A 71,364-nucleotide genomic window follows, 5' to 3' on the forward strand; every position below is an offset into this window, starting at 1 on the left:
ATGAGCAAATTCTTCCACTCCATCTTCAAAGTACCTCCCGAGTCAGCCAACTCTGACCTCAGTATCACCACCACCTTAGGCTAAGCCAACATCAGCTATCGTCTGAATCATTTCAATAGCCAACTAATTGGCCTTCTGTTTCTACACATCTTCCTACAGTGATCCTTTGTTTTAAAGCAAAGGTCAGATCATATCATTTCTAAACTCAAACCCCTATGATGGCTTCGCATCTCACTCAGAATAAAATCCCAAATCCTTCCATTGCTCTACAAGACTCAGTATCATCTTACCTCCAGGTAGCTTTTAGATGTCATTTTCAACTGCTCTCCCCTCCTCATATTACTCCAACCAAAAAGCCTCCTTACATATGAACAAGAATAGTCACAGCTTAGAGACTTCACACTGGCTCTTCTCTCTGCCTGGAACGCCCTTGCCTCAGATACCCTCAGGGCTCACTCACGTACTCATGTGGGTCTCTATCAAAACGTCACCTCATTAGAGTCCTTCCCTCCTCATCCTACTGAAGTATGACCCATCCTGTCCCTTTATCCTGTCTTCAGGCGACTCTCTATTCCCTACCTCACTTTACTGTTCCTCCCGGTGTTTTTCATTTCCTGACACATACCTACTTACCAGTTTATTTATCATCGGTCCCTTCCAATTGCAAGTTCCATGAAAGCAAAAACTTTATTTGGTTCACCCTATATGCCCAGCACTGAGAACAGTCACCAACAAATAGTAAGTGCTCAATAAATACTTACGGTTAAGAACATGGGCCCTGGAGCCAAACTGTCTGGGTTAGAATTCCATCTCTGCTGCTTATAAACTGTGTGACGTTGGGCTAGTTACTTAACCTTTCTGTGCCTCAGTTTCTTCTTCTATAAACTGGGAATAATACTAGGACATATGTCTAATAGGATTGTTGAGGATTAAATGAATTAATATGTGCAAAGTGCTTAAGACCATGCCTATCACAGTACGTGTTATATAATTTTAGTTGTTATTTTTGCTTAATGAATGATAAACACAACATTGTAATACATATAATGTATTCAATAATATATTAATCCATTTTTGGCCAGGTACAGCAGCTCACGCCTGTAATCCCAGCACTTTGGGAGGCTGAAGTGGGAAGATTGCTTGAGGCCAGGAGTTTGAGAGAAGCGTGGTCAACGTAATGAGACCCTGTCTCCACAAAAAACTTTAAAAAATTAGCCAGCCATGGTGGTGCTCACCTTTGGTCCCAGCTACTCAGGAGGTTGAGGCAGGAGAATCTCTTGAGCCCAGGAGTTCGAGGTTGCAGTGAGCTATGATCACACCACTGCACTCCAGCCTCGGCAATGTAGTTGAGACCCTGTCTCTTCAAAAAATAGAAAAATTAGTCAGGTATAGTGGTGTGTGCCCGTAGTCCCAGCTACTTAGAAGGCAGAGGCAGGAGGATCGCTTGAGCCCAGGCATTCAAGGCTGCAGTAAGCTATGATGAAGCTACTACACTCCAACCTGGGTGACAGAGTGAGACTCTGTCTCTTAAAAAAAATTATTTTTAAATCTATTTTTACTATATTGTTACCATACTTATATCTGAAGATGATTTATAAATTTTAAAATGAAAAACTGAAAAAGGACCATATTTTCTGCAATTTCATCTAATTTATGCTATTGTAATTCAAGTGCTTTTAGATCACTTGATGTTACTGACCCATACTAGGTATATATGTGAAATTCTCACATTTTGCACACTAAAATCAACTACTTCACTTTAGTAATTTTATCTTTTATTTCTAAATAAAAGTCAAAGTGTAGTCTTCATAATACTTGGAAAACCCATTTATATACTAGTTGCAATACTTTCTCTTTAACACTGGATTCTAAAGTGGAACAGCTTAATTTTCTATTTAAGAAGTTGATCCCTCACAACTTCCAGACATGGAGAAAAAGTCAGGAGGCACATTTATAGAATCATAATTATCATGATTGCCTAGTTGTGTCCAACATCAGTCTTCTTTTTGATTCCTGAGTCATTTGGGTACTAATTAAATATGTGGCTAAGAATAAAAGCAAGTTAAAACTGTGTGATGGTCAAAACCACCAGTGCAAGAAGAGTTGCTTCCAAGCAGGAAGATGCCTGAGCAACGAAGTCGTGGCCTGGACTCTGTTCCCACGGCTGCCTGGTGTGCCTGCCCCACAGCCCCAGGGGTCCCCGACAGTTCTGTCATTACAAGAAAACAATTGTTTAATAATTCTTTTATTCATTGAATATAAAAAAGTAGAAATTAAAACAGAGTCCATTACTGCTTTAAATACACAAATTCCCCATGACACCTCCACAAATGACACTTTGGGAAATGCTGGGCTCCCTGTTCCCCTAAAACTTTTCCTATTTTCAAAAACTTTGAATATTTTAATTAATTGATTTCAATCTTTCATTAGGCAATACATTCACTTGATTATTTAAAAATCTTTTTTAGCATGGTGGCAAGCACCTATAATCCCAAATACTCAGGAGGCTGAGGTGGGATAATCACTTGAACCCAGGAGTTCGAGACCAGCTTGTACAGTATAGTGAGACCCCTGTCTCAAAAAACAAAATCTATTTTAAAAAGGTTTGCAGTGAAAATCCATCCATCCCTCTCCCATCTCCCTCTTAGTTTCCATGTCCCACACTTCCATACTCTCCCACACAAACATAACCACTGTTATTAAGTTTCTTGTCTCTTTTCAAAGTTTCTTTATATTAATACATATACAAGCAAATACAAATTTACACTCTTATATTTTATACAAATGGCGTTACTATGCACTCCGTTCTACCTTTTCATGTAACAACATAGCTTGGAGCTCTTTTGGAGACCAGTACATAGAAAGCATCTTTGCGTTTCGTTTGTTTTTTTTTAAGTAGTATGTTATGTGGATGAACCATAATTTATTTAACCAGTCTCCTGTCAAACAGACTGTTTCTATTCTTTTGCTGTTACAAACAGTGCTGCAGAGAATAATCCTGTTTTCAAAGTGTGATTAACTTGGACCTACGCGAGGCTGGGTTGGTCCTCCAAGAGCCGTGCCAGGGCAGAGCCCAAAGAGCTCTCACTGTGCTCTGGGGCTGAGATGCGTGACTCACTGGCTCCAAGGCTAGCCACATAGCCCAAACGCTCCACGGTGAAAACCCAGCAAACAGATCATTTTTGGAGCCCCCAGAATGCACCATCACAGGCCACCATCTGAGGAAGTCACCAGACTTAGGAAAATCAAGCCAAAAAGGCCCTGCTAAAAGAATGATTTAAAGGAATTCCCAACCCTGCTAAACCAAGGCAAGACTAATTACTGTAATTAGCTGACTGTACAATTAGAAGTGATTAAGCACATTACAGAAGAGGCTCAGCTCCCCAAACTGGAAACATCCCAGCTCAGCCCTTTAACGACGTCTGTGGCTTTTCTCTTCGTTTTCCTAGCCTGTGCTTGTGGCACACGTCTGCCTTCTCAATAGGGTATTATTTTGCTTTTGCAGATTAATTTCTTTTCAACACACTGTAGCATATGGACGTTAGCCAATTATGCCATAATCATTGGTTTAACATTTCTACATTTAAATTGAGATATAATTTATATACAGTAAAATGCACAGATCTTACATCTACAGTTCATAAATTGTTACAAATGAAAATATCATGTAACCAATACCCCACTCAAAACATAGAAGAATTTTATCCACCCAAAAAGTTCCCTTATGTCCTTCTTTCCAATAGCCCCCTCAGCACAACCGCCTCTCCCCCGGCAGCTGTTCTACGTTGATTTCGTTAAGGGAAGATAACTGATTACATGACATGAATTCGGAAGTAGCCAAATTGAATTGACTCTCATTGGCCGTGACTCACAATGTAGCCAAAGAGCATTTGGGGAGAGGGGCAGCCCAGGTTGGCTGGAGCACAAGTTCTAGAAGCTGCAGCTAAGGCAAGAAATGTTAGCCCAACATAAAGAGATCTCAGGGTTGTGACAATACCCAAGGAGCTTGGAACAAAGTCAGGGTGCGAGGTGATAGCATCTTTATTTTGTCCCATAAAGAAAACTGGCTTAATTGTATTGAAAAGAGCATACAATTCGTTCTCCCATTCTTAAATCCTCTAGTGTGTGTGGGAAGCCTTCCCTGTTGCTGAATATATTTTACTTTGTTCTCCCTCAGACAGTCACTGGATACTTTTTTAAAAAGTTTTGTTTGTTTTAATTCACGTAAGTTTTGGAGTAATTTCCAGATTTGGGCCCCAAGTTTGTAAATTAGAGAAGGAGCAAACATGCTAGAAGCTGGAAACTGTGAGCTGAGCCTAATTCTTGCCTGCGTTTTTGTGTGGCGTACACAGAGCCAGCGTTAGGAGAGCGAGGTCGCAGGGGAGAGCTTAGGGAAGAAAGGTGCTGTGTATCCAAAACAGAGAGCGAGTCTGGTTTCGGGGCCTCCTGTGGGCAGGAAATGCCATCAAGGCAGAGGTGGAGTGGCTGCAAGGAAAAGAACTTCAACTTAAACGTGAGGACAGACCAAGGGCACAGATTTTGCCAATGACCAAGGAGGTTAAATGTCACTGTGAATTTGTAATAAAAGAGCACAGGACGCCCTGGCTGCCCTGGGTGTAATAAGCAATCCCTGGAAGAGACTAAGAGGCATGAATCTACAAGTCTTGGTAGAGCAGAATGTCCCATTGGTGCTTGAACTTTGTGTTTCGTTTTCTTTCCTTGCACCAATGAGAGAGGTCAGACCGTGTCGTGTCTGGTCGTGATAAGGCATTTCAGATAGGTGCCTCCACCCCAGAGCCCCCAGGAGAGTGTGTGTGGCCAGGAAAGGGTACACCAGGGGGAAGTCCATAGAAGGGAGGGCAGATTGCTGGACGGCTGGTGTGTAGAGGGACAACTGACAAGGAAAAGCTCCCTGCCTCCTGGTGCTATAGATCCCAGGGAAGGACAGAGGACAGAAGTTCTGCTTCTGCAAGTGTTTTGGGGAAAATACTCAGACCATGTTTTTCCTCTGCTCTCACACCACAATGATCACCAACACAGAAGACTTCTGTGACCAAATGTGGGGGAGGATCCTCCCCACCACCAAGTGAGCCATCAGTTCTGTGGCAGACACCAGCTGGGTGTCCTCCAAGTCAGTCCCCACGCCATCTACCTGGGGACAGTGTCAGATCCCACAGGTTGGGAGCTCAGCCCCCAAAACCACCCTCCTCAGACACTAGTCACAAGTCAGGGCTTGGGAACTTCTGACTGACCAGCTTCACGTTGGGGTTCCCACGAACCCCTTTTTGGGCTCAATTAATTTGCTGGAGCAGCTCACAGAACTCAGGGAAACACTTAAGTTTATTATAAAGGATGCAGATGGAGAGATGCATAGGGCGAGGTATGGGGGAGGGTTCCAGAGCTGCCGTGCCCTCCCTGTGTGCACCACCCTCCAGGACCCTCCATATGTTCAGCTATCTGGAAGCCCTTTGTACCCAGTCCTCTTGGGTTTATATGAACAACCGTCAAAATGTGATTGGCCTCCAGGGTATGGCGTGGGGACCCGCTCTGTAATGAGGGTCTTACGACTCACAATCAGAAAGATGGGAAGTGTTACAGCTCTTTTAGAATTTGTCTAGCAGCTTTTCCAGTCCTCACCGGAAGACACACCCCCCACCACCACGCTAAATAAAAAAAGTAATAAAAAGTAAAAAAAAAAAAAAAAGAAAGATGGGGGAGATTTAGAGTCCTGACTTGGGACAAGTGAAGGGGGAGGGCAGGAGAAGGTCAGAGAGATTCTGTTTCCTGAGGTCTAGCACACCCAACTTTGTAACGAGACACCGTACCAAGGGCTAAGGGAGTTACGAGCTGGACAGAAACCTACATATATATACCATAACACCACAACAAGGACACCCCAAGCTCCTCTTACCCAGAGTCCCTGGGACACTTGGTGGGTGGGGAGCTGTGAATTTAACCAAAGAGCAGAGCTCTGAAATCACGGCCCTGGACCCTAGCGAGGAACAATCTTGGCCAAGCCCAAAGTGGCATGAATGGGACTGTCCTCCCTGAGGAGCCAGAGAGTCCCGGGGATGTGTGTCGGCCACCAGTCTGACGAGAGACCAGTGGCCTCTGCCTGAATGTGAAAGTCCGACTGACCCACTCCTCTTTGGACCGTGTACACCCCTGGATCTGGGGACAGTGGAGGAGCTGGGGAGCCCCAGGGAGGAGATAACGAACTTCACGCTTATCAGGCAAATGGGGGCTTAGGCCCATTTTCTTTATGGGACAAAATAAAGATGCCATCACATTACACCCTGACTTATTGTTCATTCGAGGTCCCTGGGTATTATCTCAACCCTGAGATCTCTTGGTATTGGGCTAACATTTCTTGCATTAGCTGCTGCTTCTAGAACTTGTGCTCCAGTTAACCTGGGCTGCCCCCTCTCCAATTCTTGGCTTTCTGCCTCTGGGGCTTGACTCTTAAAGCTCCTCTGCCTCCTGTGCCCTCCCTTCTCACCTGTAATCATTACAGTCCCTCTCATTCTTTACCACCTAATTCCAGTGTTACCTGCTATGTGGTGCCTCTCTGATCACCTGGACCAGAAGCAATCTACCTCTCTGCCTTACTTTCACAATCCTTTGTTTTAGCATTTGCACGCCTCTTTTCCACACTACATCTAATAGGGTATTGTTATTTGTCGGTTGTCTTCTTATACCTGATACATTGTAAACTGCATATCTTTATATTTCCCATAGCGCCTTGTACTTAGAAAGTACCCCTTAAATGAAAAAAAAACATTATTTTTAATTGCTACCAAAGTGTGGTAGACATTGAGAATGTCTTTCTAACACCTCTTCCCCGCCCCATTGTGTGGCCACCATCAGTTTGAGTGGCACTGGCCTCACCAGCTCCAGGGCTGAACCTCCATGATGTAAGCCAGTCTCAGACCACTTGCCAAGGTGATAGGTTTTTGAGCCTGAGCTGATGAGCACGTGGCAGGCCCACCTTGAGTGGTCCACAGTGAGTGGTCCAGTCAGAAAGAAGCTCAGGAATTCTGTGCAATGGCCTTAAGAAGCAATAGCTTCTCTCTCCCCCAGACTAGATGTAGCCTGGGTTGCTGTTCACAGCCATTTTGCAACCATGACTAAGCCAGCCTGAAAAGGAATCTGGCCCACAAAAGGGAACAGGGTAGAGAGAATCACGAGCAATGGAGCTGGAGCCCTGATTAAAACATTTCATTTAACTTCTCAGCCATGTGAACTAATAAATCCTCTTCATGGTTTCTCTTACTTTGCAAGAAAGGCATCCTAACCAGTGCATTGGGAAGGCAGCCTTGTGGTGAGCCTTGTAGGTTCACACGCTGCACATGCACACGTGTGTACACGCTCGTGCACACACACACACACACACACACACGACCTAAATCTTATTAGGGGGGAAAACACACCCCCATTTTCTGGGATGGTTGCAACATCTGATTTTATAAAATTACACACTCTAAAGCTTTTGGTAACAATTACCAAGACATGGAACTAGATGTCTTTGGATAATTTCTCATTGATTTTTACATTAAAGATGATTTTGTAATTTTAACCTGAATTCTTAAGAGTACATCAAACTCTGGCAAGTAGTAATAAATTGTAAAAAGTTTGTTTTTTCTTTCAAAAAATTAATATATTGTCTCTCACCCTTTTATTAGTAAATTAATAAAATCAGCTTTTCCTTTAATGTGAAGTTTGTATTTTCAACATTTTCCTTAGAAGGTGAAACGGGGCTCTGATATTAACAATTGGAAGGTGATATTGATTTGTTCTTGACTGGTTCCATCCCTTGACCTTATTTACGACTTTCAGATTTTCCAACTTGTTTGTTCACTTGCTTCCCTGGCAAGCATTCCTGAGGCTTTTCTCTAGGGACTTAGCTCCTCGTGGGCTGGGACCATGTCTTGTGCCTCTTTCATAACCCATGACATGGCACATCCTCCCCGTGCCATGCAGATGGCAGAGCTTCCCAAGAGAGCTGGTGGACAGCCCATGGAAATTTCCACAGCAGCTGCTGAGCCCCAGCACCCCCCTCCCCCAAACCTGGGACCCGGCCTGCAAATCCGACCAGCCCAAGGACACTGAGCCTGGCTCTGGGTCAGGCTCTGGGTCTATTTATGACTTTTTATCTCAGGGTTTGCGCTTTGGCACTTTGCACTCAGGAAACTTCCTCCCCTCACCAGTCAACACGCAAACACGCGTCCTTATCTGGAAAAGAGGAGAACAGTGGGTCAGATCGACAAACTCTTCCCCTCTGGGTGCCCGGGTGGCTCCGGGGTCTCCCCACCTTTGGTTCATCCATCTTGTTTGGGCGTAAATCTTTGATGGGAACAAAGAAAACCTTCTGACATTAGATAAAATATCTTCATGTTCCGCCAAGGAACTTATTAATGAACTTGTTTCTCGTGTGCTTCCCCTTACTAGGAAAAATCTGTCTCCAAGGTGGTAGGAACCGCTTCCTCACTCCCACTGCACAGGACTAGTCACTGATCCGCCCAAAGGCCCCCGAGGGAGCTGCTCAGGCAGGAGCGGAGCCCTTGTAGGCCCAGGAGAGAGGGGCGAGGAGCTACCCCTCGGCTGCAGCGGCAACACTGTTCTCGCTGCCCAGTCGAGGAGTGAGGACAGGGAGAAGGAGCCAGAGAACCTGAGAGCAGAGCCAAGCACTGCCAGCACACACCCTTAGGTACATAATGTAATCTCTCTGCGCCTCGGCGTTGCAAAGGGCAAAATTCCTTACCTACCTACTTAATTCTTAATTTTATTTTATGATATTATCAGTAGTAGTATTTTCCTAATGGCTATATTTATTACGTTACTCAGAGAGATGTCAGGGGAGCCTCCCTAGATAAGATTGGTTCAAACTTCTATTCTCTACCTTGCAGAAGTCTAAAGACCTCCTAAAATTTTGGCCAGTTCTCAGGAGGGGGCCCCGGGCAGAAGGCAGGACGAGGCTCACATTTAGTCACCTCTGGTCCTTCGCATCTGCTGAGTGCGGTCTGCAGACGGTCTCCCCACCTGCGTGCCGCCCCGGCCAGCGCCACACAGCCCCGCAGCAGAACACAGAGTCTGTGCGACTACTTCACATCAGACAGTAGACACCTCAGTCCTCAAAAGTGCTTCAGCCCTCGCAGCCCATGAGGATTTTTGTGGGCCGGTTCCTGTCCCTCACGGAGTGGTCACCCTCCCACCTCTCCTCCTCAGCCCTTCCCCTCTGTCTCGCCTCCAGAATCCCCAATTCTTCCCACTTTATTCTACAGAGTCCTTTATCTCCATTTCTTGTGCCCAAGCTCAGCCGCCCAAACTCACCAAGCTTCAGAGCAGGATGTTCCGTTCTGCAAGAACAACCACCTTCATTATGCAGCAGACAATTGTGGCTACAAATGGTTTTCCGTACTCTGTTAAAATTTAAATACAATCTCTGCTAAATTCTTGCCAAAATGGCAGTTCCATTTCTCAGAAAGCAGAGAAAATGATGAAGAGAAGCACCACATGGGTCTAATGCTGCACAGCAAGGGGAATCTCTTTGTAAGGTAACAGCGAGAGAAGCTTGCTGCCATCCAGGAGTGCAGGACAGCGTGACTTTGTACTAGGAATTAGGGAGGAGGATCTCAAGCTATTTGGGGGGAGTTAGGCATGCTCGATCTCATGATTTAACACTAAAGGCAAGACTGCTGAACCAAATGAGGTTCTAATTGCAAATGATCCCAGAGAGGGAAAAGGGAAAAACAGTCGTAGTTGGGTGAATGGGTCAACAGGGTGCTCCTCTTCCACACTGGCTGACAAAAGCTCTGGCATTTAATCACGTGACTTGCAAGGGTGCCCTGGATGGCATCTCCACTCTATGTGGGGTTCTCAACGGTCAGGCTGGCAGTGGCACACATCATTTCTGCCATGCTCCATTGGCTGTACCTCAATCACACAACCACAGCCAGCCTCAGGGGACCCGGGAAATGCCCTCCAGCTGTGCCCAGAAAGTAGAGGACAGTATGGATTTTGTCCCATTGCTAACAGTCTCTGCGACACACTCCTTTGGTTTCCCTTATTAAGGAGAATGCTAATCAGGGTGGGAATCCCAGGAACAATATTCAGAAGAGGAATGGAAGCGCCAAGTATGGAGGAAGGTCGTAGGAATGCACCTTGCCGCCCCAGAGGGGCTCCCTTCTGTCCTGTATAAATTATATCCAAGGGTACTGAAGGAGCTCACAGATCAGTTAACTTCATCTTTGAGGAACTTTAGTGAACAGAAATGCAGCTGGAAGACTGAAGAGGCAGGCAATGTCTTCCTGATTTTTAAAAAGGCTAAGAAATTGGAATCTAAAAAGTACACACTGGTGAATTCGACGTTAAGTGGCTATTTGATGAGTGGCTAAGAGAGGATGAAATGCGTGGGCCCGAACATTCATCAGGGAAGGAATTGACCACTACGAGCCAGCACGTGGTCTAGGCTAACTTTATTTCCTCTTTTGAAAGAGTGAGCCGTAACAATGTTCATGTTCTTAGACCTAATAATACTTCTTCAGGATGTTTATCCAAGGAAACAATGCAAACTATGGACAAAGTTATTTTGCACAAAAAGATGTTCATCACAGCCTTATTTATAAAAGCAAAAAATTAAGATACAATCTAAAAGTACGGCAGAAGGGGAATGGCTGTGTAAATTATTAACCATTGATACAAGGAATTATACAGCCTTTGAAATTGTTTTCAAGGAGTGTTCAACAATGTAAGAAAATACTTAGGAAATATTGTAAAAAAAAGCATAAAACATTAAAAATAGAACTACCACATGGTCCAATAATCTCACTGTTGGGTATATGTCCAAAAGAAATGAGATCAGGCTGTCAAAGAGATACCTGCACGCCCATGTGCATTGCAGCGCTATTCGCAATGGCCAAGATACGGACTCAAGTGCCCATCGATGGATGAATGGATAAGAAAATGTGCTGTGTATACACATTGGAATACTATTCAGCCTTTAAAAAAAGGTCCTGTCATTTGAGACAACGTGGATGAACATGGAGGACATTATGTTAAGTGAAATGTCAGGCACAGAAAGACAAATACTGCATGATCTCACTTACATATGGAATCCTAAAGAATCAAACTCACAGAAGCAGAGAGTAGCATGGTAGTTGCCAGGGGCTTGTGGGGCAGGGGGACAGTTGGAGAGATGTTGGTCAAAGGATACAAAATTCCAGTTAGATGAGAGGAATAAGTTCAAGAGATCAATTGTACAGCATGGTGACCATAGTTAATAACGTATTGTATTCTTGAAAATTGCTAAGAGTATATTTTGTGTTCTTACTACAAAAAATGACACATATGTGAGGTAATGCATGTTAATTAACTCAATTTAGCATTCTACAATGTATACATATTTCAAAACATGTTGTAAATGATAAAGATATACACTTTTTGTCAATTAAAAAAATTTTTAAAAGAATTAAAACAAGAAAGCAGGATGTAACAGAGAACCTACTCTTTGTGATGTGAAAAATATCAGCACAGAAAAAAGATGAAAGAAATATGCTGACGTGTTAATAGTAGTTACCTCGAGATGGCAGAATGACTGGTCATCATTAATTTCCATTAGGTACTTCCCTGCATTTTGCCACAATGGGCATGTATTGTTTTTCCAAATAGAAAAAAACAAACAAACTCATTTCCTGAAAAAAAAAAACAAAAACCACTAGGCTGGTTAAGCAGGGCAATGCTGCATGTATCTAGGCCATCTTGATTTCAAAAGGTATTTGACAAAGTTCTTCAATGGCACTCACATATACTGAAGAATAAAATTGTGCACCAAGTTATAAACACAGGTGGTTTATATTCCTTGAATGACCACCTCCAATCCAGAGTGTGTACTCCAGTGGCAGGAGCAGGTCCCTGCTCTACTTAATATTTTTACTTGTGTTTCAGGTAAACATCTAGAGCTGGCATCATAGCTCACAGCAACCTCAAACTCCTGGGCTCAAGCAATTCTCCTGCCTCAGCCTCCCGAGTAGCTGGGACTACAGACACACCCACCAAACTCAGCTAATTTAGAAATTTTTTTGTAGAGACAGGGTCTTGCTATGTTGCCCAGGATGGTCTTGAACTCCTGACCTCAAGCTATTCTCCCACCTCGGCCTCCCAAAGTGCTGAGATTACAGGTGTGAGCCACCATACCTGGCTGATGTTTAGGTTTTATAGCAATACTAGTAGAGCTATGAAAAACAGCTTTGTTATCAAAATTCCTGTTAGATGTACAGTTACAAGATAATGTTGTTATTGTACATCTAAAACTTTTGATCTTCTAACCCTGTCTTTTTTCTCTTCTAAAAAATTCAGTTCTTATATCATGTGTTTTGATAATGTATGACTTCCTACAAATGCAACTATCATATTATAGTGGAGTAGACAGAATTGTGTTCAGTTTTTGAGACTTTTAGTCCAAACGGAATGCAGAAGTACTCGAGCAAGTCCAGAGAAAAAGGAACAGAATTGATGATACAGTTCTGGAAACAATGACAAAAGATATTTAGAACTGAAACTGACGTATGTGCACCTGGGAGAAAGGAAGTGACTGGAATTGGATTGGATTTCAGCTCAATACAAGGAAGCACTTTCCAATAGTGAGGGGTGACACAGTGGGTTGCAGGAGCTGTGCAGGTGGTGGGTAATGCTGGGCTCCAGAATTGGACCAACCTGAATTTGCATTCTGGCACTTTCTTGCCATGTGACCTTGGGCAAATTACTTAGTTCTTCTAAACCCGGGTTTCTTCACCCATAAAAGGAGATGATAACTCTCTATTTCTTGGTATTGTTATAAGAATTAAATGAGATAATGCATGACGCTTGCTTATCATAGTGCCTGGCATATAGCAAAATGTTACGTATTAGCTGTTACGATTGTTCATGGTGATCGAGCTCTGTTTCTAGATGTTCAAGCAGAGTGTGCATGATCACTTATGGGAGGCATCATAGGACAGATGTCTGCATTGGGCAGACAGCCAGGACATGTTGCAACATGGAAGGTTCTGCAGTCAAATCAGTTTGACAAAGGTTGGAATAATCAAAGTTCAACAGGTTTCTTTATTCTGTGGCCTCACTGAGCCTTTAATATACAACCCTGAATGTTAAACCTCCCATCATACTTGGCCACAGAACCCTTTATCTTGGAACATGTTGAGGAGAGAAAGTATTTTGAACACACTTTGAAAACATCGAATTAAATCTAAGATTCTATCTGACTCTGGGACATTGAAAAACTTGTGAATTTCAAATGCAGTGATGTTTATAGCCACTGTTTATTGAGCACTTACTATAAGTCAGGCACTGAATGAAGCACTTTAGATACTTAATATTATTGTATCGCATAATTCTCACAGCAACCCTGTGACATTATTATCCCTTTTTTACAGTTGAGAAAACTAAAACCTCAGAGAGGTTAAGCAGCTTGCCCAAGGTCACACAGCTAACTCTTCTTAGCCAGTAGACCATACTTTAGCAGAGACTGCTTTCTATGTATCACTGAGTTGACTCAACACCATAATAAATATCTAGGGTAAAAAAACCAATGTGCGGTTGGCATTATAGTGAGCGGGAAAGACACAGATCAGGACTTGAACCCCCTGTCTTGTGACTTCAGAGCTCATGCCCTTTCCACTGTCCAACATTTGAGACAGCTCGTTCACGCCAGGTTGCTTCGAGGTTGTTGGGAGAGGATGTAGGAGCCATTGGCTAACAGGAAGTGAGATATTATCTCTGCATTAAATGACTGCAAGGCTTTGTTTTCCATTGCTAGAGATGTTTATGACCTGTTCTGATTAAAAAAAAAAAAAAAAAAAAGGAGGCCCTAGTTTTCGGTAAAACCTCTCCTCTTCCCTTTACCTCCACCGTCCTCCAAGACTAAATAAAAGGGGCTCCCTCTCTCTCCCCACCGCTCTGCCGCATGAGAACCACGTGCTCCTTCATGGTCCGTGGTGCCCGCTGCTCCTTCCCTGCGGGCAGCGGCTACAAGGACTAACACATCCGGGTTAAAGCCGGGAATCTGGCAAACGGGACTCTGCTCATCTGCACGACAGGGAAGTACAGTTCATTCGCCAAGCATGTCCGCCCTGTGGTGTGATCGGGCTCTGGCCTGGGCCTCTCTCCTGGCGCCTGGGAGAAGCGGGGACCCGGGCCTCCCGCAGAGCAAGGACCTGGCATCACCTTTGCTCCTTCCTGCAGGCGGCGCGAGGGCCGACGGGGGCGCAGGGCTGCCCTCGTGTGGCCGTGCTGGCGCCGAGCTGCCGGCAGGGGACAGTCACGGCAGCGGAGCAGCCTGCACGCTCGGAGGGGAAGTGGTTGGAGGGCAGGAGAACTGAAGGACAGTGGCTTCTGTAAAGCCACCAGAAAAAAGCAGCAGCCCTCCTGGAGAGGGCAGCGGTCCTCAAACCTTTTGGTCTCAGGACCCCTTCACACTTGTAAAAATTACTGAGGACCCAAAGACCTTTTGTTATGTTAGTTCTATTCTATTTAGAAATTACAGTGGAGAAATTTTTTTAAATGATGTATCAGTTTCTTTTAAAATAACAAAATTAAACATTTCATGTTAGCATAAATAACACAGTTTTATGAAAATAGCTATATTTCTGCAAAGCAAAAACAATTCATGAAGAGTGGCTTTTTTTTTTTTTTTTTTTTTTTACATTTTGGCAATTCCCTTTAACAGAATAAACAGAATGGCTTAATAGAAGGCAGCTGGGTTCTCATATCTGCTTCTGTATTCAATCCCTTGCAATATTATATATCATTCATGCAGCTTCTGGAAAACTCCAGTGTACACTTGTGATAGAAAGAGACTGAAAAGGCAACATTGTAGTATTATTATGAAATGGTTTTGACCTCATGAGCCCCCAGGACCACACTTGGACAATCACTGCTGCAGAATTTAAGCTAAGAACTTACCCTGACTCAGGGTCCTCCTCCATCAGCTCATCTGATCTGTGGGAAGTGATGAGCCCAAGACAGAAGGACCCAGGCAGGGAGGCTGCTGAGACGTCAGTGCCCACCTGTGACCTAGTGAAGGAAGGACTGTGTTCCTGCCCTCCTTTTCACCCTGACTTACCCACATTCAGGCTGAGCGGCAGCCCAGGTAGCCTTTGCTCCCCTTGGAAACTTCCCAGCAGAAATAGTAAAGCCTTCCAACTTTTTTCCTTTGACATTTAAAACAGATAGACTTTAGATGTGAGACAGAAAAACTAGGTAAGAGCTGAGTCAGTGTCTCCCCATCAGGGACAAGATTTGCAAAACTCTCTCCAGGTTATGGGTGAGAGGAGAGTGCAAGAGGAGATCAACAGAATGAGGTGCTGGCATTGAGTCTCATGGAAGAGCCCAGGGCCCCACAGTCTCCCTCTTCTCCCAGCTTCCCTAAGGGGGTGGTAGAATCCCAAATAATAAACAGGACATGCCCCCTCCTGCCTGGGACCCTGGGGACTACAGGCTCTCAAAGGTTCTTGTTCTGTCATGACACAGGTGCTCAGGAGCAGAAAAGACTGCATGGAGGTCCAGGTAGAGGACCCAAGACTTCTCCAAGTTTTCTGTGGTCCCAGAAAGCTGCAGTCCTTCCTGTGCCTCTGAGATGGGCACAGAAGCCAGAAGAAGGAAAGGGAGGGAGAAACCGGGAGGGTCCCATAGTTGGGACAAGGGGGTGTGGTGTGGGTCCTAAGGCTACTGATAATCTCAGTCATAACTAAAGTAGACTAACAATGAACAATCCAGGAAGGAAATTAAGTAAAGAAAAAAAAAATCCATTTACAATAGCTTCAAAAAGAATAAAAATTCTTTTATTGTCCTAAAATCTTTATATGTCCTAAAATTCATATGGAATCCCCAGGGACCCTAAATAGCCAAAACAATCGTGAAAAAAGAAGATCAAAGGTGGAGGCCTCACATGTCCTGATTCCAAAACATATTGCAAAGCTATAGTAATCAAAATAGTGTGGTACTGCCATAAAGACAGATATTATAGATAAATGAAACAAAATGGAGATCCCAGAAATAAATCTTGCATATATGCTCAAATGATCTTCAACAAGGGTGTCAAGACCACTCAGTGGGGGAAAGAACAGTCTCCTTCAACAAATGTTGCTGGGAAAACTAAATATCCACCTGCAAAAGAATGAAGTGGGACCTAGATTTACACCATATTCAAAAATTAACTCAAAATGGATTAAAGACCAAAACATAACACCCCAAACTATAAAACTCCTAGAAGAAAACGTAGGAAAACCTTTATGACATTGGATTTGACAATGATTTCTTGGATATGACACAAAAAATACAGGCCACAAAGCCAAAATGAGAGTTCATCAAACTTAAAAACTGTGCATCAGAGGAAACAATCCATTGAGTGAAAAGGGAACCTATGGAATGGGAGAAAATATTTGCAAATCATATATCTGATAAGGGGTTGATATCCAGAATATATAGAGAACTTCTACAACTCAACAACAACAACAACAACAACAAAAACAATTAAAAATAGGCAAAGGACTTCAATAGATATTTCTCCCAAGGAGATATGGCCTAAAAGGATACAAAAAGATGCTCAAAATCAAATGCAAATCAAAACAACAATGAGATACCACCTCACACCTATTAGGATGGTCACTATCAAAAAACCAAAAAATAACAAATGTTGGCAAGGATTTGGAGAAATTGGAACCCTTGTGTACTGTTGATGGGAATGTAAAATGGTATAGTCACTATGGAAAACAGTATGGAGGTTCCTCAAAAAATTAAAAATGGAATTACTGTATACCCAGGAATCACACCTCTGGGTCTATGTCTAAATTGAAAGCAGGATTTCTAAGGGATATTTGCACTACCATGTTCATAGGAGCATTATCCACAATAGCCAAGGAGTAGAAGCAACCCAAGTGTCCAGCAACAGATGAATAAAGAAAATGTGGTATATACATACATGGAATATTATTCAGCCTTAAAAAAGAAGGAAATCCGAACACATGCTACAACATGGATGAACCTTGAGGACATTATGCTAACTGAAATAAGCCAGCCACAACAAGAGAAATATTGTCTTTTTCCATTTGTATGAGGTATCTAGAACAGTCAAAATCACAGAATGATGGTTGTCAGGGGCTCAGGGAAGGATAAAATGAGAAGTTGTTCAATGGATATAGGATTTCATTTTGCAAGATGAAAAAGTTCTGGAGATCTGTTTCACAACAACATGAATATACTTAACACTATTATCTGTACACTTAAAAATGGTTACAATGGTAAATTTTATGTATTTTTTACCACAATTAAAAAATGAATTAAAAAAAAAGAAAACATGTGCCTCCCTCACCCTTCCCCTATGTCCTGATATTACACAGGCCAGGTGTTCAGGGAGAAGGAAGAAGAGGATATTTCATAAAAATGAGTTTACAAGGAATTAAGATTATATTTTCTATCAATAGACAAAATGGAGCTTAAGTTACAGAAAAGTTAAGAACATTGTTGTAGCAAACACTGTTAGTTATCTAGAGCCTTCCCTGCTCCTGTCCCATTTCTTCCACACTAACGAACTCTGGTTTCATGCCTGCATCCACCCCTCCCCTATGAGACTCAAGGTTAAGTTCTGATTGGTCTAGGCCTGCCAGGACTCCCAGACCCATTGCCAGTGATTGGTTTAGGCATGGGGATGTGACACAATCCTGGCCAATGAGATTCAGTGGGAAATCTGCCCAGGGGATTCTAAGAATTGTTTTCACTGCCCTTAAAAAATGACATAGGAAGATTCTGTCTCTCCGCCTGCACCTGGCTCTGTGCAGGTGCGAATACCAGAGAGGAAAAATGGAAAGAATGGGGGGAAAAAATCAAAGATGATGTCATTGAACTGCTGGATGAACCAAACCCAAAACCACCCTACTCCACTTCTTGTCTTGTGAGACGATAAACTCCTGACTGTTTAAGCCAATTGGAGCTCAAATTAAGATTTATCTCTGTTGAACAAATGTCACCCCCTATTAAGGCCTTCAGGTACTTGCAGCTAGAAGCATCCTGATTGTTCTATATATTTTTCATACCTGGAGAGCTGGTGAGAAACCACGTCCCCCCTCCATCCTGCAGTGTAGCGTCTGGAGTCAGTGAGGGCCTCCTGTCCCGTTGGGTCCTCTCTCTCAGTCCCCAAGCACAGATGCCTCTGAGCAGCTCTGCTTTGCTGTTTGTTTTGCCACCACAGCCCTCTTGGGTCTGTCTTGTGCTTCTGGAAACTAAAGATTCTTTCAGTGAATCAGACTCCAAGCCCTTGGAGACCTGATTCTTTTCATTTCTATATCTCCATGTTGCTTGGAATATGCCAAATGTGTAGTAAGTTCCCTGGTATGAATAAATGAATTTCCTCCTGAGTTCAGAGATTATTCCTCCTGAGTCCCAGAAGATTCTGTCGATGGTGACCACTGAGTCCCTCTCAGCCCCTCTGCACCACCTGCAATGGACACGGCGACAAGCCTGGGACAGTCACTGAGGTCCCACAGCCCAGCAGGAGGGGCAGGCAGAGTCCACAGGGGCTCTGGGGCCCACTTCACCGCCCCCAAGCGTTCTGTGTTATTCATCTTGCCTGTGTTTTATTCTAGTCCAGTAAACTCACTGCAGTCATTAGCTAATGGTTTGACTGGCCTTGTCATAGCTTTTAACATCTTTTAAAATACCATGTGGATCACCTTTATTATTGTTCAAATCACTAGTTTGGGAATAATTAATGTGTTTTAAACCTTTCACTTTATAAATGTGAGAAATAGAACCACAGAAGTGAATTGACCAGATGGTCATGGCTACTGGTAGTAGAATATAAATCAGCTTTTTAGGCACCAAACTCCCATACATTTTATTATATTACCCTTTCCTGTTGTTAGGAAACTGTGACCATAAGGGAATATCATATAGATATGCTTTAGGAAGATACGTTTTCTTAGCTAAGGAGATGGTAATTAGTAGAGGGTGACATTGGCAGGTCCTGTTTCAACTTGGTCTCCCCAGCAGCAGAGCTGAAGGAGAACTGAGTGCCAGCAGCTCCTGTTCGCTGGGGAGGACACCCAAGAGGAGAGGGGACACAACAGGGATCAGGTTTCCTTCATGGAGGCTAGCAGGTGAGGGAATGAACATTTATTGGATGATACTCTAACCTGCCACCCGACTTACATCTGCAAAGAAAAGTCACTCCAGACACCTATTCTAGTTCATCACACATGAACGTGGGCAGCCAAGCAAGGATCCTCAGCCAGTGTAGAGTAAGTATTCAAAAGAAAAAAAAGGACTCAAGACGAACAGATAAACAGACGCTGGAGAAAACTGAGATGATTCATCAAATACAACACTTTTTAAGAACATTTATTAGTTTCTTAGTGAGATCTGAGAACACATTGCCTCCATCAGAAATAACAGCTATGAGAAAGGAACAAGTGGAGATTAAGAGTTTTGGGATTTTTTTTAAAAAGACTTCCAAAAAACAAAATCTTGAAAGGCTAAATTCTAGGATATATAAGGGTAAAAAGACAAAGGGATGGAGAGAGCGGGAGAGAAGTTAAGAGAGAACAAGGAACCATTTGAAGAATCTAACACCAGTCTTGAAGGAATCCCAATAAAAGAAAACAGAGGAAATAAATAAGAGAAAATTTTCAAGATCTGAATAAAGACACAAATATTCAGACTGAAAGGACATTCAGAGGAATGCTGACCAGGATGCATGAGAATCAAATCCACATCCCTGGCTTCTGTAAGTCATCTGTGAATATTCACTATTTCAGGGTTGGGCTGACATGATCAAAGGATCGTGGGGCTCTGGAGGTGAGGTTATGTCACAGAGTGTGGCCATGGACCTCCCACTAGCTCCTTTTCCTTCCCCAGCAAGGGGATGCCAAATTCCTCTCCAAGTATTATTATGCAGAGTCATTCAGGTCCCCTTACATAACCACATCCTGTGCTCAGTAGAAGAAAAACAACCAAACAGGACTTACCTTTCTTAAAAGGCAAGGGTTATAAACAGAGAAAAAAAGAAGTGTCAGGTGCATGATAATCTTCTGTTTCCCTGAGGCAGTCTAAGTGGCTCTCTACTCCTTCCCACAAAATGAAGTAAGGCAGTATTTGGTACCAAGAACAAACCCTCAGAGGGAATAGTGACCATGTCCTGTTGCGGGAGGGGATGAGAGAGCAGCTCGCCATGTAGGGGTGAAAGTTTATAGCTTGTACTGGAGTTTGTGATGAGGCTGTGTTGGAGTAAACCACCACCTGTGACTGTGGGCTTCAGAGGCTATTCCTACCAAGGATGAAGCTTTGGAGGATTCTGTTGTCATTGCTTAAGAACCACCCAAAGGGAGTGAGGAACACGAGGAGGGAGAAAAGGGCTGCTTTGTTGAAAGAGAGTAAGGATGAATTCTGCTTCCAGCTTATCCACCTGGAAACATATGTGAAAATATTGCATTATCCAGCTACAAGAAACATTTTCCCCTCCTTACTTTTCCCTATCCTCAAAATCCTGTTCCATTGTAAAGCACTGTATCTATTTCTTTAATTTTCTGATATGTGCCCTCAGGGGTTCACCTCCCACTTGATGCCAAGATATTTTCTTAAATAAATAAAGCTCCCTTTCTAAGAATTCTGGGGAAACTACTTAGACAGCATTTAGGGGATGGTAAACACTGGAGGAGCAGATGTGGGGGATTGGTGGGAGAGAAGAAGAGGAGTGAGTTTTAAGATACCTAAGTGGGAGAGGTAGCAAGTAAACAGAGATGTCTGGAATAGAGATACATATTTGGAAGTTAGGTCAGACTTGCATTTGGCTGCATGCACTAGAAACCCAACTACAGTGGTTTAACCAGATAGTGGTTTATTTTTCCAACATAAGAAGAAGTGTAGGCAGCTACTCAAGGAAGTCATCAAGTCCCCAGCCTCCTTGTGGTTTCCTTCTTGGCCATACATGCTTTGCCTGTGGCTTTTACCCTCATGGTCACAAAGTGGCTGTAACATTTCAAAGCATCACATCTGTGTCCCACTCAAGGAAAAAAGAATAAAGCAAAAGGCAGATCATAACTGAGCATGCCCCTCACCACTTTTAAGATCAGGAAAACAGCTGCTTTTCTGGAAGACCCACCTACTAGAGTTCTGCTTATCACTCACTGGGCAGAACTGAGTCTTACAGTCATCCCTACATGCCCAAGAGCCCAGGAGATGAGCAATGTTAAATGTGCACAAGAACACCCTGGGCACAACAGGGTTCCATTGGTAAGGAGGGATTAATGTTGGGGAAGGCAACCTGCATGTGAAAGCCAACAGAATGGACCCAATCACATAGGTGGGAAGGGAAGCAAGCAGAGACGTGAATCAGAACCCAGCCCTGAAAAGCCCCTACATTTAGAGTAAAGGTAGGGAAGAAGCTGGAAAATGACCAAGGAAGGAACAGGAGGAGGGAAGAAAAGTAGGAGTAAATTGTCACATGAAAATAAAACTGGATTTAGTAAGGAGAGACTTTGTTTAAAAGGATTATTGCAAGGGCAGGACAGGAAGGGGACCCCTGCAGTAGAACGAAGTTATGATTTAAGATCTGCCAGCTCCCAAGAGCTGGGCAAACAGGGTTTTAACAGGGGAGTAAAGAAGACAAGAGCCAGAGTAAGGAAGTAGGATGGAAGGGAGGCAGGACTGGACAGTAGATCAGAGAATGTTTTACCCTGGGGCAGCCTCCTCAGGAGGCTGGTTCAGGCTGAGAATGGGCCAAAGTTCAGGGGAGGAGAGAAGCTTAACCCATTTTGTTCCGATTAATCAATGGGGAAAAGCAGGTCAGCTAACCACTTAGGAGGCCAAAAATGTGGATTTGGAGGGTCTGTACGTATCTGTCCTCAGCATTGGTAAACAAGGGGGCGTCTATGAGTCTTAATTAAGTCCTTTGAGAAGGTAGTTCTTTGCAGTAAGTTTTCTAGAACACAAAGCATGGGGGAGGTGACTTTCTTAACCTCGGCTCCTTTCCAGGATCACAGGGCTTAGACAAAATCCAACATTCTCAAAATCAGGAGTGTGAGGTGTCACGAAGGCCTAGAGAACACAGCATCTCAAAAACGAGACTGTCAATTGTCAGAATAAGTTATGCTGGAGTAGAAAAAAATAAAAATAAAAAACCTCAATGTTTCAATACGAGAACATTATTAAAATTTAAAACTATTTTGATAATTTCAAACTCACAGAAAAGCTGCACGAATAGTACAAAGAATTCACCCTGATTCTCCCAATATTAATTTAATATTTTATTGCATTTGTTTTATCCATCGGTGTTCAGCCTCTCAGCTCCCCTCCAAGTATGTTCTGGCTTACTAGAGGGTGGGTGTGGCTTTCCTCATGGCCTGGGGGTGGAGTGGGTAGAAGGGGGTGGAGTGGGTAGAAGAGGGTGGCCCTGGGTGGTGAGTGGTCTCCTGGCTGTCTACCTCCTGCTGGTAGCAGCAGGCCCTGCTGGGAGAACTCAGAGCCTGGGGTCTCTTGGCTTGGCCAGGTGCTCATAAGTCAGCCCGGCCTCCCCAGCTCTCACTGACAGACCCTTGGCTCAGTGGACACCTCACCTTGCTCCACAGCAGGCCCCATGGAAGGACTGCTGGATCTCCACTTGGGGGCCTACCTTACCCACTCAGGAACCATGAGAAGCTTCATTCTGTGCCAAGGCTCAGAGACAGTAACCCCTGACCACCATCCAACATCACTGAACTCCCTTTGAAGGGTGGCGCATGATCAGGTGCTGTTGTTGAGCCTGAGAAGCAACTTTCCCCCCAAGTTCCAAATCGGGGAGAACAGGGGAGAGGGCCTTCTCTGCCTCATCTCAACTTGCAGGGCCCTGGGAGAGCCTCACTTACTTCCTGTGAGTCATAACCTCCTCCTGTCCCCACGGATGAGGGGCCCTTCTCTACCTACTGGGAGAGACTCTAAGATGGTTCTCCAGGTTCGAGTTTTCAAGCCTACCACTTTCATTTAGTAAGACAAAGCCCTGTGTCTCCAGCCCTGAGGGTGGTAAGACTCTTCCTTGGCCTCCCTTAGGAGAAGATTTAAATATATAGGTTGTTTGCAAAATACAACCTGGGTACAACTGTATTTTTCTGAGAGGCCTTCTCTTCAAGAATAAATGTTCTCCCCTTTTTCTTTTTAATAGTTTTTAAAGTCATTCTCATAAGGGAATCTTTCGGCCTCCGCGGCCCGGTGGGCGCAGCCATGTTGGGGTCCTCGCCTGGGCGCGTAGGTGTCTTCATAGGACGCCGGCTGGGCGGTGGCGGCAGCCGGTGATGGCGTCCGTGCGGCGGAGCGACGCGGGCAGTGCCTGCACAAGTTGGGAGCCACAGACGAGCTGTGGGCGCCGCCCAGCACGGCGACCCTGCTCACGGCTGCGGTCACGGACAACACCCGCCTCTGCTTCCACGGCCTCTCGTGGGCGGTGAAGCTCGGCTGCTGCTCGGGTTGCTGCAGCTCCGGCGCCGCACAGCAGACGAGATGAAGGACGCCCTCTCGGAGATCGTCCAGTGCCCCATCCTCCACTCGGACCCCCAGTACTCATGGTCGCGGACATTCTGAAGTCCTCTCCTGACACGGCGCCGCTTAACCTGGACCTTAAGGAGCAGAGTCCCAATGTTCAAGATATCTAAGGAGAACTTAGAAGATGGGTGAGTATGAAGGGTCCGCCATGCTACAGGGCCAGGACCTGAATAAAAATGCCTGGCGACCCTCGCTGGACCCCTCACTCCTCCAGTGAAGCATTTTCAGTTGAAGCGGACACGCAAGAGCGCCGCGCTGCGGGCGGAGCTGCTGCAGGAGTCCGCGGAGACGCCGAGCGGCTGAAAAGGGGCCCGGGAGCGCCCTTCCGAACCGAAGGTGGACACCATGACCCGGCTCAGAGGCATCCCGAGGCAGGCGTCCTTCAGAAGCCCCACCATGCCCAGCATCTGCAGCCCCGCTGGGAACCGGACCCCGAGCCCCCTTCAAGGACTCCACTGCAGAAAGAAAGGGGCATGAAGCTGCCTGCCATTTCTGAGCTGGATTTGGTCAGTGCCAGGCGAGAGGCAAAGAGGAGAAGGAAGACGCTAGATGCAGAGGTAGTGGAAAAACCAGCCAAGGAAGAGACAGTTGTTGAAAACGCCCCCCGGACTACGCGGCCGGCCTGGTGTCCACACACAAACTCGGGTCCCTGAACACCAAACCTGCGCTGCCCTCCACAGCTACCTGCCCTCCACGCCCGGCGTGGTTCCCGCCTGCTCCTCCATCCCCAGCTCCAAGACGCCCCAGCCCCGGCTTCCTGGGAAGTCAGCCTTCAGGCCAGCTTGCCACCAGGGGAGCCCAGCGCCCTGAGCTCCATGCTGCCGGCACAGTTCAAGCAGAGGGCGCCTGTGTACAACAGGGGCCCGAGCCCGGCCGTGCCCACGCCTGCAGCTCCCACTTTGCCTCGGACAACCACCACACCCCCGGCTGTCGTCCCCGCCGCCCACATGTCCCCGTTGGCCATGGTGGCCGCACAGACGCCGCCCCCTGCCCAGCAGCAGCCTAAGAAGAAACTGTCCCTCACAAGGAAGCAGATATTTGCTGCCCAGATGTTCAAGATGGCCAACAAGGTCATGCCTCCCGAGAAGGCCCTTATCCTGGGCTTCATGGCGGGCTCCTGAGATAACCAGTGCCAGAAGCAGGGGGACTTGATCCAGACCAAACTCAGGGAGCACACAGAGGACCTGCCCAAGGCAGACGGCCAGGGCAGCACCACCACGCTGGTGGACACGGTGTTCAAGATGAACTATGTATGCCACAGGCCAGTGGATATGCTTTAAGAAGTCAAGCCCATGACCAATGTGTCCTGAGGGCTGCCCACTCTACTGCTGGCCCTGACCAAGGCTCTGAGGGACAACAGCTTTGCTGGCTTCAAGCAGCCAGCTGGTGGACACCCAGCAGCCTCTTTAAGTTTTAAATCCATTTCTCTGGGGGCGCTTTGGGCTTGATTTTTAAATTTTAATATGGGTTACTTTTTGTGTAATTTAAGATACTTTTTTGGATTCCATATTACATTTTTGAATGTTAAAGCTAACAAAAAAATTTAATAAGACATAACAAAAGAAAGATACCTAAATGACCAATAGGCACATGAACAGCTTGACATCATTAATCATCATCAGGGAAATACAAATCAAAACCACAAAGAGATACCATTTCACACACACAAGAATGGTTAAAATCAGACTATTAATACCAAATGTAGAACTGGAACTCACACACTGCTGGTGGAAATATAAAATAGTACAATCATTTTGGAAAAGTCTGGCAGTTTCTGACCAGTTACGTATATGCCTACCATATGACCTTGCCATTTATCCAAAAGAAATGAAAACATGTCCACACAAAGACTGGGACATGCTTTATTCATAACAGCCTCAAACTGGAAACAATCCAAATGTCCAACAGATGAAGACATAAACACATTGCATCATATCCATACAATGGAATACTATGTAGCAATAAATAATAAACTATTGATATATGCGACATAGATAAATCCCAAAAGCATTCCACTAAAGAAGCCACACACAAGAGAAAATATGCTGCATGCATTAGTTTCCTATTGCTGCTGTAACAAATCGCCACAAATGGAGTGCCTAAAACAACACAAATTTATTCTTACAACAATTCTAGAGGTCAGAAATCTGAAATGAGTCCCATAGTGTTAAAATCAAGGTGTGGGCAGGGCTGTACCTCCACTTATCACTTCTGGAGGCTGCAGAGACCGTTTCCCTGCCTTTTTCAGCTCCTAGAAGCCACTTGTGTTCCTTGGCCTGTGGTCCCTTCCTCACATCCCTCCAATTTATCACTTCCAACACTTCGTCTCCTACTGCTCTGATTCTTCTGCCTCCCTCTTACTAGGAGGCTTGTGATTACACTGGGTCCACCTGGACAATTCAGGATCATCTTCACATCTCGAGATCCTTTAAATCACATTAATTAAATCACATCTGCAAAGTCCCTTTTCCAGATGTATTAGTTTGCTAAGGCTGCCATACCAAAGTACCACAGACCAGGGAATTAAAACAACAGAAATTTATTTCCTTACAGCTCTGGAGGCTGGAAATCCAAGATCAGGGTATCTGTAGGGTTCGTTTCTTCTGGGGTCTCTCCTCTTGGCTTGCAGATGGCTGCCTTCTCGCATGGTCTTTCCTCTGTGTGTATGTGTGTGTTTCCTAATCCCCTCTTCTCGTAAAGACAAAAGTCATATTGGATTAGGGTTCACCCATATGATCTCATTTTACCTTACTTACCTCTTTAAAGTCCCTGTCTCCAAATATAGTCATATTCTGAGGTACTGGGGCTGAGGGATCCAACATACAAATTTTCGAGGGACACAGTTCAGCCACATAAGATAACATCCACAGGTTCCAGGGATTAGGACATGGACATTTTCAGGTGTCATTACTCAGCCTACTACACTGTATAATTCTATTTACATAAAATCCTAGAAAAGACAAAACCGATCTATGATAACAGCAAGCAAATTGGCCGTTGCCAGTTGCTGGAGGTGGGGAGGGGACGGACTACAAAGGGACACAAGGGAACTTTTTGGGGTCACAAATGTTCGAGACTTCAATTGTGGTGTGGTTATGCGGGAAAATACATTTGCAAACACATCTAGCTGTACACATGATAAGAGAGCACTGTATCGTTTGCAAATTCTGGCTTAATAAAGTTGACTGGAAGAAAAATTTAACAGGTGGGTGGAGGTGTTTAAAGGTTCTTCCTTTGAGAATGGCCTCTTAGTATGATTCTCTTTGCCCCCAATAAATATCCATGTTGACATTAGATTTTTTTTTTAATTCCCTGATTGGCTTTCTCTGTTTTTGGCCTCTTCTGTTTTCCCTGGTGTCCCTGCCATTGGCAGACCACATTGTAAAAAGCTTGTATTGTTTCTCTTGCGTGGTTCTCCTGTAGATCTGATCTGACTGCATGTTAGCGTGGACGTGCTTACAGATGTTTTCAGAGCCAGTCCGTGCTCTGTCCCGTCAGTTCTGCTCCACGGTCTTTTGTTCTGAGGCCGTCTGCTGCACCTCCATGCTTACACAGCCTCTCTCGGCACTGCTGTGCCTTCGCTGGATGCGGGGTGTGGAAACTGTCTTCACTTTTTGAAGTTATTAATATGGGTTCACTTATTTCAATTTCAGGCAATGTTGCCGCTTCCTCCCTGGTATCTCCTTTAATGCTGAAATATATATATTTTAAACATTTGATCTGAATGTTTGAAACGCCTCCTGTCAGTTGAGAGAAATTCTTTGTCCCACCCATTTCTACTGGGTGGCTTTGTGTGGACTTGACGGGAAGGTAGCAGCCTACACTTGCTATCAAGTACACACTGCAGGCAGCATCTGTTTGTATGCATTAAGAGCATATATTTTTATAAACCAAATGTCATGGGTTTGTAGACCAACCACTCTGCTTACTCCTTGCTTGATCTTGGACAAGTCATTTAGCTCCTCCATGCCTCAGGTTCCTCATCTGTAAAATGGAAATAAGAATAATTCCTACCTCCCAGTGTTATGAGAATTAAATGCGTTAACCACATGAACTCAGTATGAGGCTGGCACAAGGTTGGCCCTGGGGAAGGGTCTGTCATCTTAATCTCCAGGAAGTCCACAGCCACTGCCTTGAGGTACTTCCTAAGGTGTCCCATGTTCCCCTGCTTACCTGACAAGTATCTCCTGCCTGCCCCCAGGCACTTCCTGGCCAATTTCCTCAAAGCTTCCCCAAGGCCCTCTGGCCATTTACTCACACTGTACCCTTCCTCCCCACCATCATTTGAAGCTGCCCACAAATTCAATGCCCTTCCTGAGTAGCTGAAAGAAAGGAGGTGATTTACAGGGCCCTTCCTTCTCAGAAGGTGACCCCAGGACCCTGCTTCCCCATTCAACTCATGTGAACATAAAACACATCACCAAATCATGAACCAACCGCAGGAGAGTTTCCACATCAGGTGGTATGATCATCTTTCAATCCACGTGGGCTGTGCTGTCAGCGAGCCCCTGGCGGGCCCTCGGCACAGGGCTGATGGTGGGAGGGCTCAGCAGCTCCTAACTCACTGGCCACTCTGACTGCAGGTCCACCTCCATCACACCGCTCATTGTTTTACCTTCAGGCTGGCAGTCTACCTTGACCTCCCCCTGCTGTCATCTCTGACTCCCAGGACACATCTTTACCTTCTTTGAAGACATCGGCTTGTGGTTCACACTATCCCCCATGACTCCATTTTCTCATTGTTTTGGTAACTTTATCTATGAACCAAAAGACATGCCATAACTGCATACTCCCTTCTCCTCTTTAGGGGGACATGTGACCACTTGGAAATAGAGATATTTCCCAGTCTCCTAGTCTTAGCTAGGTATGGCCATGTGACTAATGGCCAATTGGATATAAGCAGAAATGCTGTATGCAACTTTGGGAAGTGTTTTTTTTTTTTTTTTTTTTAAGAGGAGGAAGTGCATCCTTTTCTATCCTCCTCTCATGCTGGAAGGAGTGTGATCTGATGGCTAGAACCTGGTAGCCAGTCTGGGCCACGAGGTTAAAGCCACATACTAAGGACATCAAAGCAAGACGACAGGCACCCGGCCCAATACCATGAACTATCATGCCCTCTCCAAGCAGCCTATGCTTGCGAAAGAATAAAGCATCTTGTTTAAACCACTGCCATTTGTGTTACATAGAGCTGAACCTAATCCTTATTCTCAAAGAGTTTAAGACTTATCCCCAGGTCACACAGTAAGTATCTGGCAGAACCAGGATCTGAATGCTGGCAGATTTACTCCAGACCCTGAGGCCACTCAGGGCAGTGGGTCTGTCCCACCTTGAGGTCCTTGCAAAGGGGACATAGCACTAGACACTGCAGTCATGAACTCCAGGCTGCAATAAGAAGCCAAGGAAGCCTGTGGAGGGAATAAGGGGAATACACAACTTGAGTGGGGTGGATAAGCTTCCCTGCACATGCTGCGTTCTCCTTCCTAACCGTAGTGCTACGAGGGGCCGGGCAGGGGGGAGAGAAAAGTGGGCTTCACTCCAGGACTTTTTATCCAGTAGATACGTATGTCAATATCTACAACAATTCCACACTATTATAATTTTGTAGCTTTATACTATTTTAGGAGATTTGGTATAATTTTAGATTGACATACCCTCTGCCTCTAGAATCCTGGGAACAGAAGCTCTCAGGAGAGGTCCCATCTTCTCTTTTCAACACCCACGTTTCTGCTTCAATCACCTGGTGAGGCATTGGCCTGGGAGAGCAAGTACCAGTGGTGAGCTCAGGAACCCATCTACCCATTTACGGAAACTTGGTATGGGTATGTCTGGAGAGTTTTACAGACCCGGGGGAAAGGAGAAACCGCTCAGACAACTGCAACAACTGGTTACAGATATAGAAAAACAAAATTAGGTCCCTACTAAATACTATTATTAAAAAAAATTTCAAATGAATTAAAAATCTAATTATGAAAATAAAAATTAAGCTTTTAGAAAATCTCAAGGGTACGGAAGGATCTCTTAAAGAAAATTCAAAGACATAAACCATAAAGGCCAAAGCCTGATACACTTAACAACATTAACATTTTAAAATTACTTTGGCACAGCAAAAGACTCCTAAGGAGGGAGGGAGGCAAGCCACTCCCACCAGATACTTGGGGTGTATATATTAATCACTGCTCAAAGATTACCATCTCTCCAAAATATATATTTCAAGAGGCTTAAATATCCCAAAGTAAAAGAAAAATAATCCAAATGAAAAACGGGCCAAGAATATGAACAAATACAGACAAGGAAACGTGCACAGCCAACACACATATGACAGATGTTTAACCTCACTGCAAACTACAACCGAAAGGGGATAACACCCACCCAGTTAGACAAAATGGGAAATCTGACAATACCAAGTGTTGGTAGAATTGGGGGAAAGGGGAAACTCTCAGATTGCTGATGGGAAAGCAAACACATACAAGTGCTTAGGGAGCAGTCGGGAACGTCCAGCCAGTTAGGGGACTTGCAACAGTCCTTCAAATCCACACAATGTCACAGGATGCTCGCTTCAGCGTAGTTGTAACGTGGAACACACAAAAACCCTAAATGTTCATCAGTCACATATGGATCTGAAGTATAACATCCTGCAATGGAATACTATACAACAGCTAAAAGAACTGAACCAAAGCTACATTCATACACATGAAAGTCTCCAGCAGGTAATTATTTTTAAAAATCATTACAAATGTAAAATAACAGTACCATTTCTGTAAAGTTAAAAAAATATGCCAATATGCAAAACGAAACTAACCACAGATGGGAAGGCTACAAATTGACTTCAGATCAGGGAACAGAGGCAGCAGGATTGGGGCATCACACAAACAGGACTTCAGACCTGGTTTTATTCCTAAAGACCAATGTGGAGCAAATACGAAAAAATGCTAAGATTAGTTGGTTGGGTTACATGGGGGAGATACAGGGGTTCCCACCCCAGCTCTCTGTTCTTTTTCAGCGTGTCTGAATTGTATCTTTAAAAAATCCTCTCAGTTTTCCTCTTCTGTTCTGGGTTCATTAGTCTCCCAGGACCTCGGGGACCTCGAGGTGGAATCCCCGTGAGCATACCTGCTTTCTCTCCCAAGGCACTTCCCTGTCTTCTCTCGTGTCCTTGTTTTCCCAGTCTTAACACTTAATCACGGGGCCTGCTCAGGTTTGTGCACTTCTCCCTTCCTCGCTGTCTGTCTCCTTAAATATAGGGTCCTCACTTCTGTTTTTACCTCTGAATGTGGCCTCGGCCCAGCACTCTCCAGCCAGGCCTTTGACAAAGAACTCTTTCAGCTTCACCAGCCAAAACATTTCCCCAGTCTCATCCTTGGAAACCCCACCTAACACTGCTCTTCTGAAGATAAATATTTGCCCTAATTGCCAAATCTAATGGGCTTTTCACAGTTTTTTCCCCCTTTAACCTCTTGGGAGCTGTCACCATCAGGGACCATCTCTTCGTCTTTAACTGCTCCCTGCTGGTGGCTTTCACGACTGCAAGGCCACTGCTCCTGCACCTCTGACTTGCATTAGTCATCCGCCAGCACTCCCGCCAAACAGCCCCGGGGAAAGCAAGCTCCTGTCACACGTCGAAATGCACAATTCTCATTCCTCTCTTATTCCTGGAACAAGGAGACAGGGCTACCAGTTTGAACTCGAGACGCACGCCCGTGTTTCCTTGGCTGTCTGCCTGCGGCTCTGCACGGCCCCAGCGGGCTCAAGGCCCCACCTGGAGGCATCACTGAGACCCTCTGCAACCGCAGAGTGACCAGAGGCAAAGCCAACCTGTCCACTCCCCAACCACAGCACCCAGGGCGATGGCCACAGTGGGAAAGGAGAGTTCCAAAGCATGGGCTCCCTGGCCTGAGGGTTTCTGCGGAGGGTGGACACTTCCTGAAAGAACCACTCCACATTCTGGTAGCCGCACTGGAGTGTGTCTGACACCGTGCACGACTGAGGCCAGGGGTCTGTCTGGCGCTGGCAGCCTTGCACGCCAGAGCCCACAGACCTCAGGCTCCCGCTCTCCGAATGTCTTCGCTTAGGAAATTTCTAGTTAAAGAAATGAGTGTAGAAAGGTGAGACTGTTAAAAGCCCCTCTCCCTCCAATAGGCCAATCACCCGCTCCCCTGGGGCCCACAGCATAGGTTGCCCTGGCAGTGCGGCTGAGACACCGGGCCAGGGGCCAACATTTACGAACAGACGGTGCCAGCATTCCAACAGGACTCATCTATTTATTGATATTAACATGAAGCCACTTCCCGGCAGTGTGACTGCCTTAATGAGAACAGGATTCGGTTTCTAAAGGTAATAAGGTAACAATGACATCACTGACAAAGGATTGGGGACCTTCCTTAGAGGGAACTGGCTCTTCTCCAGCCAGAGCCACCAGGTGCAGAGCGCGTTCCCGAGCACACACTCCTGGCTCCCGACGTACACACCTCTTCGCTCACGCTCGTCTCGGCCCTGGGGCTTGTTCCAGACCTCGCAAGAGCGGGCGCCCTTCTCCCTGCCCCTGCCCACGGCACCTGACCTTCGCGGTTCGTCTGCACAAACCCTTGTGTCCGGTTAGCGCGGCGAGGCGGTGCCCACAAAGGGGCAGGCCAGAGTCTCGTGACAAAACAGCTAGCACCAAAAAGCTCATTCTGCTTCCTCTCCACAAAGTGAATGATATTTCCTTCTTTCTTTTTTTTTTAAGGAAAGAAAAGTCTTAAAAATATATGGCACTAGAGTGTAAAACTATACAACTGCGTCCAGTTAAAATTCCCTGCAGCTTCCAGCCCACGACACCCGGGTCCCTCAGATGTAGAGCTGATGGGAGGCCAAGGTGTCCATGAAGGGGCGCACCAGGTTGTCCGTGGAGAAGTAGAAGATGAGCCCGAACGTGATGGAGATGGGGAGGGCGGGCAGCGCCTTCTTGAACACGGCAAGCAGCAGGAGGGTCAGACACAAGCCCTGCAGGACAGGATGGGGGAAGGCTGAGGGTGGTGACCCCCTGGTATGGCAGGGGGGGGAAGTTAGTGATGGTCTAGTCCCTGGGCTCAGGAGCTTGTTCGGGGACCAGTTGGACAACAGCACTGGACACCCTCTTATTTCCCCTGGTCCCGAGACAGCTCTGAGAGGTGCCGAGGGCAGGTGTTCTCACCCTCACCACACCCCACCTGTTAATGGTTGAGCCAGAAGCAGCCTCCTCAATTCTGGGCAATGCTCTGCGAGACCCCACTGCCTCCCCAGCTGGCTCCGTGGGCACACAGGAGGGCAGGGTGCCCTCAGGGAATGTGCCCTTATATGAGAACTAGATGGTCTCAACTGAAATGCTAGTGTGGTTCTCAGTGGCTGACACCAAAGGAAGCAAAGGGAAGAGGAAATAGCTTCAGGGCCTTGCCCATCCTGTCCTGACCTGGCTGATGCAGGCAGTGGTCCAGGGTAGGGACGAGGAAGCAGTGCCCGCCCTATCCGTGGGGACAGCAGGGCTCAGGTCAGACAGTCTGGTGGTGGAGGAGCCTGGGTCTACTCTCCCATCCCTGACAACACGTGTGGGCAGAAACACAGTCCTCAAAACACTGGAGCATCGACCTTAATCATGTGCCCTGCCAGGTGATGCCAGGATTTTCCTCAAGGTACAGGACGTGGAGTATGTACCTCTCAGAGACTCCACGTCCTCCAACAGAAAAAACTCAGAGGTGAAATCATTATAGGATGTCTCCCCCATTATGTGCATCTGGCTGTATGAAGTGAGTACAGGGGCCTCTAAATTCCACTGCTGGGGTTCACAGTGATGGGTCTGCTCCCCAATCCCCCGGCGACCCCTGGGTTCAGGACCCTGTGGTATCCGGGTAGCAGGGAGGAGGGGAAGCACACAGCTCCAGGGTGAGAGACCAGGTTCTAATCGCAGCTCTGCCAGTCACAGCTTGGCCCTCACCAGCTCTGTGCCACGGGCAAGGCCATGAAGATACTTCCCCTTCTCTAAATCTGAGGTAACCACCGCACCTCCCAAGTATCCTGAGACTAGCCCACAAGGCTGGCAGCCAGCCCTACGCACAGAGGCGTCCTTGGTGATGTCAGAGCCAGGGCCCTCGGCCGCCCTCCCCTGCGCTGTCCTCACAGGCTGCGGCCCGTCTGGGTGGCGATCGCACCTCCTGCGAGCCTGGGTCAGCCCTCGGCCCCCCTTGCTGCTCAAACCCCTCAGAGAAAAATGCAGACTCCTCAGAGAACCTGGGCCCCCATGTAGACCCCGAGGGGCCCCCCATGGGGGCAGCCCGGGAGCACCCCAGCCACTCACAATGAGGATGGCCACGAAGCAGGCCAGCGTGGTGTTCCAGTCCCCGCTGCCAGTCGCCGCCGCCTTGCCCACTAGCACACTGTAGAAGATGAAGTCCCCGAGGCCGAGCTTCACACCCCCTGTGTGGGCGGAAAAAGCAGACTGTCGCTGAGGACGCTGCAGAGACCAGGAAAAGGAGGACACCACCAGCCTAGGAGGTCCAGCCGCTGTGCCAGCCTGAGGGCACGCAGGGTCAGACAGGCAGTGACCCCGCCCGTCCCAGCCCAGCAGGACTGCAGGACGGGCTGCCTCCAAACAGCCGCTGCCAGCGGGAAAGGGGGGGCCTGCGGACTGGGTGCCTCACAACCCGGCAGAGAGAAGCTGGCTGCGCTGACACACAGGTCAAATGGTGCTGGGCACTCAGCTGAGCAAAGAAAAGGCCAAACACAAGTGTGTTGCCTGGGGCTGAGGGGCTGCTGAACCACTGAGTGCCAGGTGTGGATGACGGACATTTTCTAGGAAATTTAATTACTCTACTTTGAAGAACACATATGAACATGAAGAAAGAGGTCCTGAGACCCTTTCCCCTTACAAGTAGGTAACCACGATTGCTAAGTCGCATACCTATCCCTGGTAAGTAAATCAGAGCTTGTAAAATGCTTTCAGGTTTGTTTTCTTCAGTACAATGGCCCCTGACACTTGTTCATAGGGTAACTCTGTTCACTGTTGACAATAAATATGGTATGTAAAGAATGCAGACCAAGGAGGCCCACCCTCCCTGTCCCTTTCAGGCCCCAAGTCCGTGTCCCTCCTGCTCCTGGCAGGCAGCATCCTGTCCTGTGCCGGGCCCAGCCCTCAGTCCTCCTCCCGTCCGGGGCCCTCTCGCTGCCACGCTGCTCCTGCTGTCCTGCTCTGGCTGGCTCTCTCCCCTCCCTGATCGCTTTTCTTTTTAAATTAGGACTCTCAAATGAACCCAGAGATCACCTCCTGGTCACTCTGGAAATCTAGAGGCACCAGGTCCCCTGTCCCCTAACCAATGCTCTCTGGCAAAGCCACCACATGGCCACCAGGGGACGCTGGCAGCCCTCCTGCTACCTGCCTGTCTGGGCCCCTGTTCGCCTCTGGCTACTCCCCAGGGTCCTCCACTGGCACCCCTCCCTTCCTCTGTAAGTGTCCCAGACCCTCCCTGGCTACCTAAGCTTCTTGGGGCCCACAGTTTTGACAACGTGTACATGCTGAGCTCCTCCCCAACTCGGGTCTACCGGGCATCCACCTGGGCGTCCCACAGCCCCTCCCGAGCCTCTTGAGCAGCACCACCTTCCATGGGGACCCCCAACACTGGCCACTGGCGCAGTCCTGCCAGCCAGCCCACGCAGGCTGCGTCCCCACCTCCTCTCCCCGTCCACTGCTGCTACCTTGCTTCCTTCCCCTCCTGGTGCCCCGGCAGACTACGTGGGGAATGCAGCTCTCCTCCTGTGATTTTCCTGCTTATAAACCACTAATGGTTCCCCACCACCCCTAGATAAAATACGAGTTCTTCCAAGACTACAACACACCCTAAGACCCGATGGCCCTCCTCCACTCCTGCAATGACCCCAGTCCACATCCAACAGCCACGGAGCTCCCTGAAGCCTTCAGGTCGAAGTTGAGCCTTTGCAAAGCAAAGGCTGCTGAATTTGACCTATCTTTGTCCCTGGTTACCAGGGGACTAAATCCTTGGAATTTCCTATGTAACAGGAGTGTTTTGGTATTCATGAGCCCTGTGGATCACACCCGAGTTTCTGCTAAAAGACGAGATGACTCAGGATGGGGGCTGGTCACCAGAAGGAACAACTGTGTGATCAGAGGGTTGAAGCTTTGGGCCAGCAAACCTTGGGGGTGGGGGATGAGGCTCAATCAGGTGTCAAACACTGATCCGTCATACCTATGGAACGGAACCCCAATGAAACACTGGACACTGAAGCTAGGTGAACATAGCCATGTGTCAGGAGGGGGATGTGCCCTGTTCCACCAGGAAAGACATGGTAGGGACCCTTCCAGACCTTACCCTGTTTCCTCTGGCTGGCCCTGAGTTGCACTCCTTATAATAAAACTGTAATTGGAAGCATAGTGATTTCCTGAGTGCTGTGATCCTTGGTAGCATTAAATGATTGAGCCTGAGGGTGTTGCGGGAGCCCCAGATTTGTAGCCAGTTGGTCAGAAGAGTGGGTGGCCCATGGACCCTGAGAACTTGCAGCTGGTGTCTGAGGGGAGCCAGTCCCGTGGACCAGGCCTCCTACCCCGTGGGGTCTGCACCAACTGCGGTAGCCAGCACCAGAGGCGAGCAGCAGGGCGCCCGTCGGCACTGTCTGCAGGGCCGCGACCTACTCGTCCTTCCAGTCCTGCCTCGGGTTGATCTTTCCCAAACGCAGCCGTCTTGCATCCCTGGAATCCTTTGTACCATCTCCTGCTCCCACAAGGCCCTTCTTGAGGTGTCGTATACCGCAGCACCTGCCTGTTCCAGGTGCCAGCTGGCATGCAGTGAGTGGTCTGTGATTGTGTCCTAACAGAATAGCACTTTTAATTACTTGGGGAATAATATCTCAGAATGTCTCCAGGTCTGTCTTCAAGACCCTCCCACACCTCTGGTCTACTTAGGCCTCAGCTTCGATCATCTGCCCGTCTGGAAAGTCCCCCTCTTCTAGTGACACTGACTCAACCTCCAGAGCTCAGAAGTTACATCCACAGGTAACCTTCTCCACCCCCTGGAAGCCCCATCCCATGCTCTCCTGGTGCCCCCCTTCAAAGTCCTCACCGGCTTTTACAGTGTGTGTGATCAGTGCCCATGCCCATCACACTGGGAGCCTCCAGGCCCAGCCTCACCCCACCGCGCAGGCAGGCGCACGGTCCGCACTCAATACATGTCGCCTAACCACCTGGTTTAGCCTGGGTGTAGAAGCCCCGAGGGCCCGGCAACAAGACTCCAGCTCTGCAGGCTTCTCCTTGACTTTACAAAGATGCCTCTAATGTGAAAAGGGGCCTCTCCCCTCACACCTCCTCCGCCCAGGCTCCAGGGAGCCTCCACCCTCCGCCCCACCCCTGGGCGAAGCAGACCACGTGAACACAGGCACCTTACTTTCCTCCTCTTCCTCCAGTTCCTCCCCTGGGTAGCCAGGCAGGGGGGCCTCGAAGACTTCAGGGTATGAGGGCTCCCCCAAACTGTCATAGGAGTCTTCTTCTGGGTGTCCAGGAAGAGAAGATGACCATCATTGCCACGAGCAGAGGGCAAGGGAGAGAGACAAAAGCTGGTCAGAGGGCTGCCTGGTCTCTGGGGAAGAAAGATCCAGGAAGGGTCCGCCTGAGCGCCACTGCCTGACCTCGGGGCTCCCCCACCCTCACACCCAGCCACGCCCAGCGGCAAGGAAGCATTAGAGGCTGGCAGGGAGGGGATCAACATTCCCACCCTCGAACACTCTCCAAGATGGTTTATGGATGACACGTCACCCTTCCCCTTCTGAACTCGTGCCCCCCAGAGAGGCTAGGCTAGGCAAGGCTGGGCAGGGCTGGATGCAGGCGAGAAGCTGCTCCCAGTGAAAAGAGGCTGTCAGGCCCCCCAGTACTCACCCATCTCGGGGTCACAGGGGAGCTGCAGGGCTCCCTGAGAGGAGGGATCCAGCTTGGCCATGCCCACTGTCCACACCATGGCAGCTGTGGGGGGAGAAAAGGGTTACAACGCCAGTGGTGCTGACAGTGGCTGCCTGCAGGGCCTGGGGGGAGGTGGCTAGCTTGTGTCCCCGGAAAGCCTGCATGGGACCCTCCATCCTGCCATCCTGTGGGTTATCTGTTCACTGCCCATGGTCAGGAGGCTGCTGGGGGAGGGGTCCAGATTCACTGGCCAGGTCTGGGAAGACAGTGCCTTGGCGAGTCTTTTTCTGCCCCGCTCACAAATAACTACAACAAGGTTAATAACATCAGTGAACGGTTTGATGAACTAATTGTGTTGTTTTTTAAATTGTGAAAAATTTTAAATTGTAAAAAACCTAAAATGTATCATCTTAATAATTTTAAGCATACAGTTTAGTGCTAAGTATTAATATATTCACATTGTTGTGAAACAGATGTCCTGAACTTTTCCATCTTGCAAAACTGCAACTCTATAACCACTGAACGACTGCCCCAGCCACTGGTAACCACCACTCCACCGTTTGTCCCTGTGAATCTGATGGCCCCAGGCTCTCATACAGGGTGGAATCATACAGTGTCTATCTTTTGTGACTGGTTTAATTCACTCAGCATGATGTCCTCAAGGTTCACCCACGTTACTGCATGTGTCAGAATGTCCTTTCCTTTTATGGCTGAGTAATATTCCACTGCATGTGCACCCACACTTTATCCTCCCATTCTGGGACGCTCGGGTGGCTACTGTGAATCACGCTGTGATGAACACCGTGTGCAAGTGTGTGTCCGAGCCCTGCTCTCAGTTCTCCTGGGTGTATACCCACGTGCTGGGTCACGCGGTACTAACTGAATTGTGTTTCATCTCTGGCCTGGACTCACGACTGCGTATCTCCTACTCTCCATCTGAACATCCAGCGAGGGTCTCACGCTCGATAGGCCCCCAACACGCCATTGACAACGGCCCCTCCGACCTGCCCCGCCACGTCTCTCCCTCTCAGGAGACGGCAACTCCATTCTTTTTGTCACTCAGGCCTAGAGCACCAACATCCTCCTTGACTCTGTCTCATGACTCACACCCTAGCCATCAACAAATCTCGCCAATTCTGCTTCCAGAATGTCTCCAGAGTCCAACTGCAGCATCTCACAGCATCTATTGCTGCCCCAGGGCCAAACTCCCAGCCTCTCTCCGCTGGGTTGTTGTTCAGCCTCCAACCCTGGATCCTGCTCCCGCTCTTGTCCCTGTACATTTGTTCTCCATTCAGCAACCTGTGTGACCCTGTTAAAATGTAAAGTCGGGCTGGCCCACAGTCTTCTAGGAGGTTCACATCTCACTCAGAAGCCAAAGTCCTTGGCCATGGCCTGACCTGGATCCCTCCCCTTCCCCTCCCTCCCAAGACACACTGGCCTCCGGGCACTCCCTGAGCACACCAGGCCCATCCCTCTCAGGGTCTCTGCGCTCACTGCTGTTCTTTCTTCCTGGAATGCTGGCCCCATGTTTTCATGCGGTGTTGTCTCTCACCTAAGTCAGGCTGGTCTCCAGTCAAATATCACCTCATGACAGAGGGCTTCCCTGATTGCCTTACATAAAGTACATCCCCCACGACCCTGAAGTCCTCGGTCCCTGAACTCTGCTTTTTCTGCAGAGCACTCACTAGCACCTGAACATGTATCCGTCTATTTCATTACTGTCTACCTCTCCTCCCAAACGGAAGCTCCATCAGAGCCAGGACCTCATTTGTTCACAGGTGAACCCCGAGTCTTGGGCACTCACAACTGTCCCAGCACGGTCTCTGCTCATCCTAGGAACGTGCCTGGAACGTGCTTTCTCACAGGGGCCACGCTGCTGGTGTGTCTGCTCCACCAGCTGACCCCTCATCTGCACAGAGATGATCTAGCATTCTACAGCCGCTTCATGAACTGTCTCCCAGGCCACCCCGCAGACAACACAGGCCCAATCCGGGCTCTCTACCCAAGTAAGCCCTGCCAACGGCAGACGGGAGCGCAGTGCTGCGAGCTCCATGCGGCCTGGGACCACGTGGTCTTGCTTCCTGCTGGACGCCCGATGCCTAGCAGTGTCTGCCCCAAAGTGGGGACCTGATGCACACTGTGTTGAGTGCATACATAAATCCAAATCCCTATACACTGAACGCCACGGCCAGGAAGCAGTCCCTTGTCCCCACTACAGACCACATGCTGACCCCATGGTCAGGCAGAGGCATGGCAGCCCACTCACATGAGTATATCAGGGCAGGGAATATGGGCTCGTTTCTCTCCTGGGCAGTTTCCACCAGCATTCTCAGTGGCCCTTTGGGACACAGTACAGCGACAAGATCTGGGAAACAGAGACATCCTTGTCATGTTAAAGAAAGACATTTATTCCCAAGCAGCCCCTGAAGGAGGAGCCAGTCCTGTAGCACCAGGAGCCCCAGGGCGGGACTCTCAGAACGTGCCTTGACACTGGGCTGGCATCCCAGACCCTCCAGAGTCTACACTGGCTGGAGCCCAGAGCAGGGCCTGAAATGGTGACTGCAAGCAGGGGAGAGCTGTGTGCCTGACACCCAGAGGATGGGCTTGAGAGTCCCACTTCTCGAATTTCTTATCCTTAAAATGGAAACAGTAACACTGGCAATGGTAATCTTGCTAATATTAATTAAATAGCAGCTAACATTCGGGGTCATATACAGGTATTTTGCCCAAAGGACTTAGAATTGTCCTAAGGAAATACAACTCAGTGTGTAAATTGCTTAACAGTGCACGTGCTCAATCAGCATGCCAATAATAATGGAAAATAAAGAGGTCAGTGATGGCTGGGTTTTATTTCTAGAATACCAAGAGTCTACGAGGCCTCCTGTGTTTTACAACAGTGAACCTCTCAGAAGGGAGACCACCCAGGCCACCCCAGGAAGCGGGGTGAGCTCTGCAGCTCCTATCCTCCTTGTGCAGCAGTGGGGACGACATGTCCCTGGACGTCACCACCGCCCACTGCCAGGCTTGCCGCCCGCCTACCGTACACAGAGATGGCGCCCAGGATGACCCAGGCGGACCACTCCGGGAGGTACTTGATGAAGACCAGGGCCATGAGCGCGCTGATGGCGATGAGGTAGGCCTGCTGCAGCACGAGAGGCCCCTTCCAGTGGACGCACACCATGCCCACCGCGCCAAAGTTCCAGACGGCCAGCACGAGCGTGGGGTAGTCCATGGCCACGTTGTAGGTCTTGAGCACTTCCCTGCAGGACCAAGGTGTGCCCGTGGGCGGGAGACTCAGTGGAGACGCGACACCCTGACACAGTTCAACGCCATTCAGTCCCAGCCCGGCCTTATTTACCAATGTTCCCTTCCCCACGTCCACTGGCCCTACGGCTAACCATTCGAAATATTTTCTAGAACAAGACGGAAAGTAAACCGAAGACTCATGCTTTGCGTAGTTTACGTAAATGTGTGCTGGTACAACCTGGAAGACCTTTCTCATGTGGAAAAGGTCCTTGGAAAAGTGTTTTTTCCTTGTCCCTCCAATCTCTGTGGGCCCCTGGGTCAGGCTGATATCCCAAATCAAGGGGCAACAGAACAGATAATCATTTCTGTAAACTAGGAAGTACCTGGGCCTAGCCCAGAAATGGGACTGTAAATTTTGAGGGGTTTCTGTCCCCCTATAGGATTCAGAGAACCTCCTCCGTGAGGGCTTGTTTTACGTCAGGAACTGGAAGAGACACGTGGCCCACCATGGAGCCCGACTCACTGTGTCAAGGCCCATAAAAGAGGGGCTCGGTGGCTGGGGCCCTTGGAACAGCCAATGCGAGGGAGGGCTGTGGCTCAACAGTCACCTCTCCCTGCCCAGGTCCTTCGTATCCACCCGTGCTGCGGGGAGAGGGTCCCCAGGGCACCCCTGCTGCTCACAGCTGCCACTCACCCGAGGTAGATATAGGTGAAGAGGAACAGCAACATCAGGGAGGACATGATCAGCCAGCCATGGATGAACTGGACAACAGAACAGACAGGAGGGTCACAAGGTGTCCCGAGCTCCCCAGATCACAAGGTCCCCAGGTTCCTGGGACTGCTACCCAAGCCCCAAAGTCTTTCTTCGTCTGGCTACTCCCTGACCGCGGTTTGGCGGTAGCAAGTGGCCATCATACACGTGAGGACGGCACAGAAATTCAAGTTCTCTCCAGGCCCCTGCAGTGTGTGACGGAGACAAGACTCCCACGGGTCTGCTGACACAGCCTCATGCTCTCCCCACCTCTCTACTCTGCTCCTTCACTTAGAATGGACATGCTAGGCGACTCCTATTCGCCAGGCACTGTTCTGGGCTCGGTAAAGAAAGCTAGAGAAGCCTCTGCCTGTGGCATTGCTCTCCAGCATGCGGGGAGGTAGAGGACATGTAAACAAATAAACATTAGCAAGTGCTGATAACACATAAACAAATATACATTAGCAGGTGGTGATAACAGCTACAGAGAAAACAGCGTTGGCAGGATACAGAGACAGGAGACTCCCTGGCGTGCTATTTTAGATGGACCGGTCAGGGAAGGCCTCTTGAGGGGGCTGTTTTTCAACAGAGACAACCCAGGAAGGCCCTGCCCACCCAGGGGTCCACAAACAGTTCTCAGAAAGACTTGTTCCTCCCCTCCTGGCAACCCTGGGAGAGTGAAGGACAAGAGTGGGGCCCTTAGCTGGCCACTAGCAGTACAGTGACATCACCTCCTACCAGCCTCACCCCCCAGGACCACTGGGACCTCAGCAGACACCTGGTCTACTTGGGGCAGCTTCACCCTTGAGGACCAACCCATCAGTCACTAGCCCAGCCCACTGGGACCTCAGCGGGGACCTGGTCTACCTGGAGTGAAGCACCCGCCTCGGCTGTGTGCACAGCAAAAAGGGCACATGCTGATCCTCTTATCCCCACCTGGCTGCCCAGGCCACTGTCATCTTTTGCCTGAGTGCCTTGGAACCCCCAGGTAAACCTTCCTGGATGGCTGAGGCCCTCTGAACACTCTCTGGAACTGGCCACCTGACACCTACTGCCAGCTTTCCACATTTGCTGTGCTACCCTAGATTGCTTCTACGAATGCTATTTCCTCTGCTCCAAACCAGCTGCCCTCTACCCTGCTTCCCACCATCCACCAACCTCCCCACTGCTATGTTAAAACCCTGCCTCATTTACACAGGTAAATGTTACTTATTTTATCATTATTATTTTTTAGAGGCCAGGAGCGGTGGCTCACACTTATAATTCCAGCACTCTGGGAGGCTGAGGCAGGAGGATCGCTTGAGGTCAGGAGTTCGAGATAAGCCTGAGCAAGAGCAAGACCCCGTCTCTACCAAAAATAGAAAAAATTAGCCGGGTGTGAGGGTATACGCCTATAGTCCCAGCTACTCAGGAGGCTGAGGTGGGAGGATTGCTTGAGCCCAGAAGTTGGAGGATGCACTGTACTATGATGATGCCAGGGTGACAGAGACCCTATCTTGAAAAATAATAATAATAATAATAATAAATCATTATTATTTTTTAGAGACAGGGTCTCTCAATGTTGCTCAGGTTGGGACTCACTCCTGGGCTCAACTGATCCTCCAGCCTCGGCCTCCTGGGATGCCGGGACCACAGGTGTGGCTCCCTCACTGCACCATCTCTGCCCCATCCCTCTCGCCTGGGCACCCCACACCTTCATCTTCCTGCTTCATGAATGGAGCTACCCAAACAAAAAGCACTGTGCTGTGCCTATGTGTGAACAGTTTGAAATTAGGTGATGTCTAGCTTAGCTTTCTGTCATTCTTTAGCTGTTCAAAGCCTTCCTTAGGAGAAAAGCCTGAAATCAACATCTAAAAGTTTATGGCATCTTTGGAGACAAGACGGTGCCGTGATTAGGGCAGGTGCGATGGGCTCTTCCACCACGCCCCGGGGCCACTTACTAGCTGCAGGTGGGCCCAACCCCGCTGTCTCCCGGGGCTGGAAGGCCTGAACATAGCCTCTGTACCTCCCTGTCCAGCAGGGAAATGGAAAAATAAAAATAAATCCGGAGAGGAAGTATCGGGGTGAGGAGAGCCTAAAATAGAGCTTCAGAAAGAGAAGCAAAATAAAATTAACTTCTGAATAGGAGAAGTGACGCATGGCGCATTGCAGGGAGGAACTCAGTTGAGTGGGATTCTGTGCACATGTAACAGACAATAGTATTAGGTCATCTGTGGGGACAGGCTAGGGTGAGAAGGAGTACCAAAAATCAGAGTTTATTTTGCAGAAAAAAAGGAACTCCAGGTTTTTAAAAAAGGTGGCTGTGGAATGGGCCCTGCCAGCAGCGCTGTGGGGCAGATGGGAGGTGGTGGGCGGAGGGCGTGGCCAGGCCTCACCTTGTAGCAGCGGTACTTGTACAGCACCACCAGGAAGATGGTCATGACCACGATGACGCTGATCATGATGAGGGTGTTCAGCACGGAGTTGAGGAGGCGCTGGCCCACCGAGGGCGTGTCCTCAGTGAATGGCGTGTAGATGCTGAGGGAGGAGGCACAGGGCTGGCACTCTGGGTCCCTGCCTGCTCCTGCTCCTGAACGCTCCCCGCCCAGCAACCCTCGACTGTGTGGGGAGGCGCCTGGGAACACCCACGCTGCCCCCGCACAGCCACACACTGCCCTGGCAGAGCGTGGCCACTGTCCCCGTGACTGGTCCTTGTCTTCCAGCCCATTTCCTGCCACTAACCACACGCCTGTGGCTCTCAGCCTCGAGACTGGCCTCATGCAGCAGTGGGGACGTGGGCAGGATGACCTCCCCACCCCCGCTCAGACTAACCCTCTAGGTGCTTCTCTCTGCCCACCCACTTCTCATTCCCCACACCCACACTTCTCCATCAGCCCCACCCAGCCCAGGCCCCTCCACCTGTCGCCTCCCCCACCCGTACCCGGCGGGGCGGCAGCTGCGCGCGCAGCCCAGAAACTCAGGAGGCAGAGACAGAGCGACTGACTGACAGATTGACTGATACCTCCCTCTTCCCAGCCTGGACTGCAGGAGCAAAGCGCTGGCCAAGGCCTCGCGAGGCTTTCACCTGCGCTGCTCTGAGTCCCCTGCAGACACTAAGCTTCCCGAGGGTGGGGGCTTCTTGCTCTACTCCTTTCAAGAACCAAAAACAAACAAATACACACAAACCAAAACAAAAAGTCCCTCCCTTAAAAAAGAAAAGTTTGGAGAAGGTGCTGAGCAGTGACAACCACAGCAGGGGGAGGGAGTGGGAGAGCTTCTCATTTTTCTGTGCTGCTTCTGCATGTATTTTACTAAAACAAAACAAAGGTTTATAAACCTTCCTCCCCAGGCTGGGAGTGAGCTAAGAAATCATCTGGTCCAACCAACCACCTTGTTTTACATTCAAGGGAGCCGAGATCCAGAGAGGAAGTGACTTGCTTGTGGTCATGCAGTGACTGATGGCACAGCTGTGCCCAGGACCTGGCACTTGCAACATCGAGCTCAGCTTGCTTCTGTAGTCAGACCCAGCGTGCCTGAGCGCTCACCTGCAGCACGCACTGTTCTAAGCCCTTTACTTGTATTAACTCACTTACTTCTCCCAGTAACCCCACTCCTGAACCCATTACACAGACCAGGAGACTGAGACAGAGGTTAGGAACGTGCCCAGGCAGGTCACACAGGAGGCAGTGGCCCAGGCCGTGAACCTGGCAGCTCTTCAGCCCTCCTCCCTACTGCCACTGGTGTGGAGCTGCAGGTGCCAACACAGCGGCCACCCTCAACCCAGCCCCACCCTGCCCTGTGCCACCCAGGTCCCCAACTCACAGCTGTCCATTCTTCTCCGTGTAGAAGCGCACAGACTTGATGGTGGCCACCACCACAATCATGCACAGAGTGACGGGCACGAACAGCATGATCACGTGCTTTGCTCCGTATTTGAGGGTCAGCTCTTCCTCCAAGCCTGGTGGCCGCCCGGGGACCCCACTGCAGACATAGCGGTCGGGGTCCTCCTCGCCGTCCTCCTCACTATCCTGGATTCTCTGTGGGAAATCGCATCGTGTGGCTCACAGAATGCCCCCCATGGTGGCCTACTGATGTAGTGCGTGGATTTTTGGAATTGGAAATCAGAAGTTTGAATGTTGTGTTCCAGACGTAAGAAGCCACCTATGTACTATAGTTTAGATGTGGGAGTGTTGGAATTTTTAGGACAGTGGAAAAGTGTATGAGGACAACAGTAGAGAAGATTGAGGGTTGGGCCAAACACCACGGACGAAGGAAGGAGGCTGCACAGCCGGGAAGAGTCTGCAGGCCCACCGCTTAATGGCTAATGAATTCGAAACACATCAAAAGACCTTTCCCCTTCCTAAGTGCAGGGAATTGGCATGGCACTCAACTCTGTTCACGTGGCCATACTGATCTGGGAGGAGACAGGCCAGGTGATGGGGGAACAGATTAAAAACCACTAACTAGAATAGTCAGCATACATGGGGACTCTCTTGGAGGGTGAATAAGACTCCGGGAATTTGGAGAGGAAGAAATTACTTTGAACCTTTTGCCCCACAACATCAAGCATGTCGATTTACAGCCCTGAATCAGAGAGGCTGACGGCTGTCAAGCATCTGGAAGACGTGGGCTCCGGGAAGGGGAGAGAGTGCAAGGGAGGGCAGGATGTCTGCCAGACGCTAGCACAAACAAAAATGTCTGTTTCAGAACTGTGGCAATTCAGGGTCGTTAGCTGCCTTGTTCACAACGTTAGCAGCCAAAGGAAAAGCCAAATGAAACAAAAACCAAAAATGACAGTCACCTCAGTATCACTTCTTTGCAGAGAGAGCCCCAATCTAGGCATTCAGCTGAGAAATGAAAGGAAAACTGTTCATCAACAGGAACTGAAACAACTAAAATGCACAAAACCTCCCGGAGATAAAATAAGAAACTGTCAAGAAAAGGCCGAGCAGTGGCCTTGAGCTGGTGAGATTTCACTCGGAGCTCCGGGGGCCACGGCTCTGTTCTCATGGAGAAAGGAGCTCGAATTTCAGCAAAGGGATTAGGCTGGCTGTGGGAAAACAGTGCACATGAAGGTCTTTAAATTCTATAATGGGCACAGCAGAGAGTGAGATTCAGGCAACTTCAGATGTTTTGCCCTGCAGGAAGGGAGAGGGCACACCGAGTGACTCTCCCAAGGATATCCCACTCTTCGTAATGCAACCGTCCCCGGCCCTGGGGCTACAGAGGGCAGATTGCAGTGCAGCCCGCCCATCCCCAGCTCAAAAGTCTAACATGGATTAGGCACCCATCTCACGGCTACCATGTCTGGCCATCTGCCAAAACATGTTTCCCCTCCAGCTGCCTCTCCTCCTACCATCTAAGCTTCTGTGCTACCTGTCCGAGCATGGGGCAGCCAAACTTACTCTCCCATGACCTGCACTAGAAAGGTAAATCCAAGAAGGCGGGTGGAGTGCGTCATTCGGCCCACTGCCAAATCCATCTTCCACTAGGAAGTGCAGAGTCTACCACGAAGCCCTTGCAGGTGTCAGACCCACCGTGGCGGATCGTCCGCCCCTTTGGCCAATTCTCACCTTTACTTCCCCTTCCCTCCCGCATCAAGTAATGTCTGGTCTTCACCTGTCAGGTACAGGAACCCAGGGCCTGTTTCAAGCCTCCCCCACCCCCCGGTGGTGGGACCTACCCACTGGGCCGTGTTCTCTCCGTCCTCCAGGCCCTGCCTGCCCTCCTGGCAGGAGCGTGGCGAGGGGCTCTCGGCTGACATCAGGGACGTCCGCTCGTCACATACTTCTTCCTCGCTATCAGAGGCCATGAACGTGAGCATGGCCCTGCCTCGGGAGGCACCTAGAGAAAGGAGCACAGGGGACTTGTTCTGCTTTCCTGTGAGACAACAGCAGCAGAGGGCTGAGGGGCGACTGGAGGTGGCGTGAAGACCTGGACACAGGCCCTGCCCCACAGCAAACTTCCAACACATGCACGTCAAAACAGCTGCTGTAAGGCAAGAGTCCCCGAGAGTCACCACCGAGGCCTTGTGTGGGACTGGCCTGAGGAAGACTCATGCCACAGGGGGTGAAACAGCCAACCGGAAAAGACAGGGCCACTCCAAAATGTCAGTGTGCTCATTCATTCGATCAATAAACATCTGTTGCACACCTGTTGTGCACCAAAGATCATGCTGGGCTCTGGGGATACAAAATGAGTAAGAATCACCCTTGTCCTTAAAAAAAAAAAAAAAACCATCCAATGTGACAAATGATATAATCTAGGTGTTCAACAGGAGGAACGGAAGCATAAAGAAGGCACCAAAATCTCAGAGATCAGGACTGTTTTCTCGAGAAGATAACATTTGATGGAGACAGGTTTTTCCAGATGGGTGAGGAGGGCAGAGGGGCACGGAGGATGCCCCAGTGAGGGCCTCACGCTGTCCAGGTGGGGCTGGGTGGGGCTGTGGAGGTCAGAGGGGTCTCGCGCACCACGTTAAGAAGGCGTCCGTCATCCCGGAGACGATCATGACAGACAAGATCAGATCTGTGTTTACAAATGTCACTCTGCTCGATGACCACAAAGGGCAGGTGATGTGCCCCTGCCCCAGACTACTGTGGGAGGTGGGGAGGGCCTCAGGTGACAGCAGGGTGGGTATGACTGAGGGGACAGAGCCCAGGACAGTTGGGAGGTAAATGACAGGACCTGATATGAGGGACAGAATAAGAACAGGGTCTAGGACAACGGCCAGGCGAGTACTAAGAAGGGGAGGACGGGAGCAAAAAGTTTCAGGGGAAATAACGTGAATTTGACCCAGGAACCCATTGAGTGTCTATGGGTTAAGAAGGGGTAAACTTAGCTGGGCACGGTGGCTCACACCTGCAATGCCAGCACTTTGGGAGGCTAAGGTGAGAGGGTCGTGTGAGGCCAGGAGTTCGAGAACAACCTGGGCAACACAGCAAGACCCCATCTCTAAAAAGAGAAGGGGGGAGCTCTCAAGGAGGTGTGTGAAACCCAGGTCTGATGAGTTTAGAAGTGGCAGCCAAAGCCACAGGAGCAGGTGAGACCATCTGTGGTACAAGCAGGCGTGTGGGGTGGGGAAGTGCCACTGAGGGTGGGACCCAGAGGAAGACCAACACTGAAGGGACTAAAAAGGAGGGAAGCCTGCCCCTCCAGGCCAGTCCCAAGTGGGGTTTCTACACAGCAGCACCACATGGAACCCAGCACAGCCCAAATCCACACACATGGAAGGTTTTGGGGCTGGGAAGAACTTCAGACGACCCCTGGCGGATTTGACTGTCACTCTGGACATCCTGGACAGGGACAGCAGCTGAGTCATCAGTAACTTCCCAGGAACCCGAGGGCTGAGTGTCACAGCCCAGGCTCGGATGACCAGGACTGCTCTCTGCTAAAAGTTCGTCTCCACCTCAGTCACTCCTGGAATTCATGTGATTTCTAAGCCAAGCAGGTGGGTTCCTTCCCCCTAGCAGGGCTGTGGCTGCCATCCGTACTGAAGGTGGCCCGCACGACTTCCATGGGGACTTTAACCGCATCCCCTAGTTACAGCAGGGCCTGCCTATTCCCCTCCTGACTCGGGCCTACTACAAAAGGCTCCCCCAACATCTCACAGGGATTTCAAACAATCAAGAACCTTCTGTTTAGGACAGCTAAGTACAGGAGCAGCAACAGCAGGAAGTGAAGTAAGGTAGGAGGCAGGAGGAGGAGGACAGTGCACCCCTGGAGCTCAGCAGGGAGAGAGTCTATTGGCTGTCGGGATTAGATGTTTCTGGGCTACAGGAGTAAGAGGGACACGGAATGCGCCTCAAAGCCCAGGAATACGTTGACAGGCAGAGATTGAAGAGGTGGGTCCTTCTGGGAAGAGGTAACCACTAAAGTGAATGTATGGGCTGGGGACACAATATGGCCCATCCTGTCAACACCAGGCAATCAGATGTGGCTGACACGTGGGGACCGATCGGGGGGGGTCTGGGTGCCTGACCGAGGACTAAGAGCTTAACTCAGCAGAGGAGGGCCAGAGAAAGTTTCCCAACAGCAGGATGTGAACAGAGGTGAACTTGACAGAAGCAGCGTGCCAGCTGAGAAGCGCTCTCTTGGTGGGTGTGGGCCCTCTCCCCTCTTGGAACCCCCCTGGACTAGAGCAGAGCTGCTCCTCAGTGGCCGGTCCTGGAAGCCAGCAGAGTCTAGAGCCCAGTTTGAGGAGACACAGCTCCACAGCCCCAGGGCACCGCCAGGCCTTGGAAGCTCCGAGCTTTAGTTCCTTCATCTACATAAAGGAGAGGAACTATCAGGTGGAGATCTGGGAAAGGAAACTTTAAGGTCCTCCCCTGCAAGGCTTGGCCTCACTAGATAAATCCTAAACAGCTGCGTGCACCAGGAGCTCCCCTTACTACCCGCTCTGGCACGGGTGCACTCACTCGCACCCAAAGACGGGCACCGGAGACAAAACAGCTGGCTGCATTTTCTCAAGCTAAATGACAGCATCCCATCTGAAGCAGTGCCCCAGATGGGATGTGAAGCTTTGGGTGGCTCTTTGAATACTCTGTTTTCTAGCATGTTTGTTTTGGGTGTGAATTAATAATGATGTTACTGTCTTCCTCTTTCTGTTCTTCCCACACTTCTGGAGCACCTGTGACTTACCTCTGCAGTGACTGGAGAAGCAGATCTCAGAGCCCTTGGACTGAAAACGTCACAGGCTGCAGCCTGAGGAAAGAGGACAAGTTCACCCTTCAGACCTACAACAGCTGCGGTGTTCGGAGGATGCCTCCTCTCCCGGGCTCCCAAATAGCAATGCACGAGGAAAATGCATAAATGGGGCAAAAATGCTTCTTTAAAGGAGAAAGGGAGCAACACGAAGGGGAGGACAGAGAAGCAGGGAACCCAGGATCAAGTAGGAGTCCTTCCAATTCCTATTTCTCCACTTAGTTGCCAACTGCTAACAAGACATTCCTGGAAAGCACTTTTGTCTCATGGAGTTTCCCTGAGGTCTGTGAAGGAAGGTGAGCTTAAAGAAGGACCCCTTCCACGTGACACTGTGCTAGACAGAGAGAGACACCTGGCGACTGCTGTCACCATCATCCACACTCACTGACCTCCTACCCCGTGCCCAGGCTTGGTCTCATCAGGACCTGACGGCTCTTCAGGGAGAAACATCAGAAAACCACAAAATATGCTTTTTAACCCACGGAACGTAATTCATACATGTGGCCTTTTCGCCACAAGACAATTGCTCCCTGAGCAACCGCCTTCCCTTACTCTACTTTTAAAATTCCTCCAAAGCCTCCTCTGAAGCTGTGCCCACGACAGTGTGGCCAGGATTCCAAGAAAGCAGGGACAAGGGAGCAGGCAGGGACGAGCTGGTCTCAGTGGTCACAGCAAGGGCGCCATCTGATCACAACCCTGCTAGCCTGGTGGGGCTGACGGGTGGGAGGCACGACTTAGAAACTGGGACGGACTGAATCCCCGGATCACTGTTGTTCAAAGGTGGTCCAGGCCACTGAGGGGGTGGTGGCAGAACACCACCTGCAGAGCCTGTCCAGGCACTAAACACCATAACCCCAGGAGCTGGGAGCTACTGTTCTTCTCCATTTTACGGATAAGGAAACCGAGGTTTAAAAAGTGGTTGGCTCAAGGTCACCCTTGGACCCAGGTCGTCTGTTTCTGTGTTCTTTAACACGAGGCTGCTCATCAAACATGCAGATCCCTGAGCTCCATCCTCACCTGGGGGATCTGAATTTCCAGATGGTCCCTGGTTGGTTCTCTGGCTCCTGTCAGACTGTCCCTGGGGCTGCCCCGCTTTACGGTCACAGGACCAGACCCCTTGCTCAGTAAGGCAAGTGTCCTTCCCTACCTGCCCAGCTGGTCAGCACTACTTGATTGCCGAATGGGGGGATGAGAGAATGAACAGCCCCTGCCACAGAATGCCCCCTCTCTGCTCAGCGAGCAAGGGGGAGGAAGAGCAGTGGAGGATTCTCAGGGGAGCTAAGCTCCAAGGGGAGAACAGAGCTCTCAGGCAGAAAAAGTCCCCAAACGACACCCACTGTGGAGCAGGGTGTGGAAAAACTGGGACGAACTGGACTGACCTTATTGGAAGCAGTAAAAATAAAAAGCTTTAAAAATAGTCACACCTTTTGATCCTGAAATGCTACTTCTCAGAATTTATCCTAAGAAAATAATGTTTACATAAAAATGTGTTGTAATTATACATAACTGTTAAAAAAAAGTGAACACGATTGAAATTTATTTATTTATTTATTTATACATACATACATACAGAGTTTCTCTCTGTTGCCCGGGCTACAGTACCATGGTGTCAGCCTAGCTCACAGCAACCTCAAATTCCTGGGCTCAAGGGATCCTCCTGCCTCAGCCTCCTAAATAGCTGGGACTACAGGCATGCACCATCACACCTGGCTAATTTTTTCTATTTTTAATAGAAATGGGGTCTCGTGCTCTTGCTCAGGCTGGTCTTGAACTCCTGACCTCAAGGGATCCTCCTGCCTCAGCCTCCTGAGTGCTAGGATTATAGGCGTGAGCCACTGCTCCTGGCCCCTATACTATGATATATTCATCTGATGGGGACTATTATAGGACTCCTAAAAATCTTATTTTAAGGAATATTTAGTAACATGGAAAATACCTAATGTTAAATTGAACAGAACATAAACCTTTACCTACTTCATCATCTGAATTTTCCTATAAAATGTATGTACACACAGGACTTGCAAGAAATATCACAAAACATTAAAGTTGATTATCTTTGGATGGTGGGACTGCGGGTGATTTTAATTTTCTTTATATTTTTCTGCATGTCTCAAGTTTCCCTGATAAACATGGACTGCATCTGTAGTTTTCAGGCTGTTAATTTTTAAAGGGAAATAATGAGCATCAACATTTAGACAGGTTTTCTCCTCCTCCTGCCCCTCTGGAATCCCCTCATTGGCCTGGGGGTACAGCAGGGACTTCATGAAGCCATTTTTGCACTTGTTCCTCAGCCCCTCCGAGTTACCCGGCTCCCGAAGGAAAACGGAGCCACTGGGATGTACTTTGCTTCCCTTTTTGATTCCGAAGAGCCTGCTTTGCAAGACACCTAAGTTGGTACTGACGCCTGACGGGCTCTGAAATCCTTGGAGGGAAAAATCCCCAGGCGAACGTGTGCAGATCAACAACCTGGCTAGAGGTCTGTCCACGCCAGAGTGCCGTGACGCAAAGAACTCCCTCGGGAGGCTGACTCATGGGCGGGTGGGGGTGGGGCTGGGCAATGCTCCTACTGTCCACGTCAAATCCCATCAGTGACAAACGACAGCAACCGGCTCTCCCCATCTCCCATCCCTGCTCCCCCCATTCTCTGAGGAAGTGGCAGGAAAATGCACAGTGGCAGAGGGCTGTCCAGGGTGCAGACTATGTTCTGGAAACCCCTCCCAGAAGGAAGCACCATGGCTCACAGCTGCCTGGCTCAGGGTGCAAACATCCAACTTCCAAAGCAGCCACTGCACACACCCACTCATCAGCTGAATGGGGTCTAAAGGCTGAATTAGCCGAACCAAGGAGCCTGACCTAGAGAATCTCCCCAGCAGTGCTTGTGTCAGCAGTTCCCGCAATCATTCTGTAAACCCGGTGACCCAATTTCCTCCACCTCCTTTTCATTTCAGAGAAAAGTGAAGGTTTTGGCCTTAACATTTAAGGCCAACAGAACTAGGTGGGAAACAGATTGTAAAATGCCATAGCAAACGCTAGTGCGTCACAGAAAAGGATGGACCGAAAGCAGACTGGGAGTAACGGCGCTTACCACAAACACTCGGGGCTGCAGGGAAAGGTCTGGATCTCAGATGCTTGGTTTCTGTCTCCTGGCAGGCTAAGTGAACAATGCTCCCTTGCCTGCAAAGAGGGCAGCACTGGTTTTAAACACGTCATTTTCAGTGGTCATGTGGCTACCTCACAGCACTTGCGTGACTCCTGGGAAGTCCCAGAGTCTACCCTTGAAATAAGGAAGGGTTGCTAAGGTCAGATGACACCCTGAGAAATTCCCACAGCTTCCGTGCCCACCTCTCTCCCCCAGCCCTGGGCACTGACCACGTACTTGGCCCCAGTTGACCATGCATCTGTCCATCCAGCTCAGCCCACGTCGTGATGCCCGCCACTGACTGCACGGTTCTGCCCGACACAGGGAGGAGGCCTCAGCCAGAGCTGGGGCCTGAGTCCCAAAAGGAAGCCCGGAAACACCATCCCAGGCTCCCGGACCACAGGCCCCAGGACCCCTCTGATGGGGTCTCCAGAACCTTGACCCAAGCTCTAGATTTACCTCCATTAGGCCTTTCCTAAGCAGAAGTATCCAGGGCCCAGGCAGAGTTCTCTCATTTCCTGAAACAGCCTGGGAAAGGGCAGTTTGGGGGGAAGTGGCACAGGGAGCCCCTAGCAAGCCACCCTTAGGAAGGCCCAGAAATGTGTTTTGTTTTGTTTTTTTAAATGAGAAGCTGCAAGCCAGAGTTGAGCCACATACTCCCTGGCCGCATGGCCTCAGACAATTTAATCTGACAGAGCCCATTTTCTCTTCTGTAAAAAGTAGAACAGGCATATCTTGCAAGATTATCGTAAAAGCTAGAGATAATACGTAAAGTGTCCACCACATGGCAGGTGCTCAATAAATGGTAGTTATAAAGAAGACAATAGAGAGGAGGGGACACCGTGAGAGGGGATATGGAAGCCTGTTGATGCCCCTCTGGAAAAGTTACTAATCTGCTGAAGCACCAGACACACCCTGGCCTCAAAGGCTGGGCCCCAGGGAGAGATCCTGTTTCCATCTAGGCCCAGCCCAGGGCACTCTTGCCATGTGAATGTTTTGGCAAATGAAAGGGCACTTCCATAGGACTATGTCAAAGCTGGAGAGAATCTTAAAGGCCATCTCGTCAGCTCTTCTTTTATAAGTAACTTAAGTCCAGAAAGGCAAATGGAATCAATTAAAGTCCCATGACCAAAAGCCACAGTTAAAACTCAAGTCTCCAAACTGCCCATCAGGGAGCCCTTCCCTGCCCACTCAGCACTTGTGAAGGTCACACAGACAGGCAGCCCCACCGCACACCACGTGGGCTTTCTGGGAACACACTCATATTTACAAAGCATGTACTTTTGCCACAGGCAGGTGTGCGTCTAGAAGTGCCCCTTAATCACTTACTCACCAGATCATCTGCCGCCTTAAAAACCCAATAAATTCTCGATCCTGTCCCCCTACCCACAACTCCCATCCCAGGGTCCACTCTGCTCTCCCTCTGCTACTTCTCTGGTGTGTGTGGCTCCACGGGGGAGGTGCCCACACGTGGGCTGGGGAAGGAGACAGGGCCCTGCTTTTCTGGGCCAAAAGGGAGGGTGGGAAAGTGTCTCGCTGTGGGAATGCTAAGATGAATAACGGCACATTCGAATGCTCTCTCTACACACCCATCAAATCCGGTTTTCCAGTACTCAGTGAAGGGAAAATTCTGAAGGCATAACATCAACAGAAAAAACAGGATGCAACAACTTCATTCATCTAGTTTCCTGCCTCTACTGTTTTCACAGATACATACGTATATGTGCATAGAGAGGAGCCCTGGAAGGAAATTCATGTTAAGAGTGGTTCTCTCTAGGCCGGGCGCGGTGGCTCACGCCTGTAATCCTAGCACTCTGGGAGGCCGAGGCAGGCGGATTGTTTGAGCTCAGGAGTTCGAAACCAGCCTGAGCAAGAGCGAGACCCCCGTCTCTACTAAAATTAGAAAGAAATTAATTGGACAACTAAAAATATATAGAAAAAAAATTAGCCGGGCATGGTGGCGCATGCCTGTAGTCCCAGCTACTCGGGAGGCTAAGGTAGGAGGATCGCTTGAGCCCAGAAGTTTGAGGTTGCTGTGAGCTAGGATGACGCCACGGCACTCTAGCCCGGGCAACACAGTTGAGACTCTGTCTCAAAAAAAAAAAAAAAAAAAGTGTGGTTCTCTCTGTGCTGAAGCCTAAGGGATGACTTAATAAAATATTTCCTTTATTTTCTAGAATGAACATGTAATAATTAAAAAAAAAAAGCCAGGAGGTTTCTGGTTAAGGTATAGCAGAAAGGTGGGCACCCTTTAAATTTTTCTGCCCTTGCTCTAGAATTTTAGTAAAGATGAACAAGCAACCCATCTTCCCAGACAATGAAAATGCTATAAAACAATGATCTCCCCTGTTGACATTTGGTCTTTCCTGAGGACCGATCTGAAATCATTCTTTTCCCCAGACATTAACATGGTGGTCAGACCACCTCCAGGCTTGGAGCCCATGTCAGATCCAGCCACAACGTTCCTCCTGGATGAGCCTGCCTTTCAGCCTGCCAGCCTCGCCCCCAGCTGTAGCAGCCCAGGAACAGGTGGGAATACTTGCAGAAACATTTGCTATCTTGTTGGTTTCCAACTAAACAGTGTCCCAAAGTCAAAGCAACAGCTGAAAAACAGCCAAAGCCAAATGTTTCATTAGGAACATGCATGTGACCTACACACACTGCTTCGGTTTCTTTGGGAAAAAAAAAAATCTTTTTTGTTTGTCAGGAAGTTGCTCACGAGACTCTACAGAAACTTTCTGGGCATCAGTGCAGAAACAAGGGCTGGGGGGCAAATGCGGGAAGCCTCCTGTGCAAAAACTCAAAACATAAAGATGACGTAGTCCACTATGTTCAAATCCTGGTGCTCAAACGCACAGAACCACATAACTGGACCAGCTGCTCAAGCCCCTGAACTTCAGTTTCCCCGGGGAAACTGAGTATAATGACTACTTCAAATCCTAGCACTTTGGGAGGTCAAGGGGGAGGATGGCTTGAGGCCAGGAGTTCAAGACCAGGCTGAGCAATATGGCGAGACCTCATTTCTACAAAAATAGAAAAATTAGCTGGGTGTGGTGGCTCACATCTGTAGTCCCAGCTACTTGGGAGGCTGAGGCAGGAGGATTGCTTGAGCCCGGGAGTTTGAGGTTGCAATGAGCTATGACACCACTGCACTCTAGCCTGGGCAATGGAGTGAGACCCTGTCTTGAAAAAAACAAATAAGTAAAATAAAAACTACTTTAGTGTTATTGAAATTCTTAAGATAACTGTGATAACTACTGCACAAAATAGCTTTTTATTGTATATGAGTAACCCATAAACAAAGTACGTTATGTCATTACTAACCTCAATAACAGAGAAAGGCCAAGGTAGGTGAGAGTCTCTCATTTGGCAAACCGTGGGCACTGGGGCTATGAGCAGCCGGAGAGGGGAGGGGAGACACGCAGGACTATATGCACCATGCCTCCAGGCACACCAAGCAGCAGACTCTAGCCAGGCCCTTCCTCATCCTCATCCTCTTTCTTCCTTCCATTTTCAAATAAGAACAGGTCACTCACTCCCCACACACAAACAAGTCTTGCACTCAGGACTTGGTGCACAGGCACTTCAACACCAGAGGATGCAGTTTTCCCCCAAAATCTGAATCGACATCCATTCCACTCCGAAGCAACACTCCCCCAAGCCCTCATTCCAGCCTCTGCCCTGGAACCCGAGGCCGATCCGGGACGGTCTGCCTGCCACGTCTGGCAGCTGAGGGCACAGCTCTGAGCTGGGGCCGGGACCCCAGGCCCTTCACCAGCTGGGCAGTCACACTCTCACACAGCCACATTCAGCAGAGCGGAAGCAGCTTACCCAAAGCCTTTAATTACTACCAAAGGTCTTGGCTGAAGCTCTTGGAGCTCAGGTGTCCACATAAGGGACTACGTAGATGCAAGGGGCCTCCATACTGGAAATTTCTTTGCCCACAACCCAGCCTATCAATTTTGAGTCAGATTGGTCTGCAGTGTCTGTAGGGGATGCTCCCGGGCCCTCCACCAGTGCGAGGGGACCGAGCTGCTTCACCAGTCACACGTCACCACAGTCCATACCTTTCACGAACTGAAGTAGTAAGGGAATACTTACAGACAGGGACGGCTTATCTAACTAGCAATAGGCTGAGGGCTGGTCCAAGGGATGGACGGCAGGACAAGAGGCCAGGACACCGGGGTCTCAGCCTGGCTCTGCTATATCCTACCTGGGCGACCTTGGGCAAAGTCACTTTAGCTCTGTGGGCTCAGTTTCTTCGTCAATAAAATTCGGGGTCCACGCTAGCTTCAGTTTCAGTTTCCTTCAGCTTCAAAAGCTTGACTCTGGGCGTTTCCCACAGCTGTGAAGTGCCTGATAAAACAACAAACCCCGCCAGTCAGGCAAGCCGGCTCCAGGCCGGGCCCTGCGGCCCTGCCCCTCACGAGCGCGCGAGGAGACCCCGGCTCTCCCCTTCTCCCGCGCAAAGCATGCCCAGGGCCCGGTGCGGCAGGCCGGAAGGACTGGGCGCAACTGAGGTCCCCAGCGGGAAGAAAGAACAAAATGCCCCCGCCACACGCCCCCTAGCCCCACGTGCACTGTTCCTTTAAATGCACCGGCCCTATAACAGCTCGCACCGCGCCCCCTCTCTGGTGGGGGCTCCAGCGGCGGCGGGAGGGCGCGGGGAGGGGGTCTCGGCCAGGCGGGAGGCCTGGGGGCTGCTCTGGCGCCCCTCCCACGCCGCAGTTCCGGCCGACCCCACCGCCGCCTCCCCGGGCCGGGAACGCGGCGCACGCAGGGCCGTAGCCCCAGAGCCGGGGACGGGCCCGCGACCGGGGGCGCGCGGAGGGCAGGGCCGGGCCCGCAGGCCGCAGCTCCAGCCGGCCTTCCGCGCCGCGGGCGACAGGGCCTGGCCCGCGCGCTCACCTGCTCCGCCGCGGCGCCCCGCACAGTTCACGCCGCTGGCGGAGCGCCCGGCCCGACCGGCGCCGGCGCAGACCCCGCCCAGACCGCGCGGCCTCGCCCCGCCCCGGCCCACCCCGTGGCCACGCCGCGCTCCCTCGTCGCCTCCCCCACCTGGAGCCCCGGGCGCGCCGGGGAAGGTACCCGGGCGCGGAAGGTCCTGGCCTGGCGCCTTCTCAGGCCGCGCGGATGGCAGGATCGGCCTGACACTGGAACCGGCAGTGACCTGAGATGGGGTGGGGGCCGGGCCTGTCACCTTCCTGCGGGCCTGGCGGCTCCACGGGGCAGCAGGGCATTTGCTGCGTGTACATTCTCTTTTCGTGTAGTTTTAGGTCCACGTCCCCTCTTTCCTCCTCACTCCCCGCGGGTTCTACTCTCACTGAGGGAGCACTGGTGGCCTGCTGTGAGCGGCCGGTGGCTGGCAGCCCCTGGGCAGCTTCAGGATAGGGACCGGTCACTAGAAAGACCAAGGCAAGGTTAGAGGGTTGAGACTTCCAGCCCCGCCCCCCAACCAGTGGGGAGGAGAAAGGGGCTGAAGGTAAAGTCCATGACCAGTGGCCAATGATGTCCTCAATCCTGTGTTCGTAATGAAGCCTCCATAAAAACCCAAAAGATCAGGGCGGCATGCCAGGAGAGGGCATGGAAGCTCCGCATCCGCTCCCACATGCCTTCTCTACACATCTCTTCCCCCTGTACCTTTGCAATCCTTTGTAACAAACCGCTCAATGTAAGCAAAGTGGTTCCCTGGGTTCTGTGAGCCGCTCCAGCAAGTTAGTCGGATTCGAGGAGGGGTCGTGGGAACCCTGATGCATTGATGGTCAGTCAGAAGCACGCGTAAAACAACCCGGGGCTTGCAACGGTTGGAAGTGGGGGGCAGACTTGGGGACTGAGCCCTCACCCTGTGGGACCTGACGCTATCTCCAAGTAGATAGTGTCAGAATGGAATCGAATTGTAGGACACTGAGCTGGTGTCCACTGCAGAAGTGATCACTTGCTTGATGGGTGGGGAACCCCCCCCACATCTGGTGTCAGAAATGCGTTGTGAGATTATAGTGGGAGAAACTGCATCGTATGTTTATTTCCATGTTCTGAGTGGGTTTAGCTAGAATCCCCCCTACACCTGATGTATTAATAATTAACTCTTAGTAAGTTTCTACCCACCCACCCTGACCCTGCTCTTTGGCTATAAAGTCCCACTTGCTCATGTTGTGTTCTCATTTGAGCCCAGTTCTACATCGAGGTCCCTTTTCCCTGTTGCAATAGTCCTGAATGGAACTATTTTTACTGCTTTAACTACTGTCCAGCTCTGGTTTTCCCTTGACGGCAGCACTGACCTTGGAGCTTGCTCTGAGGGGTTTGTCTCATCCGGACAAATGGGTCCTGTCAGGCTGCCGTCACCCCAGCCTCCCTGCGTCAGGGCCCCGCTGCACACACACTTTTCCTGCGTGCCATCCTCCTTTAGGGGTTTCTGTTTGGGACCATGCAAAGCATTGGACATGGATGGGAACGTTGCTCACAGATTTCCTCACTGCTGAAAAGTGAAAAGCAAATGATGTCAGATCTGCGTCTGACATTTCCACATCTTTCTCCAATTTTTTTGGTCCTCTTCTGCTTGCACCTAATGGTTTCAAGAGTGACTGGTGGTCAAAAGGTTCTTAGGGATGGAAGGAACAAAACACTGGCTTCATAATCTTCCTTCACAGTTTCCCAGCCTAAAAAATAACCACTTTCCTACCTGGATGATTCAGAACAGCAACAGCGATTCACCTGGATCCTAGGGGAGGGCTGAGTTCCCTCCTTTGAACCCGCCTCCCTCCATCCTGACTGTCCCCTTCAGACCTCCAGTGATGTTCCATTCAGAACAAAGGTCCTAAAATGTTTATTTGTCTCTGCTTTCTTCCCACTGCCTTGCCTCATGAAGCATTCTTTTCTGTGAACTTTTATTTAAATTTGTTTTTACACTGGGTGCGGTGGTGGTAATCCCAGCACTTTGGGAAGCCAAGTTGAGGCCAGGGGTTCAAGACCAGCCTGGGCAACAGAGAGAGAACCCCATCTCTACAAAAAGTAAAAATAAATAAATAAATTTGATTTTAAAATTAGAAGTAAATTTTTGTTAAGATAAAATATATTTTGCAAAGGCTGTACACATTCCAAAAAAAAGAAAAGTAAATAAATAAAATACTTTAAAAATATATTTAAAAAATTACTGTAACTTCTTTTTATGACATTTCTAAATGCACAGTACTCTCTGGTTCCTAAATTACTGTCCCTTTCTAGCCCATTGCCTCCATCTGCCTTTTGTTTTTTTACTTTATTTATTTTTAATTTTTAATTGTGGTAAAATACACATAAAATTTACCATCTTAACCATTTTTAAGTATGCAGTTTTCAATAGTATTAAGTACATTCACATTGTTGTGCAACTATCACCACCATCCATTTCCAGAAATTATTATTATTATTCATTAATTCATTAATTTTTGAGACAGAGTCTCGCTCTGTTGCCTGGGCCAGAGTGCAGTGGCGTCATCATAGCTCACTGCAGCCGCCAACTCCTGGGCTCAAGTGATCCTCCTGCCTCAGCCTCCCGAATAGCAGGGACTACAGGCACACACCACTAGGCCTGGCTAATTTTTCTGTTTTTTGTAGAGATGAGGTCTCGCTCTTGCTCAAGCTGGTCTCGAACTCCTGATTTCAAGTGATCCTCTTGCCTTGGCCTCCCAAAATGCTAGGATTACAGGCGTGAAACCACCGCGCCCAGCCTTTATTATTATTATTGAACTTCATTTTTTCGGGGCAGTTTTAGGTCCATAGCAAAACTGAGCGCAAAATGTGGAGAGTTCTATATACGCCCTGCCCCACAGGAGCGCAGCCTCTCTCACTATTGACATCCCCCACCAGAGTGGTGCATTTGTTACAACTGGTGAACCTACATTGACACGTCATTATCACTTGAAGCTCTCCAGAACTTTGTCATCTTGCAAAACTAAAACTCCCTACCCATTAAACAATAACTCGCATTCCCCTCCTCCTAGCTCCCAGTGGCTGCCATTCTACTGTCTTTTTCTGGGATTTTGATGTCATATAAGTGGAATGGTACAATATTGTCTTTTTGTGTCTGGCTTATTTCACTTAGCGTAATGTCTTGAAGTTCATTCATGCTGTAGAATATGTCAGAATTTCATTCTTTTTTAAGGCTGAATCATAGATCGTTGTGCATACAGACTGCATTTGAGTTACCCATTCATCTGTCAATGTACGCTTTGGTTGCTTCCACCCTTTGGCTAGTGAATCATGCTGCTATGAAAATGGATGTGTAAATATCTCTCTAAGACCCTGCTTTCAATTCGTGTAGTTATATGTCCAGAAGTAGAATTGCTGGATCATATAGTAATTCCTTTTTTAATTTTTTGAGGAATCACCATACTGCTTTCCATAGCAGCTGTACCATTCTACATTTCCGCTAACCATGGACAAGTGTTCCAATATCCCCATCCTTACCAACTCCTTCCTTCTTTTTGTTTCTTTCTTTCTTTCTGTCTTTCTTTCTTTCATAGTAGCCATCCTAATGGGTGTGAGGTGATGTGCACTTTTACCTTTTAAGCCTTTATTAAAAGCCTGGTGTCTTTTCTTAAAATTTTTTTATTTCAATAGATTTAAGGGGTACAAGTAGTTTTTTGGAACATGGATGAATTGTATAGTGACAAAGCCAGGGTTTTTAGTGAACCCGTCACCCAAATAGTATACATGGTACCCAATAGGTAGTTTTTAATCCCTCCCCCTCCCCCTTTCTGAGTCTCCAAAGTCCCTTATAACAATCTGTGTGACCATGTATACGCATCATTCAGCTCCCACTTATAAGTGAGAACATGTGGTCTTTGTTTTTCCATTCGTGAGATACTTCACTTAGGATTATAGCTTCCAGTTCCATCCAAGTTGCTACTAAAGACATTATTTCATTCTTTTTTATGGCTGAGTAGTACTCCATGGTATGTATTAATATTATATATACCACATTTTCTTTATCCACTCATCAGTTGCTGGGCACTTAGGCTGATTCCATATCCTTGCAATTGTGAATTGCAGGGCAATAAACATACAAGTGCACCTGTCTTTTTGATACAATGACTTATTTTCCTTTGGGTAGATACCCAGTAGTGGGATTGCTGTATCGAATGGTAGGTCTACTTTTAGTTGAGGAATCTCCATACTGTTTTCCATAAAGGTTGCACTAATTTACATTCCTACCAACAGTGAGTAAGTGTTCCCTTTTTACTGCTTCCATGCCAACATCTATTGTTTTTTGACTTTTTGATAATGGCCATTCTGACAGAGGTAAGGTAATATCTCATTGTGGTTTTTGCTGTTCTTGTATCCTTTCCTGGAAAAGTCTGGTGTCTTTTAGGCACAATCTACTTCTTTCAAACCCTGTTAAGTAGGCACTTTACTATTCATCTGTGTATTTTCTTTCTCAAAATATGTACAATAGGATTTCAGGGGTAACTTAGTTGATAACTTCAGGTGGGAGAACAATTTGGTCAGCAGAGACATCTGCCCCTCAGACAGTGCCCAGAGTGATTCGGCCAAATATCCTGACTGGCAAGACATCTCTTTCCTCCTTTACAGCTCCAGGATGCCTGTCCCAAAGCTAGTCGCTTCTGCCCAGAGAACAGCCTCCCCAGATGGAATTCTTGGTGTGGAGTCCGAGGTGCTTGGATATCTTAACAGGTTACATATTATATGTGTGTGTATTTACCAGTAGTTGCCTTAATCTCACTGAGGTTATGGAAGGCAATCATTATTAGGACATTACGCATTATGGCAATGTGTCCTAAAATCACATCGAAATTAGTAAAACACAATAGCACATTTTTTCCACTTTTTAACCCTAGTCAGGGATCCTGAGGTGGTGTTTCCAGGGCTCACCCTTTGGTTACTGCCTCATGGGTGGGCTCAGAGGCAGCCCTGAGCCTGGCCCGTAAGCAGGGCTGGGAAGCATATTCTCTCCCGCTAGAGGGCGTTCAGGTCCTTTGTTCAGATCTTCTTTGGAAATCCAGGGAGTCCTCTGGCTCTTCTCCGGTTCAACAAGGCCTCCCCAGGCTCTAATTTTGGATGTTGATCTTGGGTGTTCAGACCTGGAGACCCAGCTGAATCAGGAAACAGCATATTCTCCAGGGGCTCTTGGCGGTGACCCTGAGGGAGTCAGGGTCCCTGCTGAAAAGCAGGCTGTGAGAATGGGGTGAGACAGGGAGGGCACCTCTCACAGGGCACTCCGGGCCCACGCAGGTGAAAAACAAAAAAGAATGCCTTTGTTCTCCTCACATTTTGAGTTCTCAAAATGAAAATAAAATTTAAAAATTAAAAAAAAAATGGTAGGGGGCCAAAGAAAAATGTGTTCATCTACTTTGCCTTCCTCTGTGGTATTTCCTAAAAAGTTGAAAATTGTGTGGGAGGCAGAGGAAGCCACCATCTCTGCTTCCTCACTTGATTGTGTGACCTATGAGCAGCATTTGGACTTTGTAAGCTTCAAGAGTCACCAGTTCAATAGTAGGCGCCCAGGCCCCACCTGCAGGGGTTCTGAGTCAGTAGGCCCAGGGCATGGCCCATGACTCTGCCTTTTTGGCAAACATTTCATTGACTTCTCAGGCAGATGACCCTTAAAGCACACTTAAAGAAACTTGCCATTGGACTGGTGTCCTCTGGTGCCATTCACTTAATCTGATAGTTGTAATGTAAGTTTGACGTTCCAAATGGGAAGCATCCCTGCAGGAATTCCATAAATTTTAATATTTCAATTAGACAATGGATTCCTTTTTCTCTTGTATAACCATGAGTCCCCTTGGGTGGGCTCTCTCTTGGGTTCTGAAATGTAGTGTTTCCCAGGGGCCCCCACCCAATTCTAACTCCTGTTTCCCATTCAGGACCCTTAGTCTCCTGCTTCTGGTGCTTTGGGGCTCCCGGGGCCTGGCAGCCTTCTCAATTGCTTTCATTCACTACACTGAACTCTTGGGAGAAATCTTCTTCCCTCCTGGGATAGAAGCCCCCAAATGAGAGTCAGGTTTTGCCTCTCCTTCCCTAATATCTGGGAGTCTCCTTCCCTAGTATCAGCTCCAAACTCACACAAACATAAACACACACAGCATGCAGCTATAACAACTGTGGCTGTTCTCCAAGCATAGCCTGGTTGCCAGACTATCGCTAATTTTAAGGCTTTGTATGGTACTTTTTGCTTTGATGGTGCTTGGTAAAACTGGGGTCAACAAATTCAAGAATTGGTTGTTACCCTACCCGTGTCTGGGACAGCTACAATTAGGACATGTTGAACAAAAATTCACTTTGGAGAACTCGATGCAGAGGTGACAGGTAATTGGAAGGGGGATGCTCCTAGAACCTGTTTTAAACTGACACAAGTCTTTAAGACTCACAGATGCAGAAACGACTGCGTCTTCAGCACACATGAGAGTGAACACACACGACACCAGTTTTTCCATTTCCTACCACTTCCAGGCTCCCAGCTGTCAGCACTTTCTTGCTTAATTCTTATATTAATTATCAAGTCTCTGGTTGGCAGCCCCCAGCTATCTGCCCTAAGTCTGCTATTGAGATCCTTACCAACTCTGTCACCAGTTTGTAATGACCTGGTAGTGACCCTCACCCCATGACTCAACTATCAGAGGTAACTTCTTCATTTTTTGTTTGTTTTATTTTTTGTTGATTTTTAAGTTTTTTCTTTCTTTCTTTCTTCTTCTCTTTTTGTTGTTTTTAGAGACAACTTCTTGGAAGACTGCTCCTGAGCCTGCCTTCTGAGAGGCCACCTCACCCCCCCCCCAATCAAGTGTCAACTCCTAGGCCCAAATGGCAGACATCAACATGGGTATCTGGCAGCAAAGAGAGGTCCAGAGTCACAAGGAAAAGGACTCACAAGTTTGGCCCTAAAGAAGGTGGGCACCATGGCCCAGGTTCCAGACCTCAGTCGTGAATACTGAGAAACTTCGTCTTGTCTGTGGCTCGGCAGTGCTGGGACTCAAGGAGCTCTGGGTCAGAGGAGAGACTGATGCATGAAGCCATCACTTAAACTGCCAAATAAGATCAGATAGTTACGTAAGCCCAACCAACCGAATAGGCAGGGGCAGGGTGTGGGGGCACTTTGCTTGGTGGGTGTGGCTCAGAGTAAGTACAGCGAGAGGTACGATTCCAGAGTAAATGGGATGGCTCTCTGCTTGCTTTCAGTCAGCAAATATTTAGCTGGAATCTCTTCCATAGCTATGCCAGTAGTTGATGGCTGGTGTCTGTTTGCATTGGTCAGTGTCTGTGCATGTCAGTTAAATATTATCGCCACCACCCTTAATCACAGGTGCTAGAAGAGTCAGAATTTCTAATAGCCTGACAGGACCGACCGTCTCTCTCCCAGACTGACTATAAGCACCTCATTAGACTTTAAGAGGTTCTACTCCTTGGTTAACTACCAGCACCTAGCACGTAGTGGATGTTTAATGGCACAATTAGGTGCTCGTAGTGTTGCGCTCATGCTGGTGCCTGGATGGGCTCTGCCGATTTGCCCTTGTGCTTCCCTTTTCTGAGCCTCCATGGTTGACCACGGACTGTTTATAATCTGTGACACTCTTTGCATACACCAGAATGTCCTGGGAGGCACTGTCTTTCAGGTAGCCTGGCTGGCTCAACAATGAATATTTTACTGAGCTCTTACTGTATGCCAGGCTTTGGAGAGATGGCAGTGGATAAAATAGTCGTGGTTCGTACCCATTGGAGTATAACATCTGAGAAGTCAGGCCTTAAACACAAGAGATGAGTAGTATAGACAGAGAAGGACCCAGCACTATGGGGGCACAGGGCAGAGGGATGGGGTTGCCTCTGAGAGGAAGGGATGTTTCAGCTGAGACTTCAGTTAGTTGGGTGAAGGGAATGGGGACAGGGAGGTAAGAAGATGAGAAATCTGGGCAGAGCAAACAGGATTTACAAAGGCTCAGATATGGGAAAGTAGGCTGGGTTGGTGCAGCAGGAGATGAGTGGGAGAGGTGGGCTGTAGGTGTGATGAGGATTTGGGGTGTCATGGCCAGATGAATGCACTTTGTGGGAACCCCTAAGTCCAGGGAGCAAGGGCTCCTGCTGCTTGTGCCAAAGCCAGGCTTCCTCCAGGCATGGACTCCTCCATTGCCAGCTGCGGCTTAAGCAATCCACAATGGCTTTGCTGAACCTTCCTGAGACCACAGGGCAGCCTAGGATATGTCTACCCTCCAGTCTCACCCTCCCCTTCCCTTGGGGTCAGACTCGCATCACAGTTTATGACTCTCCCAGACTCCTCCAATTCCCACCCACGTTTCTACCAGACAGTTCCCCAGATAAAACCCTTGTATGCTTAATTCTAACTTGGGGTCTGCTTCTTGGAGGATCTGGACTAACACATGGGCTTTACACTAATAATAATGTGAAGCCATTGGCTGACTTTAAATGAGGGAGAGACGTGATCAGAATATATCTGAAAAAGATCAATCTGGCTGCAGGGTAGAGAGTATGACAGGAGGGGATCAAAAGTAGGGACAGGAAGGCCCATGGGGAGGTGTTACAGTGATGCAGGTCGGATGGCTTGGACTAGGGGGTGGGAGAAGAGAATCAATCGTGGTTGGATTTAGGAGATGGTTAGGAAGAAGAGACGGCACTCAGTGATGGATTGAATGTGAAGTGTGAGGGAGGGAGGAGATGATTCTAGGATCCTGGCTTATGCCACAAGGGGGACAAAGCTCAGGGTTGGGAGTTGCATCCAGTTCTGCTTAGGGAAAAACACAGAATCTGGCCCATAGAAACGTGAGCTCTGTTGTCAGCTGCTGCCTGGGTGGAACACCCCCTGGGAACCTCCACCACCACTGGCTTGAGTTCATGTTCACCAAGCAGACTTCTGATTGCTAATTCGGCCACACAGGTGTTCAGACACCAGGCAGACCTCTCTGGGAAGGAATAGTGTCCACTCAGAAGGAATGAACAAACTCATTGGCATTCTAGCTTATTCAGCAATGTCGTGGGCGTCTGGTGGGCCTGAGCCAACATCTCTGAGTCTGGGATACTGGCAAGGATGGAGACTGACTCTGGACCATGGTGAATTCACCGGAGGAGCTCCGCTGTGCTCTCAGGGCCTCTGTGTGGATAGCCAGCTGCCCTTCTTGAGACACACTGGGGCAAGCTGAATAATGGCCCTAATTATGTCCACTTGCTGAATCCCCAGAACCCGTGACTGTGTTGCCTGATGTGCTAAAAGGGACTATGCAGATGTGATTAAGTTGAGGACCTTGAGGTGAGGAGACCCTCCTGGGCTATCTGGGCAGGGCCAGTGGAATAGCAAGAGTCATTATAAGAGGGAGGCAGGAGGATCAGAGGGAATAACAGGAGACGTGACGATGGAAGCAAGAAGGGGGCCATGCAAGGAAGCGGCCACGAGCCAAGGAATGCAGGCAGCCTGGAGAAGTGGTAAGAGCCAAGGAAACAGATTCTCCTAGGGCCTCCAGAAGGAATGCCGGCTTGCCAGCACCTTGATTGTAGCCCAGTGAAGCTGACTTTAAAATTCTGACCTCCTGAACTGCAAGAGAATACATTTTTGTCATTTTAAGCCACAAAAACAACTTTGTGGTAAGTTGTTACAGCAGCCATAGAGAACTAACACACACATTAACTGCACCATCTCACCTTTGCAAAAGACAACCAACAGCAGACTGAGTGTAGACATGCCTGTGTTCAGGCCACAGTGACTATAATGAGGGACCGTGTAGAATGGATATGTGTCATTTGTGGCTGGTGAGCATCTTTTGAATAAATACCTTTCCTATTTTTAGGGACTTTTAGGTCAGACTACATTTCCCAGGATCCCTTGCAACCAGGACTCGAGCATATGTCATGAGCCCCAGCCATCAGATGCCCGTTTAGGGGAAGACCCCTGGAGGAATCCTTCCCTGGTCTTCACAGGGGCTCAGCGGAGCAGTCGTTAAGAACTTGGGCCGGAAGGGGCAGAGGGCCTGGCAGTGGCGTCCCATCTCAGTATGCAAAGCACCAGCGGCACCTGGCCGTGGGGGGAAGATGATTTGGATATTGCTCCAGGCCGAAGAGCCTGCGGGCCTGATTTTCTGGCCTTCCTGGAAATTCTGTGAGCCCCCCAATATCCTTCAGTAAATGGTTTGCTACGTAATCTCGGACTGCGGATTTTTGCATTTGCCATTAAGATTTCTGACGGATGTGTCCCCTTACGGCGCGGTAGTAGCCTGTCAATTTCAGTGCTGGAAGGTGAAGCGTTTTGCCTTCCCAGCCAGGCAGAATTGTTCGGTAAGATTAGGACGTGGAAGCCAAAGTGCACATTGGTGTCCAGTTCCAGCTGCAGAGCCTCACGGCAACCACAGAGCAGCTGGCCGTCTTCGCGCGGCCATGGAGGGGACCGTGTCCAGACAGTGAGTGAGGAATGAGTGACGACAAGGTGTTCGGGGGCTGCAGAGGGGCCCATCTGGGGGAGGTGAGGGATGACTGGCATAGCTTCCTCAGATGCAGGTAAAAGAGGTGCTAGAAGCATCTTCCAGGTCGGTTTCCCCAGGGGCAGCCAGTTCCCATTTCAGTCTGGGGCAGGTGCCTGCAGCACCCTTGACTTTCCGCCCCCTCGGAGTCTGGGCCAAGAGCGCTCCCGCAGGAGGAGCCAGATGCGAGCCAGGCCCTGACACACAGCCGCCTGCAGGAGCTCGGCTCGGCCTGGAACACTGTCAAGGCGGTGACGGATGTGCCCTCTTCCTTGGGTCGGCTGCAGATGAAGTCATCCTTTCCCTCTGGACTCCATCAGGATTAGTCCTTGGTATTTCTGAGTCACTTGACAGTTTATAAGCACCTTGGAAACCAGAAGTTGTGCGTGAGCGTCTCTGTAAATGAGATGTTTATCCTGCGCCTTCTGAGGACGCTCTTGAGACCCTGAACCAAGAATATTGGCCAGAAAGTTAAATACTAAATCAAGGATTTTGAGACTTAAGGAACTTAAAAAAAGGGAGAAACAAATTGTTAGTGGAAGATTAGGAAGGCACAGGAACTGTATTCGTACTGCTATAAAATCAAATCTCCGTCGCTAAGTACTCCCACGCCCATGCCGTTTGTGAGTTTTCTTGGATCTCACAAGAGCAGTAAGGTGGGGTCGTCTCACACATGGCTTCTTCGAACATGATCCCAGGAAGACGTTTTCCTCCCACATTATTGTTGAGGAGGGGTTTTCTGATTACTATTGCCTGAAATCTAGCCTTAGACATTTTTATTCCTTTAGCCTAAGACTAAAATATCCTAATCCGAAAGTCTCTGGGAAGGCAAAAGTTAAGGCCTTGTCAATAATTCATAATTTAATAGTTATTAATATGTAAGTCTTCAATCCGATTCTTTCCAACATCCCTCAGCTGAGTAATTTCTCAAGAAATTAGTATCAATAGTTACATTTTTATGGGAGGAAGGGATAAGGACATTAACTGATGAGGAAATTACAGCGAGGGAAAAACTGGCCCTTCGCAACTGACCCCTTGGAAAGGAAAGAGGACGGCTGCTGTGTTGTGGGCCCATCCTCCTTCCTTGGTGTGTGCTTCATTCGTTGCACTGGGAAGTTCAGCCCCAGAGAGGTCTGCTCTGGGCCTGACCCTACTAATTAAAAGTGTAAGTAGAATTCTGACAGAAACTAAGATTACTACCCAGTGTAACGCAAAAACCAATGGTCTGTGTTAATCGTGCTTTGCTGATACGGCTGCAAGAAATTGAAATCATTGCTGATGTGGATGCAGTGAGTTCTAACGGAAGAGTAATCCCTGTTTAACGCTTGCTTTCCCAAGTGTCTGTTCTTTTAAAGAAGAGTCTTTAGGCCAGGTGAGTTGGCTCACACCTGTAATCCTGGCACTCTGGGAGGCTGAGGTAGGAGAATTTCTTGAGCTCAGGAGTTTGAGACCAGCCTGAGCAAGAACGAGACCCTGTCCCTACTAAAAATAGGAAAAATTAGCTGGACGTAGTGGCGTCTGCATGTAGTACCAGCTACTGAGGAGGCTGAGGCAGGAGGATCATTCGAGCCCAGGAGTTTGAGGTTGCTGTGAGCTATGAGCTATGATGACAACACTGCACTCTAGCCTGGGGGACAGAGCAAGACTCTGTCTCTGAAAAAAAAAAAAACAAAAAAGAGTCTTTAAAGAAGATCTGCACTGCAGCTCCAGGTCCAACCACTAGATATACATAGTGAATGCAGGAGACCAAGAGCTGTCCTTCCCAACCAAGGGCGACGTCCCCTTGTCCCCACAGACACTCAATTCACTTCCTGCAGGGAGGATCCCTGCCCCTTCCCATTTCTGGAGCAAGTATATTGCTTTTCCACCATGGGCATTCTTGGCCAGTCTCTGTACTCCTCAAGAAAATCTAAACATTGTTTTCTCTCCTGTCTTTTCAAAACAGTCTCTTTCCCCAGAGATGGATCTCAGAGCTTGGCAGTCCCTGATCCTGTCTCCACCTGTCCAGGTAGGATGCATTTGACAGACAGACCTTAACACACTCATCTATGCACCTTAGCCCCTTGACACTTCTTGACACTGTTTAGACCTCACATAATGTGCAAACTTTACTCAGATGACCTGCTTTGCAGGGTTTTGAATCCTGAAGCTAGGAAACCCCTGGGGAAATCAGTAAAGGTTACCAATTAGTTTTCTCCAATGCTGGCTCCAGTTTAATTCCAAAATGATCTAGTACAAGTGACCCACACATTTTGTTGTTTGCGTTAAGATGACCCCAGCCCTTCCTGCACCCAAGGAAGCAGGATGTAGTCACTCTTCAATAATCTATGAAACACCAAGAATCACCTACTCAACATTCTGAAAATGATAGCATATGTTTTAAAGTACAATTGCAGCAGGAGGACATGGTTGCGTTAACATGCATCCTGCTTTAGAACTAACAAAACATCCCTTTTAGCTCTTTGCTTCCTTTCCCTCCCCCAAAGGATCCTTTCCCTCCCCCAAAGGAATTTGCTATTGTTTGTAAATATAGTATCCCACTAACACCAGCTTTATTTAACCACATTTCAAACTTAGCCTTTCTGAACATACATACTAGGTAGACCTTATTTTTTTTGGAATCAACTCC

General features: G+C 48.7%; 1 protein-coding gene and 1 pseudogene across 2 annotated transcripts; one reads left to right on the top strand and one right to left on the bottom strand.

The window, feature by feature from the left end:
- The first annotated feature begins 23,309 nt into the window (after nt 1–23,309).
- LOC105810388 lies at nt 23,310–24,866 on the top strand (annotated as a pseudogene).
- A 7,014-nt stretch (nt 24,867–31,880) lies between these two features.
- PSEN2 (presenilin 2) lies at nt 31,881–58,241 on the bottom strand. Of its 2 annotated transcripts, XM_012644407.1 has the most exons (13): nt 58,192–58,241; nt 57,497–57,639; nt 50,082–50,144; nt 47,125–47,285; nt 45,264–45,478; nt 43,838–43,979; nt 41,406–41,473; nt 40,505–40,725; nt 39,732–39,830; nt 37,445–37,528; nt 36,957–37,058; nt 33,863–33,981; nt 31,881–32,535 (listed from the first exon to the last, which is right to left on the bottom strand). In XM_012644407.1, exons 4-13 carry the CDS (start codon nt 47,263–47,265, stop codon nt 32,380–32,382), a joined length of 1,347 nt encoding a protein of 448 aa, XP_012499861.1. In that variant the 5' UTR covers nt 47,266–47,285; nt 50,082–50,144; nt 57,497–57,639; nt 58,192–58,241; the 3' UTR covers nt 31,881–32,379. The 2 variants fall into 2 exon arrangements, with proteins under 2 accessions (XP_012499861.1, XP_012499862.1); XM_012644408.1 differs by lacking the exons at nt 57,497–57,639; nt 58,192–58,241 and adding an exon at nt 53,230–53,266.
- Between the last annotated feature and the right edge of the window lie 13,123 nt (nt 58,242–71,364).

Source organism: Propithecus coquereli, unplaced genomic scaffold (genome assembly GCF_000956105.1).
Source record: "Propithecus coquereli isolate 6110/MARCELLA unplaced genomic scaffold, Pcoq_1.0 Scaffold210, whole genome shotgun sequence".
NCBI lineage: Eukaryota > Metazoa > Chordata > Mammalia > Primates > Indriidae > Propithecus > Propithecus coquereli.

What these genes read in the sequence shown, in the direction of transcription:
- PSEN2 (XM_012644407.1), bottom strand. Translation starts at nt 47,265, where the DNA reads ATGCTCACGTTCATGGCCTCTGATAGCGAGGAAGAAGTATGTGACGAG. An exon ending in ACTGGAGGAAGAGGAGGAAA is followed by an intron (nt 33,982 to 36,956) that starts GTAAGGTGCCTG and finishes CCGCCCACACAG; the next exon opens with GGGGTGTGAAGCTCGGCCTC. An exon ending in GCTTCGTGGCCATCCTCATT is followed by an intron (nt 32,536 to 33,862) that starts GTGAGTGGCTGG and finishes CCTGTCCTGCAG; the next exon opens with GGCTTGTGTCTGACCCTCCT.